Source organism: Triticum dicoccoides, chromosome 2B (assembly GCF_002162155.2).
Source record: "Triticum dicoccoides isolate Atlit2015 ecotype Zavitan chromosome 2B, WEW_v2.0, whole genome shotgun sequence".
NCBI classification, from domain to species: domain Eukaryota; kingdom Viridiplantae; phylum Streptophyta; class Magnoliopsida; order Poales; family Poaceae; genus Triticum; species Triticum dicoccoides.
The window spans coordinates 506,778,200-506,850,288 of record NC_041383.1 but is presented as its reverse complement, the minus strand read 5'-3'; positions in this window follow the sequence as shown (position 1 = coordinate 506,850,288).

Genomic DNA, 72,089 nt, shown 5'->3' with positions numbered 1-72,089 from the left:
GTCCGTGATGAATGCCTCGCCCGACACCTCGGTCAGGAAAAGCCGACTTATGACCCACTTCTGCGCGGGCAAAGATAGCTGGCTAGCTCGTAGAAGCAATAGTTCTAGTGATTCTGGCACCTCTGAGACCACAGACGACAATGGCAGGCCACACTGCAACAAAAACAAATGTCGGAATAACAACAACGACACTGAACACATGGTAGTGAATGCCGGATTCAGTGGTTCTAAATACGGTTAGCGGAAGAAACCATTCAAAGGCAACAAGGACGGTCCATCCAACTTGGACAAAATCCTCGAAAGGACCTGTCAGATTCATGGCACCCCCGACAAGCCTGCTAACCACACCAATCGAAATTGCTGGGTTTTCAAACGGGCTAGTAAGTTAAATACCGAACACAAGGGGAAGGGAACTCCAAGCAAGGACAACGATGAGCCCCGTCAGCCGAACACCGGGGGTCAGAAGCAGTTTACCCTTGAAGTAAAAATAGTGAACATGATCTACGTCACTCACATACCGAAAAGGGAGCGCAAGCGCGCACTAAGGGACGTCTACACCGTAGAGCCTGTCGCCCCAAAATTCAATCCATGGTCAGCCTGTCCAATCACCTTTGATCGCAGGGATCACCCAACCAGTATCCGTCACGGGGGTTCGGTAGCCCTGGTACTCGATCCTATCATCGATGGATACCATCTCACTAGAGTCCTTATGGACGGCGGCAGCAGTCTTAACTTGATCTACCAAGACACTGTCCGCAAAATGGGCATCGACCCATCAAGAATCAAGCCTAGTAACACTACCTTTAAAGGAGTGATTCCCGGCGTGGAGGCCTGTTGCACGGGCTCATTAACACTGGAAGTGGTATTCGGCTCTCCGGACAACTTCCATAGTGAAGAACTAATCTTTGATATCGTCCCTTTCCGCAGTGGCTATCACGCACTGCTCAGATGAACCGCTTTCGCCCGTTCCAATGTGGTCCTGCACTATGCTTATTTGAAGCTTAAAAATGCCCGGACCGTGGGGCATCATAAAAGTTAATGGAAATATGGAGTGCTCCCTCCGTACTTAAGAGCACACCGCGGCCCTAGCAGCCGAGGTGCACGGCGGCCTCATCAAGCCGAACAATTCACTGGCCATCAAGACCAATGACATTGCCAAAAAGGTCTCGTCCCCACCTCATGGAGATAGCTCGGTGGAACATAACCTCGAATGGCGGTTCTGCCTCCGCCGACTGGCCCATAAGGCCGTGAGATATGTACCGCATGTGCATAACTGTCGGCGTTATGGGAACGGGGGTCCCCAGACTTGCCTGCCTGCGGCCCGTGACGTGATTCTACTAGCGGCCCAGTGCGGCCCGTCTTCATCAGCCGGTGCTCAAGACCCTCACGAGGGGCCAAGCCTCGCGGGCCGGAAGACACAAGGCCTCCTCTGGGGCGGCCTCACCAGGCAGGCTCATGAGGAGGTGGAGAGATCAAGGCCAGGGGTACCTCGCGAGGTTCCCGTGACGCAAGCCATGACGACCAAGGCCAGGCGGGCGCCAGGGCGCACAGTGTCCTCATTTCCCCTTTGGTGCTAAGGGGGCAAGTGCATGCGTAGAGTACCGAGGCATCAGGCAAAGGTTTCCATATCGGTGCAACAAGACCAGGACCAGCAGGACGGCAGGACGGAGGTCACTGTGGAGCCCAAGACGGCGTCACCACCAGCGCCTTTGACAGGCGAAGACCACTTTAGTCAGGATAACTTGTACTAGCTGTCCCCTTTCAAATTGGCAGTTGCTGGATCCCTTCCCGCTCAATATTTGGGGAGAGGACCGGGGCCTCTATAAAGAGGACTAGCCACCACCATAGGAGGGAGATCAAAATCTCACCTTGAGCTGAACCACCCACCAAGCACAAGAACACCTCGCCTCAGGAGGCTGTTCTTCCCCTTGTAGTGTTCATCATCAGCCCAAGAGGCAATCCACCACCACCACACTGGAGTAGGGTATTACACCACAATGGTGGCCTGAACCAGTATAAATCGTGTGTCTCTTGTGTTGTGGGTTGATTGAGCTAATCTTAGAGATCGCGACGAGGCTGAGAGGCGAGATTTGGTAGGGGGAAATCTTCATGTGCACCCTAGTGTTCGAACCTCAAGGGTTTTGCCAGAACCCGACATTTGGCGCACCAGGTAGGGGTGCGCCGGAGCTTTCCTTCCGCCGACGTCACGCTTCGCCCTCATGGAGTACATCACCCATCCGACCCTGGCGACTGGAGCCAGTGTTGGGGCCAGGGGGCTCCGAGCCTTGGCCCCCTCCTTGCGGCACGTGCAGTGGCCACCCAAGTTCAAGCGAGAGATGCCGCCGTGCTACGACAACACGGCGAACCGGTGATTTTCCTGCTGGCATACGAGGAGGCCATCCTTAAGGCTGGGGGCAATGACGAGGTCATGGCCAACTGGCTTCTAAAAGTGCAACTATCCCTGGGTGGTTTTGGTAATTCCTAACAACATATAGCTCATTGAGCTAATGCTATTTCAAGATAAATATTTCAGGAAAGCTCAATGTTTGGCATGGCATGGATGAGAAACATGGACCCCACAAAACGCTAAGGACAAAAGGATTGGCTCAAGCTCAAAGCACAAGACTCTACATTTTACTTATCGTGATCCAAGATCACATTGAGTCCATAGGAAAGCCAATACTATTAAGAGGGGATGAGGTGTTGCTTAATGGCTTGCTTGCTCAAAGTTCTTGGTGATATGCTCCAAAAACCCTCAACTACTTTCTCACATCCACATATGTCCCAAACCAAAAGTCAAACTCGGCCCCACTGAAACTTTCTATCTGGCGCCACTGAGTTCAGTTGACATAGCCACTGCCAAAAACCCTAGTCTTTTCGGTCTCACCGATAGGGATCTCGGTCTCACCGAGATGGGATTGTAATATCTCTGTTTCCCTTCGTAACGTTTCGGTCAAACCGAGATGAGTGATCGGTCCAACCGAGATTGCAATGCAAACTCTCTATTTCCCTTTCGTAATGTTTCAGTCCCACCGAGATGAGCAAATCGGTCCCATCGAGTTTGCCTGACCAACTCTCTGTGTGTATATTACCAAAATCGGTCTCACAGAGTTTGTGTAATCAGTCTCACCGAGATTACGTTATGCCCTAACCCTAATGATATCGGTCCCACCGAGTTGACATGTCGGTCTCACCGAAATGCCTAACAGTCACATTATGAACTAAATCGATCTGACCGAGTTTCACGATTCGGTCCCATCGAGTTTGGTAAGTTGTGTGTAACGGTTAGATTTTGTGTGTAGGCTATATATACCCCTCCACCCACTCTTCATTCATGGAGAGAGCCATCAGAACATGCCTACAGTTCCAACATACATTTTCTAAGAGAGAACCACCTACACTTGTGTTGAGGTCAAGATATTCCATTCCTACCATATAAATCTTGATCTCTAGCCTTCCCCAAGTTGCTTTCCACTCAAATCTTCTTTCCACCAAATCCAAATCGAGTGAGAGAGAGTTGAGTGTTGGGGAGACTATCATTTGAAGCACAATATCAAGGAATTCATCATCAACACACCATCTATTACCTTTTGGAGAGTGGTGTCTCCTAGATTGGTTAGGTGTCACTTGGGAGCCTCCGTCAAGATTGTGGAGTTGAACCAAGGAGTTTGTAAGGGCAAGGAGATCGCCTACTTCGTGAAGATCTACCTGAGTGAGGCAAGTCCTTTGTGGGCGACGGCCATGGTGGGATAGACAAGGTTGCTTCTTTGTGGACCCTTTGTGGGTGGAGCCCTCCGTGGACTCGCGCAGCCGTTACCCTTCGTGGGTTGAAGTCTCCATCAAAGTGGATGTATGATTGCACCACCTATCGGAACCACGACAAAAACATCCATGTGTCCTATTGCGTTTGCACTCTCCAAACCCCTCCCTTTACATTCTTGCAAGTTGCATGCTTTACTTTCCGCTGCTTATATACTCATTGCATGATTGCTTGAATTGTGTTAAGATTGCTTGACTTGTGCCAAGTTGTTAAAATCTGCCAAGAACTAAAATTGAGAAAAGGCTAGATTTTTATTTGGTCAAGTAGTCTAATCACCCCCCCTCTAGACATACTTTCAATCCTATAATTGGTATCAGAGCATTGGTCTCTATTTGCTTTGATTTCCATAGCTTTTTGTGGACATAGCCTTGATTTCACAACCTAGGAGAGTATGGCGTCTAGCGAGGGAAATTACCATCGTAGAGGTCCTTACTTTGATGGTACAAATTTTTCTAGTTGGAAGCATAAGATGAAAATGCATATTCTTGGACATAACCCTGCCGTTTGGGCTATTGTGTCTATTGGCTTGCAAGGTGAATTCTTTGATGGAAGAGAACCGAACCGTGAAGCTACCGCGGAAGAGTTGAAGATGCTGCAATACAATGCTCAAGCTTGTGATATTCTCTTCAATGGATTGTGCCCCGAAGAATTAAACAAAATCAGCCGTCAAGGAGTCCAAATTGGATGAGCTTCAAAGTCAACTTGACAAGTTCAAAATGAAGGATGGTGAAGGCGTCGCTGAAATGTACTCTAGGCTTGATCTCATCACAAATGAGATTACCGGCTTAGGAAGTGAAGAGATGACCAATAAATTCATCATCAAGAAGATCCTAAGAGCCTTGGATGGAAAATATGATACCGTGTGCACATTGATCCAAATGATGCCCAATTACAAAGATCTTAAGCCAACGAAGTCATTGGAAGAATTGTTGCTCATGAGATGTCACTCAAGGATAAGGAAGAGCTCCACAACAAGTCAAGTGGTGCTTACAAAGCCTCATGTGAAGCTCCCACATCATCAAGTGAGAAACAAACCTTCAATGAAGAATTGAGCCTAATGGTGAAGAACTTCAACAAGTTCTACAAGAGTAGAAGCAAGGAAAGAAGTTCCAAGTCAAGGTCCTACAATGACAAAAGATCCTCTAGTCGTGAGCGTAATTACTACAATTGTCGAAGACCCGGACACTATTCCAATGAGTGTACGACTCCCTGCAAAAGAAGAGAAGATTCTCCAAAAAGATGAAGTAGAAGAGAAGAATCACCATCAAGAGAGAGGAAGAGTAGAGATGATCGTTATGAATGAAGAACATCCCAGAGAAGCAAGGATTCACAAAGGAAGGACAAATCATCAAAGAGCTACACAAAACGAAGACATCAAGCTCATGTTGGTGAATGGGTATTCGGCTCCGACTCTGACAATCACTCCGAGAGAAGCTATCACTCCGACTCCGAATATACTCAAGATGAAGGTGTTGCCGGTCTAGCACTTGTGTCAACCAACTCCTACGACATATTTGACTCATCAAATGAAGGAATTGGAAGATGCTTCATGGCTAAAGGTATCACACCCCGAGTATGTTGATTTCAATAGTGATGAAGATGACTTGTTAGGTGATGATGATTTACTTGTTGACAACTCTAGTGATGAATACTATGATGAAATGTCAATTAATCATGCTAATCAAGATAAAAGGAATAACAATGATAAGGAGAAGATTGAGCACCTAACTAAAGAACTAAACACTCTCAAGTTAGCTCATGAAACTATCTTGGAAGATCATCGAGAACTTTTAAAGACTCATGAGAAGTTACGCTTTGAAAAGCTCAACCTTGAGCAAGAGCATGAGCTTTTAAAGGCAATCAATGATGATCTTCGCAAGAAAAGTTCTTCTTACATTGCCAAGCGTTTACTCTTATCTACTTACATGCCACAAGTCAAGTCTAGTAACAAGTACAAGAAAGATTCTTCTTCTAGCAGTAACAATAATCATGCTAAATCCAATGTTGTTGCTTTTAGTAGTTCTCTTGATTCCACTAATGATTCTCTTAGCCAAGTTACACTTGGGTAAGAAAATAGCTTATTGAAGGGAATTATAGAGAAAGGTGTTTACAAGAGCCTTGCCGGAAGTAAGCAATTCGAGGAGATTGTACGCAAGAAAGGAAGGCACCGGAAGAATCAAGGTGTTGGTTTCGAACGAAAGTTCAATGCCAATGGAGTTGAGTGGGAAGAAGATCAATACCCAAATATGAAGTTTGTTCCTCAACAAGAGAAGTACGATCTTACTTCTTTCAAAGGAACACAAGCTCAAGATGATCTTCCACCACAAGACCACAAGCAAAAAGGCAAGGACAAGCTTCAAGAGGAGATTGATGCATTTGAAGAAGCTCCTAAGGCCTTGGTAAAGTGGGTTCCCAAGACTACATCAAGTTCTACTTCATCAAGTACGACTACAACTCCAAGGATTCCCATCAAGATGATTTTGATCCCAAAGAAGAAGAACTAGAGAGTTCTTGAGGGTGACTCCGCCAATATACTTCACTCATATCATTTCGGCAAGGACAAGTGCAAACAACTTCCATATCTTTCATTAATCCAAGGAGTCACAAACCCTCTTGTTGGTAAGATGAGGAACAAGGTATTGAAAGTGCAACTCACTCCAATGGATTGCTCCGAATGATCTACATCAACATTGAGCATCCACATCTTCAACACCTAAATGAAGTCATTATCGACAAAACCAAGGTTAGTTCATCCCTCTTAGGGGGGATATCACATCTAAGGGGAGCTTTACTCTAAAGGATTGAGCTAAAGAAACTCTAATGGTGTGAACACAACAATGCTTTATGTAAAAGTGGTATCCCCACTTGTGCTTAAACGATGAGTATGACCTATGATCAAATGTTCTCATTTGACTCCTAAGTCAATATACTCATATATAGATGACCTAGTCATTGCCAATTGTTTGATAGATGCTAGAATTTGTTGTGCATGCTTTGCCACATATTTCATTTGCCATTTTATTGTGTGAGCATGTTGGTTGCATATTTTACTCATTTGAGGGCATCCATTTGTTGCTTTGATTGCTTGGCTTTTTCTCTTTTGCCAAATGGATGGACAAGAATGCCTAATAACCTTCTCTAACTATCTATGTTTTTCTCGTCTCAAACTCTATTCATGCTACATCACAAAGTTTGATCAAGTCAGATTCGAACCACTCTGTGTGAGGAGCACTCGGAGTCCCCGATTCATCATAGACTTAAACTTCCAAAACCTCTTTGTGCATTTCAGTTTGATCGATTCATCCTTTTCGGTCACACCGAGATCACTAAGTTGATCTAGGTTTTCAATCTTAGTGCAATCGATTAGAACCTTTCGGTCACACCGAGTTGCAGTAACAGCTCGCAGTTTGGCATCTTGGTGCCACTGAGTTGTTCCACTCGGTCATACCGACAAGGTCAGGTTATATATACTGACGGGTCGAATTTTGGAAAAATTTCCGAAACCCTTCACCCGCGCGTAACTTGCTCTACCTCTTTGGGACTCCGGATCGTCTTCTCGCTGCCAGCAACCTCCCGCTGCTGGTCTCCGCCGCCATCAACGGCAATCTGCCCGCCATTGCCGCTGTAGCAAGTTCACCGCCGAGATAGGGTATGAACTTGATTCTTTGTGCTATTCATTAACTCCGATTCATAGCACATTGCTTTGCCATGATTCTTGCCATGTATGAAATCATCCTGTCCAGCGAAAACATCATGTAGATTTGATTTGATTTAAAAAATTAGGGTTAGGTTTCCGCTGAACTCATCTCGGACCGACCGAATTGTTGAAATTGGTCTCACCGATTTGGCTTAGGCCATTGCACATGTGATTTTCGGTCTGACCGAGAATTGCAAATCGGTGTGACCGAGTTCGATTCTCTGTGATGCCACCGAACTATGACTCGGTCTGACCGAGTTCACTAGTTTAGGTTCCAAAAGCTGCTTCGGCATCACTGAGTTTACAAATTGTAGCTCCGAAATGCTTTCTGTGGAGAACTAAAACTAAGTTTTGAGTCAATTGTTTTGCAAAAACCTGTGTACTTTGTGATGCTCATCTACTCTACCTCATCTACAACCTATTCACAGGGTCTACTGACAGTTGATTGCAAAATGTATCACCAGAGTGATAGTCAGAACAAGTCATAGGAACAGGTTCAAATGAGTGAGGGCACTAGTCCCTCCAGCAGCTATGATGAGGGTAGCACGACCACACCTAATAACTTGCCCAAGGCAGCTACTAGAACAAGGAAGAAGACAACATCTGATTTAGAGGATGAAGACTACATTGCAGCTGAGGATTAGGCCACTTCAAGGAAAAAGGTGTTGAAAAAGGAGTATGGCACAGCTGCTGCAACAAAGCCTGGAATGAAAACAAAGGCTCCAGCCAAAGAGTTCCTATGTTAAAGGTCAGAGCATCCACTCAAGAAACTTTGGGATCTGACCCCAAAAAGGCTGTTGCAGAAGGGAAAAAGAAGGAAAGAAAGAGAGGGAGATGGTGCAAGAGAGTTGATCCAATGGCAGAATTTGAGAAGCACTCTTCTGATGAGGAAGATTAAGAGGATGCTGCACCAGCACACAAAGCTCAGAAGCTCATGGGAGATGCTATTAAATCAGGGGCTGCTCCTAAGCCCAAACCTGCTCCCAAAGCTACTGCTCCAGTTCAAAAGTCTGCACCTAAGAGGAACACCAGAAGTATACCTGCTGAGGAGAAGAACAAGGCCCCAGTGCCTGAAGCTGCTGAAGAAGAAGAAGATGATTCACTTGTTTTTAGAAAGCTAAAGCCAAAGATCCCTGACCATAATGATGCACATCCCGTTGCAGAGAACATGAAAATCAGGAAGGATGCATGACTAAGACAGTGGAGAAAGGCTGACCCCTATGCTGTCAAGAGGAGAACTACTGTGGACTATAGGTTCCACACAAAGGAACAACAAGATTTCTATGAGACAATCCTGCTTGACAAGAAGCCCATAGTGTGTGACATGAGATGGGTGGACTGGACCTACATAAGAGAGAATCAAGAGCACTTCTCAGGTGTATATGATAGCTTCAAGGCATGTGAGGTTGACAAGTTTGTTGGCCAAAAGCTTACCAAGTGGAATGATGAGCTGATCATACAATTCTATTCAACTGCTCATTTCTATTCACATGGAAGAATAGTGTGGATGTCAGAGGGTACAAGGTACCAATCTACAGTTGATGAGTGGGCTAGATTGATCAATGACCCATAAGCTCATGAAGATGACTTGGATGTCTATGCCAAGAAGAAGAAGGATCACAACTCAATGGCTAGCATGTACAAGGAGATTCCTGATGCAGACCTAGAGACTCACAAGTTTGGATCAGTGAAACACTTGCTGTCAGGGCTGCCAACCATCAACAGGATCCTAAGGCACACATTGCTACCCAAGTCAGGTGATCACAGAATTATCAGAGGACACTCCATCAACTTGTTGCATATATTTGATGTGCCTCAAAAGTTCAAGGTGATGAGTCTGATTGTGGAAACAATCAAGAGGACTGCTGCAGATCAGAAGAGATCTTGTGGGTATGCTCCACAGATTCAGGTGCTCATCAACTCCAAGATGGGCACAGGCACATATTCGTTGGACAAGGAGCATCTACCCCTCAAGCCAGACTTTGAGGACAACACTATTGTCATGAATGAAGAAGATCCATCATCTCTGCAAGCACATGAGAAGAGAGAGAAGGCAAGGGCAGAGAAAGTTCCAAAGATGCCAACAGCTGAAGAAGCATCTCAGGTATTCTTGAAGAGCAAGCAAGATCAACTTGGATATCTGATTGCCTCCACCTTGAGGATTGAGAAGGGCTTGGACACCCTGACTCAGAACCAGGAGAGTTTGGAGAGGATCATTGAGCAGAAGTTCTATGATCTTGATGTCAAGGTAACTGAGATCCAGTCAGTAGTTGAGCAACTTCAGGTGGAAGTGGAGGAGAAGAAGGGCAAGTCTACTACAGATACTTTCACTAGAGTGCCCAGGAGTCAGAGATCTGCTGCAGTGCCTGTTCTAGACACAAGAGCTACTACATCTGCACCAGCAGCCATACCTTCAGTACCACCAACTCCAGCAGCCAGTCCACCAGCTCTAGCTACATCAACATAAGCTTACGTCCTTGGAGTCATCTCTATGCCACCTCATGAAGACCAAGCCTGAGAGTCGTTTAGCACTATGCATTTTTATGAACTTTTTGGTAACTTGTTGCCAAAGTAGGAGAAAATGTAAAGATCATAGGCTTCGAGAGAGAGTGTTGCTTTTTATCTCTCTTATTTTTGGTTGAACTTCTTGATTGTGTGCTTGTGAGCTACTCGTTTACTTGTTCGATCATGTGTTTGATCATATACTACCCTTAATGCTTGTTGGATGATATTATCTCTTATATCCTTATATGATCATTCACTTGCTTGGTGAAGAGTGCATGCTTTTAACTTCTATCATTTTGAGCGCTCCACCAAGATGTATTTGACATGAAAGAGTAACCCATGATCCTAACACATTGTGCATTTGCAGTCCAAAGCAAATTTTAAATAATGCACAAATTTAGGGGGAGCTCTTGCTTATCACATACTTCTCAAAGCGACGATGTTTTTAAATCTTATTATCATTTGTCGAAGCTTTGATCTATATGTTGTCATCAATTACCAAAAAGGGGGAGATTGAAAGTGCAACTATCCCTGGGTGGTTTGGTAATTCCTAACAACATATAGCCCATTGAGCTAATGCTATTTCAAGATAAATATGTCAGGAAAGCTCAATGTTTGGCATGGCATGGATGAGAAACGTGGACCCCTCAAAATGCTAAGAACAAAAGGATTGGCTCAAGCTCAAAGCACAAGACTCTACATTTTACTTTTAGTGATCCAAGATCACTTTGAGTCCATAGGAAAGCCAATACTATTAAGAGGGGATGAGGTGTTGCTTAATGGCTTGCTTGCTCAAAGTGCTTAGTGATATGCTCCAAAAACCGTCAACTACTTTCTCACATCCACATATATCCCAAACCAAAAGTCAAACTCGGCCCCACTGAAACTTTCTGTCTGACGCCACCGAGTTCAGTTGGCATAGCCACTGCCAGAAACCCTAGTCTTTTCGGTCTCACCGATAGGGATCTCGGTCTCACCGAGATGGGATTGTAATCTCTTTGTTTCCCTTCGTAACGTTTCGGTCAAACCGAGTTGAGCGATCGGTCCCACCGAGATAGCAATGCAAACTCTCTGTTTCCCTTTTGTAATGTTTCTGTCCCACCGAGATGAGCGAATCGGTCCCACCAAGTTTTCCTGACCAACTCTCTGTGTGTCTATTACCAAAATCGGTCTCACCAAGTTTGTGTAATCGGTCTCACCGAGATTACGTTATGCCCTAACCCTAATGATATCGGTCCCACCGAGTTGACATGTCGGTCCCACCGAAATGCCTAACAGTCACATTATGAACTAAATCGGTCTGACCGAGTTTCACGATTCGGTCTCACCGAGTTTGGTAAGTTGTGTGTAACGGTTAGATTTTGTGTGGAGGCTATATATACCCCTCCACCCACTCTTCATTCATGGAGAGAGCCATCAAGACATGCCTACACTTCCAACATACATTTTCTGAGAGAGAACCACCTACACTTGTGTTGAGGTTAAGATATTCCATTCCTACCATATAAATCTTGATCTCTAGCCTTCCCCAAGTTGCTTTCCACTCAAATCTTCTTTCCACCAAATCCAAATCCTGTGAGAGAGAGTTGAGTGTTGGGGAGACTATCATTTGAAGCACAAGAGCAAGGAGTTCATCATCAACACACCATCTATTACCTTTTGGAGAGTGGTGTCTCCTAGATTGGTTAGGTGTCACTTGGGAGCCTCCGTCAAGATTGTGGAGTTGAACCAAGGAGTTTGTAAGGGCAAGGAGATCGCCTACTTCGTGAAGATCTACCCGAGTGAGGCAAGTCCTTCGTGGGCGACGACCATGGTGGGATAGACAAGGTTGCTTCTTCGTGGATCCTTCATGGGTGGAGCCCTCCGTGGACTCGTGCAGCCGTTACCCTTCATGGGTTGAAGTCTCCATCAACGTGGATGTACGATAGCACCACCTATCGGAACCATGACAAAAATATCTGTGTCTCCTATTGCGTTTGCCCTCTCCAAACCCCTCCCTTTACATTGTTGCAAGTTGCATGCTTTACTTTCCGTTGCTTATATACTCATTGCATGCTTGCTTGAATTGTGTTAAGATTGCTTGACTTGTGCTAAGTTGTTAAAATCTGCTAAGAACTAAAATTGGGAAAAGGCTAGATTTTTATTTGGTCAAGTAGTCTAATCACCCCTCCCCACCTCTAGACATACTTTCGATCCTACAACTTCTCATGGCCCTTATCGGCGTCCCGCGCGCCTGGCTGCTCAACCTCCCCGAGTCCATGGTGGAATCTTTTGAGGAGCTGGGCAGTCTCTTCGCCACGCGTTTCGCGGCTCCAGCGCCCCCCGCGGTCGCAGCCCTCCTCAATGGCTCACAAGCGCCACCCTCGGACCGCCACGCCAAGTTGTTCTTCTGCCAGATCAGCATCGTCCTCGTGCGGCAAGGAGCTCCCCCGGGTTGGGTGGCACCCAAGGCCGACCTGACCTTCGACTCGGAAGATCACCCTGTCACCACCACCTGCTCGGGTGCGCTCCCGATGCTCTGTATGCCCACCATCTGCCACGTGGCCATCACTAAAACCCTCATTGATGGTGGTGCTGGCCTCAACGTGCTCTCAGTGGAGGCCTTCGGCCTCCTCCATGTACCACTGGAGCGGCTCCATCCCAACAAGCCCTTCTCAGGCGTCGAAGGCGACACCTCTAGTCCCCTGGGGCAGATCTGCCTTCCCGTGACCTTCGGCACCCGTGACAACGACCGCACAGAGCTGGTTGACTTCGAAATTGCTCACATCAGCCTCCCGTACAACGCCATCCTCGGATACCCTGCCCTGGAACAGTTCATGGCTGCAACCCATCTGGCCTACAACCTCATGAAGATGCCCGGGAGCAAGGGCATCCTCACCGTAGCTGGGGATACCAAGGATGCTCTTATGGCACTCAAGCTTGCCTCAAGGCCGCCGCGTTGGCGCAGCCTGCCGACGCAGACGCTTCCGAGGCCAAGGAAGTTGCACCAACCAAGAAGAAGCAGTTGTTCACTCAAGATAAGGCGGAGACCAAGCTGGTGCCGGTTGAGGAAGACGGGTCCTCGGGAGCCACCTTCACCATAGGTGCCAACCTCGACCCCGACCAAGAGAAAGCCTTGGTGAGGTTCTTGCGCTCGGACAAGGAGGTGTTCACGTGGGAACCCAAGCAGCTAGTGGGGGTCCCAAGGGGGGTGATTGAGTATCACCTAAAGGTGTGCCCCAATGTACGCCCTGTGAAGCAGAAGGCGAGGCGGCAGTCCACGGAGAAGCAGGCCTTCATCATCCAAGAAACCTAGCGAATAACACCTGCGGTCAAGTAGTCTAATCACCCCCCTCTAGACATACTTTCGATCCGGCAGGTGTTATTCGCGAGGTTCGCTACCCCAAATGGCTGGCGAACCCCGTCATCATGCCAAAAAGGGGGGAAAGGAGCGCATGTGCGTCGACTTCACCAACCTCAACAAGGCATGCCCCCAAGATCCGTTCCCGCTTCCCCGCATCGACCAGATTGTTGACTCCACCGCCGAGTGTGACCTGCTGTGTTTCCTAGATGTGTTTTCGGGTTATCGCCAGATCAAGATGGCAGTAGAAGACATGGAGAAGACAACCTTCGTGACCCCATGTGGGGTATACTACTACACTTGCATGCCGTTGGGGTTGCACAACGCGGGCGCAACCTTCCAACGGCTGATGCACATTGCCTTGGGCCGGCAGCTCGGGAGAAACACTGAGGCTTACGTCGATTACATTGTGGTGAAATCTCGGGAGGCAAGGACTCTGATCCAGGACTTGGAGGAGACCTTCGCGAGCCTTTGCCGGGTAGACCTGCGACTCAACTTAGAGAAGTGCGTGTTCGATGTCCCTTTAGGCAAGCTGCTTGGGTTCCTCATGTCCCACAGGGGATCAAGGCCAACCCAGAGAAGGTCAAGGCGATCGAAGACATGAGTCCGCCGCAGACCCTCAGAGAAATGCAGAAGCTCGTCGGTCGCGTGATCGCATTGGGGCGCTTCATCTCCAAGCTGGGGGAGCGCACCCTATCATTCTTCAAGCTGATGAAGAAAAAGGGGCCATTTGAATGGACACATGAGGCCGACCAAGCGTTTCAAGACCTCAAGAAATAGCTGACCAGCCCTCCTGTGATGGTGGCGCCGCGCCCTCTCGAGCCCCTGGTGCTCTACCTCGCCGCCACACCCTACTCCGCCAGCGCAGCCCTGGTGGCGGTTTGGGAAGAGCGCCAGGCTAAGGCCGCGTCTCGCCCAACCACGGCCTCAGCTGGGGCAGCACAAGACCAAGAAAGCCTCACGAGGGCCATGACAGCGGCAGCAAGGGACCAAGCTCAGCAGGACGATGCCCCTGGGGTTGAAGAGGTCCCACCAAGCGACCAGGTGCTAGGGGCTCAGTTATCTCAGGAGGCGCCTCAACCTCCAGAAGACGCATGCCACATCAGCACACCCACCCTCATCGAGCATCCGGTGTACTTCGTCAGCACGGTGTTGCAGGATGCAAGGGCATGGTACCCCATGCCTCAGAAGCTCTTACTCGCGCTCTTGGTGGCCACGCGTAAGCTGCGACACTACTTTCAACGTCACCCCATCAAAGTCCTCTCGACCTACCCATTGGAAAGGTTACTCAGGAGCCCCAACTCCATTGGAAGAGTCACCGAATGGAACATCGAGGTGCAGGCATTTCAGTTGGAATTCAGCACAAGCAAGGTCATCAAGGGAGCCGCTCTCGCTGATTTCGTGGCTGAATGGACGGACGCGCCAGAGCTCAAGGTGGGCGAGGATCGGTCTCTCTCCCCAGGAAGTGAGGCACCAGATGGCTGGGTCATGTACTTCGATGGTGCCTTCTCGCGGCAGGGCGCGGGGGCTGGTGCGGTGCTTATATCACTCACTCAGGACAAGCTCTACTACGCCGTATAGCTCTGTTTCTAGCAGGGCGAGAAGGTCTCCAACAACATAGCAGAATATGAGGGCCTCATAGCGGGCCTGAAAGCGGCGGCAGCACTGGGAGTGAAGCGCCTCGTCATCAAGGGCGATTCACAACTCCTCATCAACTTTTCCAACAAGGTGTATGAGCCAAAGGACGAGCACATGGAAGCATATCTCGCGGAAGTACGCAAGATGGAGAAGCAGTTCTGGGGACTGGAGTTACAGCATGTGCCCCACGGCACCAACCAAGAGGCTGATGACCTTGCCAGGAGGGCGTCCAAACGCCTACCCCAGGAGCCTGGCGTTTTCAAAGAACGACTCTTCAAGCCGTCGGTGGAACCACCGCTTTCAAGGATGGCTCAGCCTCGAGAAGAGATCCCTCAGCCACCTGCCACAGGAGCCCCAGCCTGTGGCCCGACCTCCGGAGCGTGCTTACTCTTGGCGCTGGAGCCTCAGGAGGGATGCTGGATCAAGGAATTCAAGGAATACCTGACGCAAGGGACGCTACCGGACAAAGAAGAGGACGCAGAGCACGTGGCCCAGCAGGCCACGGCCTACTGCATCCAAGACGGTGAGTTATACCGAAATCGGCCGAATGATGTCTCTCTATGTTGCATGTCCAAGGAACAAGGGAAGGAGTTGCTGGCTGACATACATGGTGGAGATTGCGGGCACCACTCGTCGTCGCGGACCCTCGTCGGCAAGGCATTTTGTAGCGGATTCTATTGGCCTACGGCACTCAACGATGCGACCAAGCTGGTGAAGTCCTGCGAAGCCTGCCAATTCCACACCAAGCAGATCCATCAACCAACTCAAGGCCTACAGATCATCCCGCTCTCGTGGCCATTCGTGGTCTGGGGGCTGGATATCTTGAGCCCATTCCCTCAAGCGCCTGGGGGCTCCCGCTACCTCTACGTCGCCATCGACAAATTCACCAAGTGGGCGGAGGTGGAAGCCGTCCGCACCACCCCAGCCGGCTCCGCGGTCAAGTTCATCAAAGGCCTCGCGAGCCGGTTTGGGGTCCCTAACCGCATCATCACCGACAATGGTTCGCAGTTCACTAGCAATCTATTCAAGATGTATTATGCTAACCTTTGAACGCAGATCTATTATGCTTCGATGGCGCACCCCCGGAGCAATGGCCAGGCTGAGCGCGCCAACATGGAGGTCCTAAGGGGCCTCAAGACCCGGACCTTCAAGAAGAAGCTGGAGGCCTGCAGCAGGGGCTGGCACGACGAGCTTCAGTCCGTGCTATGGTCCATCTGCACCACCGCTACCAAGCCAAGGGGCGAGACCCCGTTCTTCCTCGTCTACGGAGCAGAAGTTGTTCTCCCTCACAAGGTCAAGCGTCGCTCCACGCGGGTCCTGGCATTTGATGAGGCGCAGCAGGACACCACGCGGGGGATGGACCTCGTGCTGGGGTAGGAACGTCGCCGTGAAGCTATGTTACGGGCGGCAAGATACCAGCAGGCGCTACGGCGGTATCACCGTCGCAACGTCCGCCCCAGGACGCTCGAGGTAGGTGATCTCGTCCTGAGGCGGGTGCTCTCCAGGGAAGGGATGCATAAGATCTCACCCATGTGGGAGGGCCCATTCAAGGTTGTCCACATCTCCACGCCTGGTGTCGCGCGCCTGGAGACCCAGGATGGGGTACCCATCCTGAACGCCTGGAACATCCAGCACCTCCGAAAGTTCTACCCATAAAGCAAGGCCTGGTGCCTGTGAAGAAGGCCCAGTGCCTGTGAGGATCACCGCCCGTGACACTCTCACGTAATAATGAGTGGGGATGTACATGCCTCAAAGTCTCAGGAGTGCCACCCTTGGGCCTCGGGGGCTCCCTCCCATGCCCAGTGGCAGCACTTAGCTCTGTGCTGGTGAGAAGACTTGAAGACTAGACTAGGTGCCGGACGCATCTTTTCATTTTCTTTCCACAGTTGGCTCGCTCTCCCTTGTTTGAACCTTGATTGAAGTTGCTTCTGATGTTCTTTGCTAGTTTTGTTCCATTGCTTTCTGCCTCCATTTTGTATTTCCAGCTCTTTGTCTGACTTACTCTCTCTCGCATGCCTCGCGAGGGGTTGTACGGGTGCCCTCGTGAGCCTCTCTTTCCTCGATTTTCACGAGGCACTCTCTCTCGAGTTTGCAGTGGTAGCACCCCTCTCAGTCTGCGCCCCTCGGGTACCGTGACACGAAGCGCCGAGCCATGGTCGGCAACCCTTGCGACCAGGGTTCAAAAAATGATAATCCCTCAACGAGTTTTTTGTAGCTCCTAAGGTGCCTGAAGCGGACACCTTGCGAGGCGGGAACTACTTCAAACGCGCCAAGCTAAGTTGTTCCTACACGCCGACGTACAACAACGATGCCATAACATAGCCCAGAAACAATAAATGCAGCATGTTAACTAGGAAATCATAGGTTGTTGCATGCCCAAACGGGGCCCCCATACTTGTATCTCTTAATGCAGGACGGAAGGAAAATAAAACAAAAGCAAAACCCACCCTGCGGCGGTTCGTGAAGAGGAATCTACGATGGCCCCCTGGGCTTAGTCAGACCCCACCTCGCGCTTCACCGAAGCGCGGCGACGGGACGACCCGCCGCCGCCCTCGAGGCAGGCACGACAGCGTGGCGGGTGATCGTAACTGCCGCTGGAGGAGCTGTCGCCGGAGGAAGAGGTGTTGTAGCTTGACGAGCTGCGGTCGCTATTGGGAGCAAGCTCTCCTTCAACCGCATCGCGACCGTCGCCAAGGCCGAGCATGTCGTCACCATCGTTGTCTTCAGGGCAACACCCTACATGCTGGCCATCCTCTCCGAACACCCTCACGTAGAGGGTCGCGTCGCCATCGTACTTGAAGTGAAGGGTGCACCGCCTGCCCAAACCTCGCGCACGGGCAAACATCTGCCAGCCTTGGGCCAAAGCTGTGTTGCCAGCGACGGAGACCTCCACCGCGACCCAGGAGGACCTGCTGCAGCAGCCGTCCGCCTGCAACCAGAGCCCGCCTGTGCCAGCGGCCGGCAGCTCACCGACGAAGAAGCACGGGAGCTGAAGCCAGTTGCCGGCCAGGTCTTCCGACCACACGATGAATTCCGGCAGCACCTCCGCCGAGTGGAAGCACGCTCGGGGAGGGCCAAAAAAAATCCTCAAAAACATGCAGAAAACAGCAACTGGCACTGGGCACTATGTCAATAGGTTAGTAGCAAACAATGGTATAAAATGACTATAAAATGATTGTAGAACATTCAAGAATGATAATATAACAGCATGGGATAATCAAAAATTATAGACACATTGGAGACGTATCATGGGGTTATTCGGAATATCGCAGGGAGGGCTGAAAAGCAAACAATAATGTAATTTACATGAGAGAGGCAGGTAAGCGGAAACTGGATAAGTAGGATTTCAGATACTTATGATTCGGCTAGGGGTTTCACCTTGGGGGCCCACTTAGGGATGTGTTTGGACTCTGAGTCTGAACTAAATGAAAGGGTTATCTTCCCCCTCTTCGGCACCACCCCCTCCAGGTCTTCTAAGGTCGTCCTCTTCTCCTTCATCATCCCCTTGCAGGGGGGGTCGCTTTCCACCACCTCCTCCTCCTCTTCGTCCTCGTCTCCCTCATGGGAGGAGACGATCTCTGTCTCTCCGGACACAGCATTCGAAGGGACTCTGCAGCGGAGGCCTCCCTTGGGCTCCTTGCCCTTTTTATCCGGCGCCTGGTAGGGTGCCAGGACCAACATCTCCGTTGGTTGGGCAGTGGCCGGGTCTTCTGGCAGCGCAACCGGACTATTGAACCGCTCCGCCTTTGTTGTCCAGCCCTGTGAGGAAGTGAGCTGATAAAGATTCCTATGGATTAAAAGCATTGACTGAACACGTATTCGAAAAGCTTAATAATTACCGGCATGGCCGGATTCTCGATGTCGAGCCCGACGACCTTGCTCTTCATGGGCCAACTCTTCTGGGCCTTGAAGAGAAGCTTCCATATCTCTTCGTGTGTAGTGCCGAAGAAGTGCTTTAGGGTCCGTGGCTCCTCCGTGAACTCCCACATGTGGGAGGCCCGACATTGGTAGGGGAGCATGCAACGGAAGAGCATGATCTGCACCACATTGGTGAGACCGATGTTTTTGCCCAGCACGTTGGTGATGCGCTTCTACAGCATCTGCACCTCCATCCGGGACCCCCAATCGAGGCCCTTAGCGGTCCACAAAGTGAGCCTCGTGGGGGGTCCGGATCTGAATCCGGAATGGCCACCCAGTTGGTGCGGCGGGGTTTGGTGATGTAGAACCACTCCTGCTGCGAGACCTTGACGGTCTCGATGAAAGCCCTTTGGGCCATGTGGTGTTGGGCAACCTGCTTACCATGGTCATGCTACAATCTGCATGTTGTCTGTCGACCACCTTCGGCTTCACATTGAAGACTTTGAGCCACAGGCTGAAGTGTGGTGGGATGCGAAGCAGAGTCTCACACACGATGATGAACGCCGATACGTGGAGGAAAGAATTTGGGGCTAGATCGTGGAAATCTAGCCCGTAGAAGAACATGAGGCCGCGGACGAAAGGGTGGAGGGGAAACCCTAGCCCTCTAAGAAAATGGGGGAGGAAGATAACCCTTCGGCCGGGCGCCGGAGTGGGGATGACTTTGTCCTGTAGGGGAGCCTGTGTGCAATGTTTGCGACTAGGTAACCCTCGCTCCGGAGTTCCTTCACGTCCTTCTCCATGACGGAGGAGGCCTCCCACTTGCCCTTGGAGCCTAACCCGGCCATGGTTAGAGGAGGTCGTGGTGGTGAGGAATAAGAGAGCTTTTTCGGGCGCTGGAGCTTGGGAGATTGGAAGGCAGAGGATGGAAGAAGGCGTGGGGAAGAAAGGAGGAATATTTTGCCCTCTTATAAGCGGTGAAAATGCCAACTGTCGCCCCACTTAGACCTTAAAACTCGCCTATTCCCAATGAGAACGTGCACCATGATCGGTTGGGCTACCCAAATCCCATAGATGAGAATCCCGTAATAAGTGCGCACGATCTGTTTTGAAAAGACAGGCCAAGGGGGCTCAACCTCGAAACATGAAACAAGGAGTGAAAACGATTCAAAACACTGAAGAGTCAAGTCTGATGCTTCGCCAGAAAAAGTTGTCTGTAAAGACACTATTCCTATTTTTTATATATGTTTTGCCTTCGCGGCTAAGGGTTGTGTTAATTATATAGAGACCGATACAGTTCTTTTATAAGGGAAAACTGGTGTATGGAATTCAAGGTGAGGAACTCGCCTCGCATGCCGAAGACAACCCGCATGCCGAATGCGCCGTCATTGAAGACTGGTTTAGGGGCTACTGAGGGAGTCCTGGACTAAGGGGTCCTTGAGCGTCCAGCCTATTCAATATGGGCCGGACTAATGGGCTGTGAAGATGAAGGAAGAATACCACCTCCCGTGTCCGGTTAGGACTCCTACATACGTGAACGACAAGATTAGGTGTTCGGATATGTTATTTCCTTTCTCTGTAAACTGACTCTGTACAACCCTAAGCCCCTCCGGTGTCTATATAAACCGGAGGGCTTAGACCGGAGGCAGAATCATAATACTTATAGGCTAGACAATCTAGGGTTTAGCCATTACTACCTCGAGGTAGATTAACTCTTGTAACCCCTATATTCACCGAATACAATCAAGCAGGACGTAGGGTTTTACCTCCTTTAAGAGGGCCTGAACCTGGGTAAACATTGTGTCCCTTTGTCTATTATTACCATTGATCCTCAGACGCACAGCTTGGGGCCCCCTACCCGAGATCTGCCGATTTTGACACTGACGCCAGGGTCTCCGGTGTTTGGCCTCTGACCTCCACAAAACTTTCTTTTGCACCGACCTATAGCCCCGTGGGCCTGACCCCTTGGCCTAACCATATCATCCAATATATGAATCTTTACCTCCGGATCATTCCGGAGCTCCTCGCCATGTCCATGATCTCATTCGGGACTCCGAACAACATTCAGTCACCAACATACATAACTCATATAATACTATATCGTCAACCCTACCTACAGGTTCGAGAAATATGTAGACATGACCGAGACACCTCTCTGGTCAATAACCAATAGCGGAACCTGGATGCTCATATTGGCTCCCACATATTCTACGAAGATCTTTATCGGTCGAACCGTTATGACAGCATACGTTATTCCCTATGTCATCAGTATGTTATTTGCCCAAAATTTGATCATTGGTATCTTCATACCTAGTTCAATCTCATTACCAGCAAGTCTCTTTACTCATTCCATAATGCATCATCCTGCAACTAATTCATTAGTCACTTTGCTTGCAAGGCTTCTTATGATGTGCATTACCTAGAGGGCCCAGAGATTCCTCTCTGATACTCGGAGTGACAAATCCTAATCTCGATCTATGCCAACCCAACAAACACCTTCGGAGATACCTGTAGAGCATCTTTATAATCACCCAGTTACGTTGTGATGTTTTATAGCACACAAGGCATTCCTCCGATATCCAGGAGTTGCATAATCTCATAGTCAGAGGAATATGTATTTGACATGAAGAAAGCAATAACATTAAAACTGAACGGTCATTATGCTAAGCTAACGGATGGGTCTTGTCCATCACATCATTCTCCTAATGATGTGATCCCGTTCATCAAATGACAACACATTTCTATGGTTAGGAAACTTAAGCATCTTTGATTAACGAGCTAGTCTAGTAGAGGGTTACTAGGGACACTGTATTTTGTCTATGTATCCACACATGTATCAAGTTTCCGGTTAATACAATTCTAGCATGAATAATAAACATTTATCATGATATAAGGAAATATAAAATAACAACTTTATTATTGCCTCCAGGGCATATTTCCTTGAATGACCCCATCCTACCTACTCAGTACTTAGACTTTGATGCCATGAAACGTCATAAGTTCCTTACAGGCACAACCACTAATTATACTTATAAATTGGGGCTTAATAAAAAACCACTGTGCCAGTTGTCTTGCCTGCACCTGCTCTTTTTGTTGGGAAACGTAGCATGCAATTTCAAAAAAAAATGCTATGCTCAAGCAAGATCTATCTAGGAGATGTATAACAACGAGAGGGGGAGAGTGTGTCCACGTACCCTCATAGACCGAAAGCGGAAGCGTTTGCCAACGCGGTTGATGTAGTCGAACTTCAAACTCTTGATCTAGCAGAGCATCGAGGAAGTAGAAGAGTTCCGTCAGCACGACGGCGTGGTGACGGTGATGGTGAAGTTAACTGCGTAGGGCTTCACCTATGCACTACGTGAATATGACCGGAGGCGTAAATTGTGGAGGGGGGGCGCACACGGCTAACAGACATTGGTGTGTGCTTCTAAGGCACCCTCTCCCAACATATATATAGATGGGTGGGGAGGAGAGGCAGCCAAGGGCGTCCTAGGGTTGGCCTCCGCGCCCTAGGGGCCATGCCTTGCCCTACGCCCCCCTTTCCATGTATGCATGAAGGGGAAGGAAAGATGGGGTGAGGTAAGGAAGTAGGAATCCTAATCCACACTTTCCTTGCCCTTCCCCCCTTTCCTTCTCCTCCTCCTATAGCCTTATAGGGAGCACCAGCCCCTAGTGGGCTGGTGTATTCCTTCACAAGGCCCATATGGCCCCGCAAAAAAGGCCCATATGGCCCAAAGGATTGTCGGGGGTACCCGGAACACCTTTCGGTGACCCGATAGTTACCATATACCCTCCAGAACACTTCCGGTGTCCGAATAATATCGTCCTATATATCAATCTTTACCTATCGACCATTTCGAGACTCCTCGTCATGTCTGTGATCTCATCCGGGACTCCAGAGAACATTCGGACACCAAATCACATAACTCATATAATATATAAATCGTCATCAAACGTTAAGCGTGCGGACCCTACGGGTTCTCAAACTATGTAGACATGACCAAGACACCTCTCTGATCAATAACCAATAGTGGAACCTGGATGCTCATATTGGCTCCTACATATTCTATGAAGATCTTTTATCGGTCGAACCATTATGACAACATATGTTATTCCCTTTGTCCATCGATATGTTACTTGCCCGAGATTCGATCGTCGGTATCTTCATACCTAGTTCAATCTCGTTACCGGCAAGTCTCTTTAATCGTTCCTTAGTACATCACCCCACAACTAAATCATTGGTCACTTTGCTTGCAAGGCTTCTTATGATGTGTATTACCGAGAGGGCCCAGAGATACCTCTTCGATACTTGGAGTGACAAATCCTAATCTAGATCTATGCCAACCCAACAAACACCTTTGGAGATACCTATAGAGCATCTTTATAATCACCCAATTATGTTGTTACATTTATAGCACACAAGGCATTCCTCCGGTATCCAGGAGTTGCATAATCTCATAGTCGAAGGAATATGTATTTGACATGAAGAAAGCAATAGCAATAAAACTGAACAATCAATATGCTATGCTAAACGATGGGTCTTGTCCATCACATCATTCTCCTAATGATTTGATCTCGTTCATCAAATGACAACACATGTCTATGGTTAGGAAACTTAACCATCTTTGATTAACGAGCTAGTTTAGTAGAGGCTTACTAGGGACACGGTGTTTTATCTATGTATCCACACATGTATCAAGTTTCTGGTTAATACAATTCTAGCATGAATAATAAACATTTAACATGATATAAGGAAATATAAAATAACAACTTTATTATTGCCTCTACGGCATATTTCCTTTAGTCTCCCACTTGCACTAGAGTCAATCTAGTTCACATCGCCATGTGATGTAACACCAATAGTTCACACATGTATGTGATTAACACCAATAGTTCACATGGCCATGTGACCAACACCCAAAGGGTTTACTAGAGTCAATAATCTAGTTCACATCGCTATGTGATTAACACCCAAAGAGTACTAAGGTGTGATCATGTTTTGCTTGTGAGAGAAGTTTAGTCAGCGGGTGTGACACATTCAGATCCGTATGTATTTTGAAAATTTCTATGTCTACAATGCTCTGCATGGAGCTACTTTAGCTAATTGCCCCCACGTTCAATACGTATCTAGATTGAGACTTAGAGTCATCTAGATGAGTGTCAAAGCTTGCATCGACGTAACTCTTTGCGATGAACTCTTTATCACCTCCATAACTGAGAAACATTTCCCTAGTCCTCTTTAAGGCACATAAGGATAATTTTGACCGATGTACAGTGGTCCACTCTTGGATCACTCTTGTACCCTCTTTGCCAGATAAGTGGCAAGACACACATCAAGTGTGGTACACGGCATGGCATATCGTATAGAACCTATGGTTGAGGCATAGGGAATGACTTTCATTCTCTCTATACATTCTGCCATGGTCGGGCTTTGAGTCTTACTCAACTTCACACCTTGTAATACAGGCAAGAACCCCTTCTTAGACTGAACCATTTTGAACTTCTTCAAATCTTATCAAGGTATGTGTTTTGTGAAAGTTCTATCAAGCGTCTTGATCTATCACTATAGATCTTGATGCTCAACATGCAAGCAGCTTCGCCGAGGTATTTCATTGAAAAACTTTATTCAAGTATCCTTTTATGCTATCTAGAGATTCTATATCATTTCCAATCAACAATGTGTCATCCACATATAATATTAGAAATACTACATAGCTCCCACTCACTTTCTTGTAAATACAGGCTTCTCCGAAAGTCTGTATTAAACCATATGCTTTGATCACCTCATCAAAACATATATTCCAACTCCGAGATGCTTGCACCAGTCAATAGATGGATCGCTGGAGCTTGCACACTTTGTTAGCACCTTTAGGATCGACAAAACTTTCCAGTTGCATCATATACAACTCTTCTTTAAGAAATCCATTAATGAATGCAGTTTTGAAGTCCATTTGCCAGATTTCATAATCATAAAATGCGGCAATTGCTAACATGATTTGGACAGACTTAAGCATCGCTATGGGTGAGAAAGTCTCATCATAGTCAACTCCTTGAACTTGTCGAAAACCTTTTGCGGCAAGTCGAGCTTTATAGGCAGTAACATTACCATCAGCGTCAGTCTTCTTCTTGAAGATCCATTTATTCTCTATGGTTTGTCGATCATCGGGCAAATCCACCAAAGTCCACACTTTGTTCTCATACATGGATCCTATCTCAGATTTCATGACCTCAAGCCATTTATCGGAATCTGGGCGCATCATAGCTTCTTCATAGTTCGTAGGTTCGCCATGGTCCAGTAACATGACTTCCAGAATAGGATTACCATACCACTCTGGTGTCGATCGTGTTCTGGTTGACCTACGAGGTTCGGTAGTAACTTGATCTAAAGTTTCATGATCATCGTCATTAGCTTCCTCTCTAGCTGGTGTAGGCATCACGGGAACGGATTTCTGTGATGAGCTACTTTCCAAATTGAGAGAAGATACAATTACCTCATCAAGTTCTACTTTCCTCCCACTCACTTCTTTCGAGAGAAACTCCTTCTCTAGAAAGGACCCATTCTCTGCAACAAAAATCTTGCCTTCGGATCTGTGATGGAAGGTGTACCCAATTGTTTCCTTAGGGTATCCTATGAAGATGCACTTCTCTGATTTGGGTTCGGGCTTATCAGGCTGAAGCCTTTTGAAAAAAGTGTCGCAACCCCAAATTTTAAGAAACGACAGCTTAGGTTTCTTGCCAAACCATAGTTCATACAGTGTCGTCTCAACGGATTTAGACGGTGCCCTATTTAACGTGAATGCATCTGTCTCTAATGCATAACCCCAAAACAATAGTGGTAAATCAGTAAGAAAACTCATAGATCGCACAATATCTAATAAAGTACGATTACGACGTCCGTACACACCGTTACATTGTGGTGTTCCAGGTGGCGTGAGTTGTGAAACTATTTCACATTGTTTTAAATGAGGCCAAACTCGTAACTCAAATATTCGCCTCCGCGATCAGATCGTAGAAACGTTATTTTCTTGTTATGATGATTCTCTACTTCACTCTGAGACTCTTTGAACTTTTTCAAATGTTTTAGACTTGTGTTTCATTAAGTAGATATACCCATATCTGCTCAAATCATCTATGTAGGTCAGAAAATAATGATACCCTCCGCGTGCCTCAACACTCATCAGATCGCATACATCGGTATGTATTATTTCCAATAATTCATTGGCTCGCTCCATTGTTCTGGAGAACGGAGTTTTAGTCATCTTGCCCATGAGGCATGGTTCGCTAGTATCAAATGATTCATAATCAAGTGATTCCAAAAGTCCATCGACATGGAGTTTCTTCATGCGCTTTTCACCAATATGACCCAAATGGTAGTGCCACAAATATGTTTCACTACTATTATCAACTTTGCATCTTTTGGTATCAATATTATGAATATGTGTATCACTGCGATCGAGATTCAATAAACCATTTACATTGGGTGTATGACCATAGAAGGTTTTATTCATGTAAGCGGAATAACAATTATTCTCTAATTTAAATGAATAACTGTATTGCAATAAACATGATCCTATCTTGTTCATGCTCAACGCAAACACCAAATAACATTTATTTAGGTTCAACACTAATCTCGAAAGTATAGTGAGTGTGCAATGATGATCATATCAATCTTGGAACCACTTCCAACACACGTCATCACTTCACCCTCAACTAGTCTCCATTTATTCTGCAACTCCTGTTTTGAGTTACTAATCTTAGCAACCGAACAGGTATCAAATACCCAGGAGCTATTACGAGCACTAGTAAGGTACATATCAATAACATGTATATCAAATATACTCGTGTTCACTTTGCCATCCTTCTTTTCCGCCAAATAATTGGGGTAGTTCCGCTTCCAGTGACTATTTCCTTTGCAGTAGAAGCACTCAGTTTCAGGCTTAGGTCCAGCTTTGGGCTTCTTCATGAGAGTGAGAACTTGCTTGTCATTATTCTTGAAGTTCCCTTTCTTTTCCTTTGCCCTTTTTTATTGAAACTAGTGGTTTTATTAACCATCAACACTTGATGCTCTTTCTTGATTTCTACCTTCGCCGATTTTAGCATCACGAAGAGCTCGGGAATGTTTTTCGTTATCCCTTGCACATTATAGTTCATACGAAGTTCTAGTAGCTTGGTGATAGTGACTAGAGAACTCTGTCAATCACTATCTTATCTGGAAGATTAACTCCCACTTGATTCAAGTGATTGTAGAGTGTCCAGACATTCTGAGCACATGCTCACTAGCTGAGCTATTCTCCTCCATCTTGTAGGCAAAGTACTTGTCTGAGGTATCATACCTCTCGACATGGGCATGAGTCTAAAATACCAATTTCAGCTCTTGGAACATCTCATATGATCTGTGGCGTTCAAAACATTTTTGAAGTACCAGTTCTAAGTCGTAAAGCATGGTGCACTAAACTATCAAGTAGTCATCAAATCGATCTTGCCAAATGTTCATAACATTTGCATCTGCTCCTGCAATAGGTCTGTCACCTAGCGGTGCATCAAGGACATAATTCTTCTGTGCAGCAATGAGGATAATCCTCAGATCACGAACCCAGTCTGCATCATTGCTACTATCATCTTTCAACTTATTTTTCTCTAGGAACATATCAAAAATACACGGGGAGCTATATTATGAGCTATTGATCTACAACATAATTTGCAAATACATCTGGACTAATTTGATGATAAACTATGGCACCTTGATCCGCATGGAGCAGGGGGCCTTCGCACGTTAGCCCAGGATAATACCTGACGCATAACAGGTCCATGATACAGCATTCCAGGTACAAGAATATTCATCAAATACATGTATATAGGATAACATCATTCATGAATGCAATCATTTGGCATAGCTCTAAGGCTATCTAAATGGCGGCGGGAGTCTTGGTTTGGTAGCATATCGACTCTGACTGGGCTCCATAACTCACAGGACTAGCAAGGTTACGGCCTAGCGCGACCAAACAAGCAAGCAATCCAGGCATGACCTACAAACTGGCATGACATGCCAGGTCAGTACATTGAATGTACTTGCAAGACAACCAAATATATACAGCATCCAAACAAGCAGATGACAAAGCAAGAACCAAGTGCATGCAACAACCTATCTCATATCAATTACTAAGCATGGCATGATATTAACTAGAGACATAGATCAAACTAAGCATCAACATCATAGTATCTACGAGCATGGCAATAACATGGCATATCAAAACATACTTCTAACATGGCAATGGCATAACATGGCATAGCATAGCATTTCAATCATAACATGACATGGCATAGATGCATCTACGAGACATGGATACATGCATGACCTACTATGCTGCAAAATAAACTACCATTTACCTCCCATGAAGACATATTGTATTAACTTTATGCAACAATCTTACTCGGTCATGGCTCCTCAAAGCAAACTCATGACTCACCAAGATCTCAACTCATGATCATATCTGAAACAATTGAACTCGTGACTCATCGAGACCTCGTCTCGTGATCATATGTGAAACAACTCAACTCATGACTTGCCAAGATCTCATCTCGTGATCATATCCGAAACAACTCAACTCATGACTCACCGAGACCTCGTCTCGTGATCTTATCAGAACATGAGTGTGACTTCTCAGTGCTATATCATAGTCCAAGTCACCATATTCTTTATCCCACATTATTTATCACATTAGTTATTTCAGGTTTATCCTCCATTTCGACCAAGACCCGATAGTGTGAACTACTACGAACTATGCCCATGACCGAGGACGTGGCTATCAATAGATTTAACACACACTCTGCAGAGGTTAGCACACTATACCCACACCACGGAACACATGGCCTCACACTCCCATTCGTGTGGACCAACGGTGTTCCAACAGAACTGATCTATTGCTCATGACACTCTCCCGGCCACTCCAACCAACTCACCTCTAGGCTCGGTCCTGGGTGGCCCCAATGTCAACCGATGACAACCAACGGCCACCGTCGTGGCAAAAACTTAAACGGTCCCAAACGGGGACATGAGCTCAAAACCAAACAAACATGGACACACAAGGCTTATGTCCACCTACCTGATCAGGGTAGCGCACGCCCATAACCTTCCCTCTTTGGAGGCACCGGCGAGAGGCATGTCAATAGATCGCATTAAGGCCCTCCCATAAACGCAAGTGTGGCTGCACTGGAGAAGATCGATTTGGTGGCACTATGACTCGATCCCATTGATGATGGAGGAGATTTATTATTATTAAGTCACATTATTATCTTCTCCATCATCAACAACATTATGAGCATATTTAACATGAATGCAACAATGAGCATGCAGCATACAAATGCATGAACAAAATACCAAGCTTCTTAAGTGAACAACTATAGCATATGTGACAAGGCGAAACCAAGAACTAGCATATCAACCATGTAACAGAATCATCATAGCATTTATAGTCATGGCATGAAACTAAAGCAGAGCAGTGACATGACATAACAACATGCTAACTAGCATGGAAAAAGATATCATGAAGGGCAAGCATGACATGGCAAACAATACAACATATAGCACAACTGAAATGCTAAAAACGAAACAGGTAAGAAACTACTGTAACTACACAAACATAGGGTGCAAGCAAAGTCAACATGCAAGTTCGGGGCTCATGATAAGAGGTTGGCTTTCCTGGGGTCGAGGAATACTCCGGGAATGGATGCGATCACCTCACGAAAAAATTTGTCGGAGAACTAGTCTCTCCCAAAGGGGCTGGATTAGGGCAAGGGCAAAATGGGCATTTTCAGAATGTGTAAACATCTAGAAAATAAACCCATTGGAAAGAGCCCGACGAACAAAGAACATGAGAACTGGAATCACCTCAATTGGAGTCCCGAGCACAAATTGTGGTCGTTCACCTTTTAGGCAGAAAAGGCACTAAACAGTGAACATTCACAAACTATCCACTTTGGCGGGCGGGGCTGAAAATAGAAAGCGCATTTGAGAAAGTATGTTTCCAGAGAATAGAAAGCGTATTTCAGATAATAGGTTTTCAATTAATAGAAAACGTATTCAAGCTAATACATTTCTAATGTAACGAAAGCATACTTCACGGGATACGTCTCCACTTACGCTGATGTGGCACCGCTTCTGTCGTGGAGGTGGGGTCGCGTGGGGAGGGGCCCACCTAGACAGTGTTTCATCTTCCTCCCAAACGGCGACGATCCTGGCCGAGGGAGGCATCCGCCTCGACGGTGCTTGTCGGTGCGTCTGGCCATGGCAGAGGGTGGGCAACCTACCTAGGAGCTTAGGGGAAGGAGGCGCATCAGATGGAGGTGGTCTCTGCCGCCGAGGAGCACCAGAGAGAGAGCAACATGGCCCACGACAGAGAGGGGCTCCGGTCACTGGCAAACACTAAGCTACGATGTGGAAATAGGAGGGTACGGGCGCTGGAGGGGCTCGAAGGACAACAGGTGAGGCAGTGATGGTGGAGGAACAGAGGGAGGGGCGTGGCATCACTAGAATTGGGATGGACAGGGGCGGCGGCCACGGCAGCAATGGTGTCCAGGTAGAGACTCCGGGAGGGAAAGGGAGCTTGGGGAGGCATGGCGAGAGGAGGAGGGGGCTGCTAGTGATCTCCAGAGGGTCGAGGGCAGGCTATTTATAGCCGGGGAAAGGGCATCCGGGTCGGGCACCGCCGAGCGAGTCCAGCCGAGGCTTAGTTGGCCACAGAGGTCACCGGGGGGCATGGGAAGGCGACGAGAGGGAAGAGGACAGCTGCAGATGGTCACCGAGACGAGCAACACTAGGGGACACGAGGAGGAAGAGGACACCATGGGGAAAACGACTATGCACACGGGCAGGGACTGTGCGGCGACAACGACGACAAGTTGAGAAAGAAAATGGAGGGATAGAGGAGTCCAGGGGGTAGAGGACATCAAGAGGAAGCGGTTGGACATGCTTGGACGAACCAGGTCCTACCGGAGTAGGGTTGCCGACGCCAAAAGTGGCTAGCCATCGATTCGGCTGGCTACACCCGTGGTCACCACGGCCAAAGCTTGTCCTGGCCTCTTCCTTCATGCCAAAACATGTCAACAGTGTGGATCAGGGCTCAAATAGGAGAGGTATGAGGCTGGAATAAGCTGGAAGGCTCTGGAGTGTGAAGAATTTGCAAAAACAATTTCCAACAGCCAACTGTTTGATAGAAATATTGGGCAGTGCATAGCTCCATTAGACATGGGATTTGGGTGAGGATGGTCACTTACTAAGGTGACCATTGTGACAAAATATCAGGCCAAAAGGATAAGGCTAGAGGGTACTTGCTGTGCAATGTGTCTAACTGGCCAGAAATGCAAATGAGGGAGCTGGGGGAAATGGCTAGATGGAACTGAATTTTAGTGGAGGGTGATGATATCATCATTACAAACTTCTGGAAAACTTTCAGCTCATTTTGATCATCCATGATGGTACTTCCTTCACAGACAAGCAACCTGAACCGAAACTTTGAAAAATAGCATAGGGAGACGGGGTGAAGGGATTGACCTGATTTTTGACATCCAGAGGTGATTTATCAATGTTAATCACCCTGCAAAATTTCAGCTCAAATGGATTTAGGAATCAAGCACTTCCTTTGCAAAATTTCAAACAAGGCAGAAACTTGCATTGGATCATGTGCTCAAATTTTGAATTGTGGATCATGAGATTTGGATGGAACTAGTGAAGATATAAAAACGACAAGATCCACAAATTATTTGGGAATTTTCCCTGCTATAAAAATGGTAGTTCCTTTAGAAAGTATGGGCTTAAAATAGGAAAAGGCAATTTCCCGTATTTAACTATGGACAATATTTTTGCCAGAGCTTGGATTAGGCACAAATTTCATCGCCACCAATTTTCATGAATCTTGGAGATGGCTAGCTATGCCTTTGGATTTTATTCCTTAGAAAGGCAAAAGAAGGAATAAATCCCAAATGGAAAATATTGCATAGGACTTGCAATATGTTTGCATATCCAAGGTTTAGAGAGGTAGGAGGGTCTCTGGGAACAATTGGCAGGATCAAAAGATCAAGGAAAATGGTGGCTCCTTTGTAATCAAAAAGGACATATCCAGCGAATTAGGGTTATAAGAGGGTTTGAGATGGTGAAAATGAGGTCTTGTCCACTAACAAAGACATGAGCAAGGTTTTGAAGGGTTGGAAATGACAAGAATTATCACAGTCATCCAGCAAACTCAGGGGAAACATTTTGAAAATGATTGCCAGGAAGGAATAAGAGCACAAAAATTGATAACCCAATTTTGGGGCTGTTACAAACCTTCCCCCCTTAAAAGAATCTCGTCCTCAAGATTCCTAGGGTTACAGAAAAGATGAAATGATTGCCACTCTAGGGAAAAACCTCTGGGTTAATTTTGAACCCTTGGGTCAGATATAGACATGTTGGGGTACCAATTCTAAGCCGTAAAGCATGGCACACTGAACTATCGAGTAGTCATCAGCTTTGCTCTGCCATACGTTCATAACGTCCGCAGTTGCTCCTGCAGCAGGCCTTGCACCAAGCGGTGCTTCCAGGACGTAATTATTTTATGCAGCAATGAGGATAATCCTCAAGTTATGGACCTAGCCCGTGTAATTGCTACCATCATCTTTCAACTTAGCTTTCTCTAGGAACGCATTAAAATTCAAGGGAATTGTAGCACAGGCCATTGATATACAACAACATAGACATGCAAAAACTATCAGGACTAAGTTCAATATAAATTAAATTCAATTAATCAAATTACTTAAGAACTCCCACTTAGATAGACATCCCTCAAGTCATCTAAATGATACGTGATCCAAATCAACTAAACCATGTCCGATCATCATGTGAGATGGAGTAGTTATCAATGGTGAGCATCTCTATGTTCATCATGTCTACTATATGATTCACGTTCGAGCTTTCGGCCTCCAGTGTTCCGAGGTCATGTCTGTTCATGCTAGGCTCATCAAGTTCAATCCGAGTATTCCGCATGTGCAAAACTGGCTTGCACATGTTGTATGTGAATGTAGAGCCTATCACACCCGATCATCACGTGGTGTCTCAGCACGAAGAACTTTCGCAACGGTGCATACTCGGGGAGAACACTTATACCTTGAAATTTAAGTTAAGGGATCATCTTATAATGCTACCGCCGTACTAAGAAAAATAAGATGCAGAAAAGATAAACATCACATGCAATCAAAATATGCGACATGTTATAGCCATCATCATCTTGTGCTTTTGATCTCCATCTCCAAAGCAACGTCATGATCTCCATCATCACCGGCTTGACACCTTGATCTCCATCATAGCGTCGTGGTCGTCTCGCCAACTATTGCTTCTACAAATCGCTACCGCTTAGTGATAAGGTGAAGCAATTACATGGCATTTGCATTTCATACAATAAAGTGACAACCATAAGGCTCCTGCCAGTTGCCGATAACTTTTACAAAACATGATCATCTCATACAACAACGTATATCACATCATGTCTTGACCATATCACATCACAACATGCCCTGCAAAAACAAGTTAGATGTCCTCTACTTTGTTGTTGAAAATTTTACGTGGCTGCTACGGGCTTCTAGCAAGAACCGTTCTTACCTACGGCACAAAACCACAATGGTGATTTATCAAGTTTGTTGTTTTAACCTTTAACAAGGACCGGCCGCAGTCAAATTCGATTCAACTAAAGTTGGAGAAACAGACACCCGCCAGCCCCCTTTATGCAAAACTAGTTGCATGTCTGTCAGTGGAACCGATCTCATTAACGTGGTCATGTAAGGTTGGTCCAGGCTGCTTCGTCCAACAATACCACTGAATCAAAATAAGACATTGGTGGTAAGCAGTATGACGATCACCGCCCGCAACTCTTTGTGTTCTACTCGTGGATATCATCTACGCATAGATGTGGCTCGGATGCTACTATTGGAAAACGTAGCATGCAATTTCAAAAAAATTCCTACCCTCATGCAAGATCTATCTAGGAGATGTATAGCAACAAGAGAGGGAGAGTGTGTCCAGGTACCCTCGTAGACCGAAAGTGGAAGCATTTGCCAACGCGGTTGATGTAGTCGAACTTCTTCTCATTCTGACCGATCAAGTGCCGAACGTACGGCACCTCCAAGTTTTGCACATGTTCAGCTCAATGATGTCCCAAACTCTTGATCCAGTAGAGAGTCTAGGAAGTAGAAGAGTTCCGTCAGCACAACGGCATGGTGACAGTGATGGTGAAGTTATCCGCGCAGGGCTTCGCCTAAGCACTACGTGAATATGATCGGAGGCGTAAACTATGGATGGGGGGTGCCGCACACAGCTAACAAATGTTGGTGTGTGCTTGTGAGGCACCCCCTCCCACATATATATAGGTGGGAGGGGAGGAGAGGCAGCCATGGGCGTCCTAGGGTTGGCCTCCACCCCCTAGGAGGCATGCCTTGCCCTGCGCCCTCCCCCCCTCCCCCCTCCCCCCCGTTTCTATGTATGCATGAAGGGCAAGGAAAGAGGGTGTGAAGGAAGGAAGTGGGAATCCTAATCCACACATTCCTTGCCCTCCCCCTTTCCTTCTCCTCCTCCTATAGCCTTATAGTGCACACCAGCCCCTTGTGGGCTGGTGTGTTCCTTCACAAGGCCCATATGGCCCATAGGATTGCCGGGGGTACACGAAACACCTTCCGGTGACCCGATAAGTACTTGATACCCTCCGGAACACTTCTGGTGTCCGAATACTATCGTCCTATATATCAATCTTTACCTCTCGGCCATTTTGCGACTCCTCGTCATGTCCGTGATCTCATCCAGGACTCCAAAAACATTCGGTCACCAAATCACATAACTCATAATACAAAATCGTCATCGAACATTAAGCGTGCGGACCCTACGGGTTCGAGAACTATGTAGACATGACCGAGACACCTCTCCGGTCAATAACCAATAGCAGAACCTGGATGCTCATATTGGCTCCTACATATTCTATGAACATCTTTTATCGGTCGAACCATTATGACAACATACGTTATTCCCTCTGTCCATCAGTATGTTACTCGCCCGAGATTTGATCGTCGGTATCTTCATACCTAGTCCAATCTCGTTACCGGAAAGTCTCTTTACTCGTTCTGTAATACATTATCCTGCAACTAACTCGTTAGTCACTTTGCTTGCAAGGCTTCTTATGATGTGTATTACCGAGAGGGCCCAAAGATACCTCTCCGATACTCGGAGTGACAAATCCTAATCTCGATCTATGCCAACCCAACAAACACCTTCGGAGATACATGTAGAGCATATTTATAATCAACCAGTTATGTTGTGATGTTTGATAGCACACAAGGCATTCCTCTGGTATCCGGGAGTTGCATAATCTCATAGTCGAAGGAATATGTATTCGACATGAAGAAAGCAACAGCAATAAAACTGAACGATCAATATGCTATGCTAACGAATGGGTCTTGTCCATCACATCATTCTCCTAATGATGTGATCCCATTCATCAAATGACAACACATCTCTAGGGTTGGGAAACTTAACCATTTTTTATTAACGAGCTAGTCTACTAGAGGCTTAATAGGGACACGGTGTTTTGTCTATGTATCCACACATGTATCAAGTTTCCGGTTAATAGATTCTAGCATGAATAATAAACATTTATCATGATATAAGGAAATATAGAATAACATCTTTGATGAACCTCTAAGCTTGTGGGAGTACGTATTTTATATTTCCTTATTTGATACTGAAGGAAATATGCCCTAGAGGCAATAATAAAGTTGTTATTTTATATTTCCTTATTTCATGATAAATGTTTATTATTCATGCTAGAATTGTATTAATCGGAAACTTGATACATGTGTGGATACATAGACAAAACACCATGTCCCTAGTAAGCCACTACTAGACTAGCTCGTTGATCAAAGATGGTTAAGTTTCCTAACAATAGACATGTGTTGTCATTTGATAAACGAGATCAAATAATTAGGAGAATGATGTGATGGAAAAGACCCATTTGTTAGCTTAGCATTATGATGGTTCAGTTTTATTGCTATTGCTTTCTTCAAGTCAAATACATATTCCTTCGACTATGAGATTATGCAACTCCCGGATACCGGAGGAATGCCTTGTGTGCTATCAAATGTCACAACATAACTTGGTGATTACAAAGATGCTCTACTGGTATCTCCGAAGGTCTTTGTTGGGTTGGCATAGATCGAGATTAGGATTTGTCACTCCGAGTATCGGAAAAGTATCTTTGGGCCCTCTCGGTAATACACATGACAAGAAGCCTTGCAAGCAAAGTGACTAATGAGTTAGTTGCAGGATGATGTATTATGGAACGAGTAAAGAGACTTGTCGATAACGAGATTGAACTAGGTATGAAGATACCGACGATCGAATCTCGGGCAAGTAACATACTGATGACAAAGGGAATAACGTATGTTGTCATAACGGTTCGACCGATAATGATCTTCGTAGAATATGTGGAATCCAATATGAGCATCCAGGTTCTGCTATTTGTTATTGACCGTAGAGGTGTCTCGGTCATGTCTACATAGTTCTCAAACCTGTAGGGTCCACACACTTAATGTTCAATGACGATATTGTAATATATGAGTTATGTGATTTGGTGACCGAATATTGTTTGGAGTCCCGGATGAGATCACGGACATGACGAGGAGTCTCGAAATGGTCGAGAGGTAAAGATTGATATATAGGACGATGGCACTTGGACACTGGAATTGTTCCGGGGTGTACCAGGTACTTATTGGGTCACTGGTAGGGGTTTCGGGCACCCCCGACGAAAGATATGGGCCTTATCGGCCAAGGGGGAATGCACCAACCACAAAGGGGCTGGTGCGCCTCACATATGGGCCAGCCAGGGATGGAGAAGGAAAGGGGAAGGGACAAAGGCAATTGTGAATTAGGATTCCCACTTCCTTCTTTCGCCACCCCTCTATCCTTCCCCCTCCGTCAAATAAGGTAGGGGGCTGATACGTCTCCGTCGTATCTATATTTTTTGATTGTTCCATGCCAATATAATTCAACTTTCATATACTTTTGGCAACTTTTTATACTATTTTTGGGACTAACATATTGATCCAGTGCATAGTGCCAGTTCCTGTTTGTTCCATGTTTTATGTTTCGCAGAAACCCCATATCAAACGGAGTCCAAATGGGACAAAAACAGACGAAGATCATTTTTGGAATATTTATGATTTTTGGGAAGAAAAACCAACGCGAGACAGTGCCCGAGGGGGCCACGAGGCAAGGGGGCGCCGCAGACCCTTGTGGGCACCCCGTAAGGCGGTTGACGCTCTTCTTTTGTCGCAAGAAAGCTAATTTTTAGAGAAAAATCTGGGCGAAGGTTTCAGTTTAATCGGAGTTACGGATCTCCGGATATATAATAAACGGTGAAGGGGCAGAATCCAGGAGCACAAAAATAGAGAGAGACAGAGAGACAGATCCAATCTCGGAGGGGCTCTCGCCCCTCCCACGCCATGGGAGCCAAGGACCAGAGGGGAAACCCTTCTCCCATCTAGGGAGGAGGTCAAGGAAGAAGAAGAAGAAGGGGGCTCTCTCCCCCTTGCTTCCGGTGGCGCTGGAGCGCTGCCGGGGGCCATCATCATCACCGCGATCTACACCAACAACTTCATCACCCTCATCACCAACTCTTCCCCCCTCTATGCAACGGTTTAACCTCTCTTTTACCCGCTGTAGTCTCTACTTAAACATGGTGCTCAATGCTGTATATTATTTCCCAATGATGTATGGCTATCCTATGATGTTTGAGTAGATCCGTTTTGTCCTATGGGTTAATTGATTATCGTGATTGGTTTGAGTTGCATGTTTTATTATTGGTGTTATCCTATTGTGCCCTCCGTGTCGCGCAAGCATGAGGGATTCCCGCTGTAGGGTGTTGCAATATGTTCATGATTCGCTTATAGTGGGTTGATTGAGTGACAGAAGCATAAACCCGAGTAAGGGGGTTGTGGCGTATGGGATAAAGGGGACTTGATGCTTTAATGCTATGGTTGGGTTTGACCTTAATGATCTTTAGTAGTTGCAGATGCTTGCTAGAGTTCCAATCATAAGTGCATATGATCCAAGTAGAGAAAGTATGTTAGCTTATGCCTCTCCCTCAAATAAAATTGCAATAGTGACTACCGGTTTAGTTATCGATTGCCTAGGGACAAATAACTTTCTTGTGACAAAAAGCTCTCTACTAAAACTAACTTAGTTGTGTCTTCATCTAAACAGCCCCTATTTATATTTACGTGCTCTTTATATTCTTGCAAACCTATCCAGCAACACCCTCTAGTTTCATACTTGTTTTAAGTAAAGCGAACGTCAAGCGTGCACAGAGTTGTATCGGTGGTTGATAGAACATGAGGGAATATTTGTTCTACCTTTAGCTCCTCGTTGGGTTCGACACTCTTACTTATCGAAAGAGGCTACAATTGATCCCCTATACTTGTGGGTTATCAAGAGCTTTTCCTGGCGCCGTTGCCGAGGAGTCATAGCGTGGGGTGAATATTCTCGTGTGTGCTTGTTTGCTTTATCACTAAGTAATTTTTATTTGCTGTTCTTAGTTGTTTTCTATCTTTAGTTATGGGTAGGAAACGCAAAATACCAAAAAAATAGTTGTACCTACTACACCAATGGTTGAAGAACCACTCAAAATCTATCACACTCTTGAAGCTTTTTACTTGGATCATCTTAGATCCCTTTGTGCTCGTGCTGAAACCCCAACTAGCTTAGTTGAGGGCAAATCTTTAGATGAGGATGCTTGTTATGTGCGACAGCGTATATCTGAAAAAGGGAAACTTTTACTGGATTAAATTCATCATTTGCAATGCTATGCTTGGAATTTATGTGAAATTTATGATTTTACTTGTTGTTCTGAAGACCCTTAGAAACACCTACCCTATCAATGCTTGTTTAGTGATAATGGAATCGTATCTTCTTATGCTAAGGGTGTTTATAATTACTATGATGTTCAACAAATTGAAGAATTTGTTGCTTTTAAGGGTGCTTATGAAATTGCTTCTTTGATTGAAAAATGTGATGCTACTCATTACAAATCTGAAAATTTTGCCATATTTCAATATTGTTATGATAATTATGCTTCTAATTCCTATGTTAAACCATATATTGAGGACTCCTCCGCTGTCCAAGAAGAGACTAATATTTTGCAGGAATCTATGGAAGAAGAAATTGATGAAACTGTGAGCTCATTAGATGAAAAAGATGACGAGGAGAGCGAAGAACAAAAGGAGGAAGAGCGGATCAGCTACCAGTGCCCACCTTCTAATGAGAGTAACTCTTCAACTCATACATTGTTTAATTTCCCTTCGTGCTTACCGAAGGATAATTTCTATGATGATTGTTATGATCCCGTTGATTCTCTTGAAATACCCCTTTTTGATGATGCTTGCTATGCTTGTGGCCAAGATGCCAATATGAATTATGCTTATGGAGATGAACTTGCTATAGTTCCTTATGTTAAACATGAAATTGTTGCTATTACACCCACGCATGATAGTCCTATTATCTTTTTGAATTCTCCCTACTACACTATATCGGAGAAGTTTGCCCTTATTAAGGATTATATTGATGGGTTGTGTTTTACTACTACACATGATGATTTTGATAGATATAATATGCATGTGCTTTCTGCTCCTACTTGCAATTATTATGAGATAGGAACTATATCTCCACCTCTCTATGTTTCCAACACGATAAAATTGCAAGAAACTATTTATACTACGCATTGGCCTTTACTTGGTGTGCATGAATTGTTCATTTATGACATGCTGATGCATAGGAAGAGAGTTAGACTTCGTTGTTACATGATATATGTTACTTTGTGCTCACTACTAAGTTACAAATCATTGTTAATTAAAATTGGCTTTGATATACCTTGGGATCCGGGTGGATCCATTACTTGAGCACATGCCTAGGTTAATGGCTTTAAAAAATCGCTGCCAGGGAGACAACCCAGAAGTTTTAGAGAGTCATTTATTTCTGTTGAGTGCTTTTATATAGTTTTAAAACAAAAAAAATAAAGAGGGGAACCCAAAACTTTTCAAAAAGGAAAGTGAAAGTGAGAAAGACAAGCATTGTTGAAGTGGGAGAGCTCCTTGAACTTTGTTCATGCTCACAGAAACTTTGTGAATCTTAATTACAAAAACTTTTCATCAAAAATAATTATCCCCTTGTACAATTCCATTGTATTATAAAAATAATGTGCCAAGGTTTACCTTTAGGATGTTTACAATGCTAGTTGGTTTGTGCGGTGCAGGACAAAAACTTTTGTTGTAGTGCATGATTTTACATTTTTTACTGGAACGTCAAATGGTTCTGATTCTTTTTCCTGTCTTTCCATACAAATTGTTTATTTTTCCTAATTTTGGTAAAAAATTTGGAGTACCAGAAGTATGGTGAATGTTCAGATTGCTACAGACTGTTCTGTTTTTGATAGATTCTGTTTTTGATGCATAGTTTGCTTGTTTTGATGAAACTATCAATTTTTATCAGTGGATTAAGCCATGGAAAAGTTATATTACAGTAGACACAATGCAAAAACAAAACATGAATTGTTTTGTGACAGTACTTAGAGTAGTGATTTGCTTTACTATACTAACAGATCTTACCGAGTTTTCTGTTGAAGTTTTGTGTGGATGAAGTGTTTGATCGAGGAGGTCTCGATATGAGGAAAAGGAAGACAGGCAAGAGCTCAAGCTTGAGGATGACCAAGTCACCCCAAGTAAATATTCAAGGAGACTCAAGCGTCTAAGATTGGGGATGCCCCGGAAGCCATCCCCTCTTTCTTCAACAAGTATCGGTATGTTTTCGTATTCGTTTCGTTCATGCAATATGTGCAAGTCTTGGGGCGTCTTTTGCATTTAGTTTTCACTTTTCTTTTATGCACCATGCTGGTATGAGATAGTCCTTGGTTGATTTATAGAATGCTCTTTGCACTTCACTTATATCTTTTGAGTATGGCTTTATAGAATGCTTCATGTGCTTCACTTATATCATTTGAAGTTTGGATTGCTTGTTTCTCTTCACATAGAAAACTGCCATTTGTAGAATGCTCTTTTGCTTCACTTATATTTGTTAGAGCGTGGGCATATCTTTTGTAGAAAGATTAAACTCTCTTTCTTCACTTATATCTATTTAGAGAGATGACAGGAATTGGTCATTCACATGGTTAGTCATAAAATCCTACATAAAACTTGTAGATCGCTGAATATGATATGTTTGATTCCTTGCAATAGTTTTGCGATATAAAGATGGTGATATTAGAGTCATGCTAGTGGGTGGTTGTGGATTGTACAAATACTTGTGTTGAGGTTTGTGATTCCCGAAGCATGCACGTATGGTGAACCGTTATGTGATGAAGTCAGGGCATGATTTATTTATTGATTGTCTTCCTTATGAGTGGCGATCAGGGACGAGCGATGGTCTTCTCCTACCAATCTATCCCCCTAGGAGCATGTGCTTAGTACTTTGTTTTAATGACTAGTAGATTTTTGCAATAAGTATGGGAGTTCTTCATGATTAATGTTGAGTCCATAAATTATACGCACTCTCACCCTTCCATCATTGCTAGCCTCTTCGGTACCGTGCATTGCCCTTTCTCACCTCGAGAGTTGGTGCAAACTTCACCGGTGCATCCAAACCCCGTGATACGATACGCTCTATCACACATAAGCCTCCTTATATCTTCCTCAAAATAGCCACCATACCTACCTATCATAGCATTTCCATAGCCATTCCGAGAAATATTGCCATGCAACTTCCATCATCATCATATACATGACTTGAGCATTCATTGTCATATTGCTTTGCATGATCGTAAGATAGCTAGCATGATATTTTCATGGCTTGTCCGTTTTTTGATATCTTTGCTATGCTAGATCATTGCACATCTCGGTACACCGCCGGAGGCATTCATATATAGTCATATCTTTGTTCTAGTATCAAGTTGTAATATTGAGTTGTAAGTAAATAAAAGTGTGATGATCATCATTATTAGAGCATTGCCCGAGTGAGGAAAGGATGATGGAGACTATGACACCCCCACAAGTCGGGATGAGACTCTGGACTTAATGAAAAAAAAGGCCAAAGAAGCCCAAATAAAAAAAGAGGGCCAAAGAAGCCCACCAAAAAATATGATGAGAGAAAAAGAGAGAAGGGGCAATGTTACTATCCTTTTACCATGCTTGTGCTTCAGAGTAGCACCATGTTCTTCATATAGAGAGTCTCTTGAGTTATCACTTTCATATACTAGTGGGAATTTTCATTATAGAACTTGGCTTGTATATTCCGATGATGGGCTTCCTCAAATGCCCGAGGTCTTCATGAGCAAGCAAGTTGGATGCACACCCACTTAGTTTCCAGTTTGAGCTTTCATACACTTATAGCTCTTAGTGCATCCGTTGCATGGTAATCCCTACTCCTCGCATTGACAACCTCCACCATCATACTCTATTCCACCTATAGTGCTATATCCATGGATCACGCTCATGTATTGCGTGAAAGTTGAAAAGGTTTGAGAACGTCAAAAGTATGAAACAATTGCTTGGCTTGTCATCGGGGTTGTGCATGATTTGAATATTTTGTGTGATGAAGATGGAGCATACCCAGACTATATGATTTTGTAGGGATACCTTTCTTTGTCCATGTTGTTTTGAAAAGACATGATTGCTTTATTAGTACGCTTGAAGTATTATTGTTCTTATGTCAAATGATAGAATATTGCTTTGAATCACTCGTGTCTTAATATTCATGCCATGATCAAGATTATGCTAGGTAGCATTCCACATCAAAAATTATCTTTTTTATCATTTAACTACTCGAGGACGAGTAGGAATTAAGCTTGGGGATGCTGATACGTCTCTGTCGTATCTATAATTTTTTATTATTCCATGCCAATATTATTCAACTTTCATATACTTTTGGCAACTTTTTATACTATTTTTGGGACTAACATATTGATCCAGTGCCCAGTGCGATTTCCTGTTTGTTGCATGTTTTATGTTTCGTAGAAACCCCATATCAAACGGAGTCCAAACGGGATAAAAATGGACGAAGATCATTTTTGGAATATTTATGATTTGTTGGAAGAAAAACCAACGCGAGACGGTGCCCGAGGGGGACACGAGGCAGGGGGCGCGCCCCTGACCCTCGTGGGCACCCCGTAAGGCAGTTGACGCTCTTCTTTTTCTGCAAGAAAGCTAATTTTCGGAGAAAATTTGGGCGAAGGTTTCAGTCCAATCGGAGTTACGGATCTCCGGATATATAAGAAATGGTGAAATGGCAGAATCCAGGAGCGCAGAAACAGAGAGAGACAGAGAGGCAGATCCAATCTTAGAGGGGCTCTCGCCCCTCCCACGCCATGGGAGCCAAGGACCAAAGGGGAAACCCTTCTTGAAGGAAATAGGCCCTAGAGGCAATAATAAAGTTATTATTTATTTCCTAATTTCATGATAAATGTTTATTATTCATGCTAGAATTGTATTAACCGGAAACATGATACATGTGTGAATACATAGACAAACTGAGTGTCACTAGTATGCCTCTACTTGACTAGCTCGTTTATCAAAGATGGTCATGTTTCCTAGCCATGGACAAAAGAGTTGTCATTTGATTAACGGGATCACATCATTGAGAGAATGATGTGATTGACTTGACCCATTCCGCTAGCTTAGCACTTGATCATTTAGTATGTTGCTATTGCTTTCTTCATGACTTATACATGTTCCTATGACTATGAGATTATGCAACTCCCATTTACTGGAGGAACACTTTGTGTGCTACCAAATGTCACAACATAACTAGGTGATTATAAAGGTGCTCTACAGGTGTCTCCAAAGGTACTTGTTGGGTTGGCGTATTTCGAGATTAGGATTTGTCACTCCGATTGTCGGAGAGGTATCTCTGGGCCCTCTCGATAATACACATCACTATAATCCTTGCAAGCAATGTGACTAATGAGTTAGTTGCGAGATGATGTATTACATAACGAGTAAAGAGACTTGCCGGTAATAAGATTGAACTAGGTATTGAGATACCGACGATCAAATCTCGGGCAAGTAACATACCGATGACAAAGAGAACAACGTATGTTGTTATGCGGTTTGACCGATAAAGATCTTCGTAGAATATGTAGGAGCCAATATGAGCATCCAGGATCCGCTATTGCTTATTGATCGGAAACAGTTCTCGGTCATGTCTACATAGTTCTCGAACCCGTAGGGTCCGTACGCTTAAGGTTTCGATGACAGTTATGAGTTTATGAGTTTTGATGTACCGAAGTTTGTTCGGAGTCTCGAATGTGATTACGGAAATGACGAGGAGTCTCGAAATGGTTGAGACATGAAGATTTGTATATTGGACGACTATATTCGGACACCGGAATAAGTTTTGGAGGTTATCGGATATATACCGTTGTACCGGGGGGTTACCGGAACCCCTGGGGGGTTAATGGGCCACTTGGGGCCAAAGTGGAGAAGAGGAGGGGCGGCCAGGGCAGGTCGCGCGCCCCTCCCCCTCTAGTCCAAATTGGACAAGGAGGGGGGCGGTGCCCCCCCCCCTTCCTTCCTCCCCTCTCTCCCTTCCTTCCCCCTCTCCTATCCCCTTGGCACGCCTCCTCCCTGGCCGGCCGGCCCCTCCCCCTTGCTCCTTTATATACGTGGGCAGGGGGCACCTCGAGACACAACAATTGATCATTGATCTCTTAGCCGTGTGCGGTGCCCCCCTCCACTATAGTCCTCCTCGATAATATTGTAGCGGTGCTTAGGCGAAGCCCTGCGATGGTAGAACATCAAGATCATCACCACGACGTCGTGCTGACGGAACTCTCCCTCGACACTCAGCTGGATCGGAGTTCAAGGGACTTCATCGAGCTGAACGTGTGCTAGAACTCGGAGGTGTCATAGTTTCGGTGCTTGATCGGTCGGGCCGTAAAGACGTACGACTACATCAACTGCGTTGTTCTAAAGCTTCCGCTTTCGGTCTACGAGGGTACGTGGACACACTCTCCCCTCTCGTTGCTATGCATCACCATGATCTTGCATGTGCGTAGGAATTTTTTTGAAATTACTACGTTCCCCAACAGTGGCATCCGAGCCTAGGTTTTCTGCGTTGATGTTATATGCACGAGTAGAACACAAGTGAGTTGTGGGCTATACAAGTCATACTGCTTACCAGCATGTCATACTTTGGTTCGGCGGTATTGTTGGATGAAGCGGCCCGGACCGACATTACGCTTACGCTTACGCGAGACTGGTTCTACCGACATGCTTTGCACACAGGTGGCTAGCGGGTGTCAGTTTCTCCAACTTTAGTTGAACCGAGTGTGGCTACGCCCGGTCCTTGAGAAGGTTAAAATAGCACTAACTTGACGAACTATCATTGTGGTTTTGATGCGTAGGTAAGAACGGTTCTTGCTCAGCCCGTAGCAGCCACGTAAAACTTGCAACAACAAAGTAGAGGGCGTCTAACTTGTTTTTGCAGGGCATGTTGTGATGTGATATGGTCAAGACGTGATGCTATATTTTATTGTATGAGATGATCATGTTTTGTAACCGAGTTATCGGCGACTGTCAGGAGCCATATGGTTGTCGCTTTATTGTATGCAATGCAATCGCCCTGTAATTGCTTTACTTTATCACTAAGCGGTAGCGATAGTTGTAGAAGCAATAGGTGGCGAAACGACAACGATGCTACGATGGAGATCAAGGTGTCGTGCCGGTGACGATGGTGATCATGATGGTGCTTCAAAGATGGAGACCACAAGCACAAGATGATGATGGCCATATCATATCACTTATATTGATTGCATGTGATGTTATCCTTTATGCATCTTATCTTGCTTTGATTGATGGTAGCATTATAAGATGATCTCTCACTAAATTTCAAGATAAAAGTGTTCTCCCTGAGTATGCACCGTTGCCAAAGTTCGTCGTGCCCAGACACCACGTGATGATCGGGTGTGATAAGCTCTACGTCCATCTACAACATGTGCAAGCCAGTTTTGCACACACAAAATACTCAGGTTAAACTTGACGAGCCTAGCATATGTAGATATGGCCTCAGAACACTGAGACCGAAAGGTCGAGCGTGAATCATATAGTAGATATGATTAACATAATGATGTTCACCATTGAAAACTACTCCATTTCACGTGATGATCGGTTATGGTATAGTTGAGTTGGATCACATGATCACTTAGATGATTAGAGGGATGTATATCTAAGTGGGAGTTCTTAAGTAATATGATTAATTGAACTTGAATTTATCATGAACTTAGTACCTGATAGTATTTTGCATGTCTGTGTTGATTGTAGATAGATGGCTTGTGTTGTTGTTCCGTTGAATTTTAATGTGTTCCTTGAGAAAGCAAAGTTGAAAGATGATGGTAGCAATTACACGGATTGGGTCCGTAACTTGAGGATTATCCTCATTGCTGCATAGAAGAATTACGTCCTGGAAGCACCGCTGGGTGCCAGGCCTGCTGCAGATGCAACTGCGGACGTTGTGAATGTTTGGCAGAGCAAAGCTGATGACTACTCAATAGTTCAGTGTGCCATGCTTTACGGCTTAGAACCGGGACTTCAACGAAATTTTGAACGTCATGGAGCATATGAGATGTTCCAGGAGTTGAAGTTAATATTTCAACCAAATGCCCGGATTGAGAGATATGAAGTCTCCAATAAGTTCTACAGCTGCAAGATGGAGGAGAATAGTTCTGTCAGTGAGCATATACTCAGAATGTCTGGGTATAACAATCACTTGATTCAACTGGGAGTTAATCTTCGGGATGATTGCGTCATTGACAGAATTCTCCAATCACTGCCACCAAGCTACAAGAGCTTTGTTATGAACTATAATATGCAAGGGATGAACAAGACTATCCCTGAGCTCTTTGCAATGCTAAAGGCCGCGGAGGTAGAAATCAAAAAGGAGCATCAAGTGTTGATGGTCAACAAGACCACCAGTTTCAAGAAAAAGGGAAAAGGGAAGAAGAAGAAGGGGAACTTCAAGAAGAACAGCAAAGAAGTTGTTGCTCAAGAGAAGAAACCCAAGTCTGGACCTAAGCCTGAGACTGAGTGCTTCTACTGCAAACAGACTGGTCACTGGAAGCAGAACTGCCCCAAGTATTTGGCGGATAAGAAGGATGGCAAGGTGAACAAAGGTATATGTGATATACATGTTATTGATGTGTACCTTACCAGAGCTCGCAGTAGCACCTGGGTATTTGATACTGGTTCTGTTGCTAATATTTGCAACTCAAAACAGGGACTACGGATTAAGCGGACACTGGCTAAGAACGAGGTGACGATGCGCGTGGGAAATGGTTCCAAAGTCGATGTGATCGTCGTTGGCACGCTACCTCTACATCTACCTTCAGGATTAGTTTTAGACCTAAATAATTGTTATTTGGTGCCAGTGTTGAGCATGAACATTATATCTGGATCTTGTTTGATGCGAGACGGTTATTCATTTAAATCTGGGAATAATGGTTGTTCTATTTATATGAGTAATATCTTTTATGGTCATGCACCCTTAAAGAGTGGTCTATTTTTGATGAATCTTGTTAGTAGTGATACACATATTCATAATGTTGAAACCAAAAGATGCAGAGTTGATAATGATAGTGCAACTTATTTGTGGCACTGTCGTTTAGGTCATATTGGTGTAAAGCGCATGAAGAAACTCCATACTGATGGACTTTTGGAATCACTGATTATGAATCACTTGGTACTTGCGAACCATGCCTCATGGGCAAGATGACTAAAACGCCATTCTCTGGAACTATGGAGCGAGCAACTGATTTGTTGGAAATCATACATACCGATGTATGCGGTCCAATGAATATTGAAGCTCGCGGCGGGTATTGTTATTTTCTCACCTTCACAGATGATTTAAGCAGATATGGGTATATCTTCTTAATGAAACATAAGTCTGAAACATATGAAAAGTTCAAAGAATTTCAGAGTGAAGTTGAAAATCATCATAACAAGAAAATAAAGTTTCTACGATCTGATTGTGGAGGAGAATATTTGAGCTACGAGTTTGGTTTACATTTGAAACAACGCGGAATAGTTTCGCAACTCACGCCACCCGGAACACCACAACGTAATGGTGTGTTCGAACATCGTAATCGCACTTTACTAGATATGGTGCAATCTATGATGTCTCTTACTGATTTACCGCTATCGTTTTGGGGTTATGCTTTAGAGGCGGCTGAGGGAGTCCTGGATAAGGGGGTATCCAGACAGCCGGACTATATACTTTGGCCGGACTGTTGGACTATGAAGATACAAGATGGAAGACTTCGTCCCGTGTCCGGATGGGACTCACCTTGGCGTGGAAGGCAAGCTTGGCGATCCGGATGTAGATCTCCTCCTCTGTAAACCGACATTGTGTAATCCTAGCCCCCTCCGGTGTCTATATAAACCGGAGGGTTTAGTCCGTAGGACTCATCATCATTATCATCAACAATCATACCATAGGCTAGCTTCTAGGGTTTAGCCTCTCTGATCTCGTGGTAGATCCACTCTTCTAATACTGTAGTACCTTGAAGTATGTCTAGAGGGGGGGTGATTAGACTACTTGACCAATTAAAAACTTAACCTTTTCCCAATTTTAGAGTTTGGCAGATTTTAGCTATCTTAGGACAAGTCAAGCAATCATCACACTATTCAAGCAAGCATGCAAAGAGTATATAGGCAGCGGAAATTAAAGCATGCAACTTGCAAGAAAGTAAAGGAAAGGGTTTGGAGGAATCAAACGCAGTTGGAGACACGGATGTTTTTGGCGTGGTTCCGATAGGTGGTGCTATCGTACATCCACGTTGATGGAGACTTCAACCCACGAAGGGTAACGGTTGCGCGAGTCCACGGAGGGCTCCAGCCAAGAAGGGTCCACGAAGAAGCAACCTTGTCTATCCCACCATGGCCGTCGCCCATGAAGGACTTGCCTCACTAGCGGTAGATCTTCATGAAGTAGGCGATCTCCTTGCCCTTACAAACTCCTTGGTTCAACTCCACAATCTTGTCGGAGGCTCCCAAGTGACACCTAGCCAATCTAGGAGACACCACTCTCCAAGAAGTAACAAATGGTGCGTTGATGATGAACTCCTTGCTCTTGTTCTTCAAATGATAGTCTCCCCAACACACAACTCTCTCTCATAGGATTTGGATTTGGTGGAAAGAAGATTTGAGTGGAAAGGAACTTGGGGAAGGCTAGAGATCAAGATTCATATTGTAGGAATGGAATATCTTGGCCTCAACACATGAGTAGGTGGTTCTTTCTCAGAAATGGTAAGTTGGAAGTGTAGGTTTAGTCTGATGGCTCTCTCCATGAATGAAGAGGAGGTGGAGGGGTATATATAGCCTCCACACAAAATCTAACCATTACACACAATTTACCAAACTCGGTGGGACCGATTCAACACACTCGGTCGGACCGATTTAGTAAACCTAGTGACCGTTAGTGATTTCCGGTGGGACTGACATGCAACTCGGTTAGACCGATTTGGTTAGGGATTGATATAGACAGAACCTCGTGGTGAGATCCGATTCGTTGTTGTGGACCGACCTTTCACGACACTCCACCTTCAGCAGTAGTAGCCTCTCGCCCGCGCACGCGATGTACGCGAAGTAGAGGGATTGAACCTTACGGTCCAGCACGAGAAAACCAATCTCGACGACGGTACTCACGCACAAAACCAATATTCTTTTCCTTGTTTTTCTTCTAATGCATGAAAGTCTAACGCACAAGAAATTATCATCTCAACCTGAACACGCTTCTCATCTTTCCAAATGCACATGGCCTGTAACGATTCAGCGTGCATGCATGTATCTTTTATGAGCGGTTGCTTGTCTTCGTAACTTAGCAGCGAGCACTTTGACATATATGTAGTGTACTTTTGGACACAACCGGCTTCTGGCAAAACATCGATGACCTTAGCGTCTATACTACAACAGGTCGCATCAGGGTTAGGGCATAACTTAATCTCGGTAAGACCGATTACACAAACTCGGTGAGACCGACTTTGGTAATAAGCTTTCCAGGGAGTTGGTCAGGTAAACTCAGTGGGACCGATTTTCTCTTTTCGGTGAGACCGAAATGTTACAAAAGGGAAACAGAGAGTTTACATTGCAATCTCGGTGGGACCGATCGCTCACTTCGGTTTGACCGAAACGTTACGAAGGGAAACAGAGAGATTACAATCCCATCTCGGTGAGACCGAGATCCCTATCGGTAGAACCGATTTGCCTAGGGTTTGTGGAAGTGGCTATGACATTTGAAATTGGTGGCGCCGGATAAGAAGAATTGGTGTGACCGATTTTGGCTTTGGGTTTAGGTCATTTGTGGATGTGAGAAAGTAGCTGAGGGTTTTGGAGCATATCACTAAGCACATGAAGCAAGTGGCTCATTAAGCAACACCTCATCCCTCCTTGATAGTATTGGCTTTTCCTATAGACTCAATGTGATCTTGGATCACTAAAATATAAAATGAAGAGTCTTGAGCTATTGAGCTTGAGCCAATCCTTTGTCCTTAGTATTTTGAGGGATCCACTTTCATCATCCATGCCATGCCATTCATTGAGCTTTCCTGAAATAATAGTCTTGGAATAGCATTAGCTCAATGAGCTATATGTTGTTATGAATTACCAAAACCACCTAGGGATAGTTGCACTTTCAATCTCCCCCTTTTTGGTAATTGATGACAACATATAGATCAAAGCTTCGATAATAAGATTTAAAAACATCGTCGCTTTGAGAAGTATGTGATAAGCAAGAGCTCCCCCTAAATTTGTGCATAGTTTAAGATTTGCTTTGGACTGCAAATGCACAAGGAATTAGGCTCATGGGTTACTCTTCCATGTCACATACATCTTGGTGGAGCGCTCAAAATGATAAAGATTGAATACATGCACTCATCACCAAGCAAAGTGAATGATAGATAAGATAATATCATCAAACATGCATAAGTGTAGCTTAAGATCAAACACATGATCATCAATCTCTCACAAGAATAGCATAGTATCTCAAGCAATCAAAAGCAAATAGGTTTTAAACCACCAAAGCAAGAGAGAACAAAAGCAACACACTCTCTCTCGAAGCCTATGATCTATACATTTTCTCCCCCTTTGGCAACAAGTTACCAAAAAGTTCATAGAAAATGCATAGTGCTAGATCGACTCTCAGGCTTGATCTTCAGTTGGTGGTGTAGAGATGGCTCCTTGGATGAAGGCTTCAGTTGATGTAGAGGGAGCTGGAGGAGTTGGTGCTGGAGCTGGTTGCACTGGAGCTGTAGGAGCTGTGGCTGGTGCAGATGATGTTGCTCTAGTGTCTGGCACTGGCACTGCAGCTGACCTCTGAGCTCTAGGCACTCTGGCAAATACATTAGTGGTAGTCTTGCCCTTCCTCTCCTGCATGTCATCCTGCAGCTGCTACACAACTGACTGAATCTCAGTTACCTTGACATCAAGATCATAGAATTTTTGTTCCATGATTCTCTCCAAGCTCTCCTGATTCTGAGTTAAGGTGGCCAACCCCTTCTCAATCCTCAGTGTTGATGCTATCAAGTAACCAAGCTGCTCCTGCTTGTTCTTCAAGAAATACTCAGATGCCTCCTCTTGAGTTGGCATCTTGGCAGCCTTCTCCTTCCTTGCCTTCTCCTTCTTCTCTTGAGCTTGAACTGATGATGGATCATCCTCATTCATGACAACCTCATTGTCCTCAAAGTCTGGATAGAGAGGAAAATGTTCCCTATCCAATAGATATTTGCCTGTGCCCATCTTTGAGTTAATCAACTCCTGAATCTGAGGGGCATATCCACAACTCCTCTTATGATCTGCTGCAGCCCTCTTAATGGTTTCTACTATAAGGCTCATGACCTTGAATTTCTGAGGCACATCAAACAAATGCAACATTTTGATTGCATGCCCTCTGATCATGTTGTGGTCACCAGACTTAAGTAATAGAGTGTGCCTTAGGATCCAGTTGATTGTAGGCAGCCCTGACAGAAGAAAGTGGACTGATCCAAAAGAGAAAGTCTCTAGCGCTTTGTCTGGGATCTCCTTGTACATATGTGCCATGGTATTGTGTCCCATTTTCTTCTTGGCATATACATCCAAGTCATCATCATTTTCCTTTGGGGCATTTATCAAATTTTCCCACTCCTCAATAGTTGACTGGTACCTTGTACCTTCAGACATCCAAACTATCCTCCCATCTGGATAGAAGTGTGCTATTGAGTAGAATTGCATTATGAGTTCATCATTACAGTTGGTGAGATTCTGCCCAACAAAATCTGCAACTCCACAAGCAACAAAACTGTCTTGTACTCCTAGATAGTGTTCTTCATTTTCCTTCATGTAGGTCCAGTCGACCCACCTCATATAACACACAATGGGCTTTTTGTCCAACAAGATTGTCTCATAGAAGTCCTGTTGTTCCTTTGTATGGAACCTGTAATCAACAGCGTTCTGCTCCTTGTGGCATATGGATCTGCCATCCTCCATAGCCTCAACCCTGAATCTTTTCTGATGTTCATGTCCTCAGCTACAGGATGGGCATCATTATGGTCTAGAATCTTGGGCTTGAGCTTCCTCAAAACTTGTCCTTCTTCATCTTCCTCCTCAGCAACCTCAGGCACTGGGGCCTTGTTCTTCTCAGCAGCTGGAATACTCCTGGTATTCCTCTTTGGTGCAGACTTGGCCTTGGGGGCAGATTTGGGTGCTTCCTTGGGCTTAGATGTTGCAGCCCCTGATCTAATAGCATCTCCCATAAGCTTTGGTGCCTTTGGTGCTGGTGCAGCAAGCTCTTCTTCTTCTTCCATCATGGAAGGTTGCCCAAAAACTCTGGCCATGGTCTTCTTGACCTTTTCCTTCCTTTTCTTTCCTTCGGTAGCTGGCTCTTTGGGATCGGGCTTTTCAGGCAGTTGAGTTGATGCTCTGGCTTTGGACATTGGTTGTCTTCCTACAGGCCTTTTAATCTTCATGCCTGGCTTTGTATGCTTTGCTGAGCCATACTCCTTTTTAAGTACTACTTTCTTGGAAGTAGCTTCATCCTCTTCAGCTCTATAATCCTCATCTTCAGAGTCTGAAGTTCTCTTCTTCCTTTTCCTGGTAGCAGCCTTAGGCAGGTTGCTAGGAGTGCTCCTGCTGCCTTCATCTGAAGTGCTGGAGGGACTAGTGCCCTCACTCATTTGCATCTGCCCTTCTGACCTGTTCTGACTGTCACTCTGGTCTGACATGCTGCAAACTCTGACTGCTGACCCTGTGAAGAGTTATAGATGAGATGGAGTGGATGAGCATCACAAAATGCAGAGATTTTTGCAAAAGAATGATTCAAAATTTCAGTTTTAATTTTCCACAAAAAGCATTTCGGATCAACCGATTTTCAAACTCGGTGATACCGAAGCAGTTTTGGAACCTAAACTAATGAACTCGGTTGGACCGAGTCACAGTTCGGTGGCACCGAGACTGCTAGGGTTTCACAAAGTCCTAAAATCGGTCGCACTGATTAGCAATTCTCGGTCACACCGAGAGTTACTAGTGCAATGGCATAAGCCAAATCGGTGGGACCGAGTTTTTCAACTCGGTGGGTCCGAGATGGTTTCGGCGGAAACCTAATCCTAAATTTTCAAATCTCATCTAATCTACAGATTGCATTGACTAGATAGGAGTGTTTCAATCGTGGCAAGAATCAATAAGAACACAATGTGCTAGGAATCAGACGAGGATAGCACTGTGATCGAGTCCATACCCTAGCTTGGCGATGAACTTGCTACGGCGGCAACGGCGGGGTTGAATTTCGTTGACGGCGGCGGAGACCAGCGACAGGAGGCGGCTGGCGACGAGGAGACGATCCGGAGACCTTGGAGGCAGAGTGATCTATTGCGCGGGCGAAGGGGTTCGGAGAAATTTCCAAATTTTGCCCGTGACTATATATAGCCCGACGCTGTCGATGTGACCGAGTGGAACAACTCGGTGGCACCGAGATGCATAACTGTGTTCAGTTACAGCAACTCGGTGTGACCGAAAAGTTCAAATCGGTTGCACCAAGATTGAAAACCTAGATTGACTTAGTGGTCTCGGTAGGACTGAAATGGAGGAATCGGTCAGACCGAGAATCACAAAGAAGTTTTGGAAGTTTAAGTCTATGACGAATCGGGGACTCCGAGTGCTCCTCACACAGAGTGGTTTGAATCTGACTTGATCAAATTTTGTGATGTAGCATGAATAGAATTTGAGACGAGAAGAGCATAGATAGCTAGAGAAAGTTCTTAGGCATTCTTGTCCATCCACTTGGCCAAAAGAAGGAAGAACCAAACAATCAAAACAACAAGTGGATGTCCTTGAATGAGTAAAATATGCACCAACATGCTCACACAATAAGATGGCAAATGAAATATGTGGCAAAGCATGCACAACCAATTCTAGCATCTATCAAACAATTGGAGATGACTAGGTCATCTATATATGAGTACATTGACTTAGGAGTCAAATGATAAACATTTGATCATAGGTCATACTCATCGTTTAAGCCCAAGTGGGGTTACCACTTTTACATAATGCATTGATGTGTTCACACCATTAGAGTTGCTTTGACTCAAGTCTTAGAGTTAAGCTCCCCCTAGATGTGAGATCCCCTTTTAGAGGGATGAACTAACCTTGGGTTTTGTCAATGATGACTTCATGTAGGTGTTGAAGATGTGGATGCTCAATGTTGATGTAGATCATTTGGAGCAATCCGTTGGAGTGAGTTGCACTTTCAACATACCTACATGGGTTAGTCCCACAAGGAACAAACAAGAATATCCATAGACATAGAGTGATGCACACACAAGATGATGTCCATGAAAACATTAGGTTACCTTATTCCTTGCCTTACCAACATGAGGGTTTGTGACTCCTTGAACTAGTGCAAGATGTGGAAGTTGATTGCACTTGTCCTTGCCATAATAATATGAGTGAAGAATGTTGGCAGAGTCACCATCAAGAACTCTCTAGTTCTTCTTCTTTGGGATCCACATCATCTTGATGGGAATCCTTGGAGTTGTAGTTGTACTTGATGAAGTAGAACTTGATGTAGTCTTGGGAATCCACTTGACCGAGACCTTAGGTGCTTCTTCAAATACTTCAATCTCTTCTTGAAGCTTGTCCTTGCCTTTATGGTCTTGTGGTGGAAGATCATCTTGAGCTTGTGTTCCCCTTGAAGGAAGTAGGATCATACTTCTCTTATTGAGGAACAAACTTTGTCTTGGGGTATTGATCTTCTTCCCACTCAACTCCATTGGCATTGAACTTTCGTTCAAAACCAACACCTTTATTCTTCCGGTGTCTTCCTTGCTTGCGTACAATTTCCTCGAATTGCTTACTCTCGGCAAGGCTCTTGTAAACACCTTTCTCTATAATTCCCTTCAATAAGCTATTTTCTTGCTCAAGTGTAACTTGGCTAAGAGAATCATTAGTGGAATCAAGAGAACTACTAGAAGCAACAATATTGGATTTGACATTATTATTGTTACTACTAGAGGAAGTATCTTTCTTGTACTTGTTACTAGACTTGACTTGAGGCATGTAAGTAGATAAGAGTAAACGCTTGGCAATATAAGAAGAACTTTGCTTGCGAAGATCATCATTGATTGCCTTTAAGAACTAATGCTCTTGCTCAAGATTGAGCTTTTCAAAGCGTAACTTCTCATGAGCCCTTAAAAGTTCTCAATGATCTTCGAAGATAGTTTCATGAGCCAACTAAAGAGTGTTTAGTTCTTTAGTTAGAAGCTCAATCTTCTCCTTATCATTGTCATTTGTTTTATCTTGATTAGCATGATTAATTGATGTTTCATCATAGTATTCATCACTAGAGTTGTCAACAAGTAAATCATCATCCACAAGCAAGTCATCTTCATCACTATTGAAATCAACATACTCAGGATGTGTTACCTTTGGACCTTTGGCCATGAAGCATCTTCCAATTCCTTCATTTGGTGAATCAAATATGTCGTAGGAGTTGGTTGACACAAGTGCTAGACCGGCAACACCTTCATCTTGAGTATATTCGGAGTCGGAGTGATAGCTTCTCTCGAAGTGTTTGTCGGAGTCGGATCCGGAAACCCATTCACCAACATGAGCTTGATATCTTCATTTTGTGTAGCTCCTTGATGACTTGTCCTTCCTTTCTGAATCCTTGCTTCTCTGTGAGGATCTTCATTCATAACGATCATCTCTACTCCTCCTCTCTCTTGGTGGTGATTCTTCTCTTTTGCTTCTTCTTTTTGGAGAATCTTCTCTTCTTTTGTAGGGTGTCGTACACTCATTGGAATAGTGTCCAGGCCTCCCACAATTGTAGCAATTGTGCTCTTGACTAGAAGATCTTTTGTCATGGTAAGACCTTGACTTGGAGCTTCTTTCTTTGCTTCTACTCTTGTAGAATTTGTTGAAGTTCTTCACCATTAAGCTCAATTCTTCATTGAAGGTTTGTTTCTCACTTGATGATGTGGGGGCTTCACTTGAGGCTTTGTAAGCACCACTTGACTTGTTGTGAAGTTCCTCCTTATCCTTGAGTGACATCTCATGAGCAACAATTCTTCCAATGACTTCCGTTGGATTGAGATCTTTGTAGTTTGGCATCATTTGGATCAATGTGCACACGGTATCATACTTTCCATCCAATGCTCTTAGGATCTTCCTTATGATGAATCTGTCAGTCATCCCTTCACTCCCTAAGTCGGCAATCTCATTTGTAATAAGAGCAAGCCTAGAGTACATTTCAGCGACACCTTCACCATCCTCATTTTGAACTTGTCAAGCTGACTTTGGAGCACACCCAACTTGGATTCCTTGACAGATTCGGTACCTTCGTGCATATCAATCAAAGTGTCCCAAATTTCCTTTGCATTCTCAAGACGGCTAATTTTGTTGAATTCTTCGGGGCACAATCCATTGAAGATGATATCACAAGCTTGAGCGTTGTATTGCAGCATCTTCAATTCTTCCGCATTAGCTTCACGGTTCGGCTCTCTCCCATCAAAGAATTCACCTTGCAAGCCAATACAAATAATTGCCCAAACGGCGGGGTTATGTCCGAGAATATGCATTTTCATCTTATGCTTCCAACTAGCAAAATTAGTACCATCAAAGTAAGGACCTCTACGGTGATAATTTCCCTCGCTAGACGCCATCCTCTCCTAGGTTGTGAAACCAAGGCTATGACCACCAAAAGCTATGGAAATCAAAGCAAATGGAGACCAAAGCTTTGATACCACTTGTAGGACCTTGAAGTATGTCTAGAGGGGGGTGATTAGACTACTTGACCAATTAAAAACTTAACCTTTTCCCAATTTTAGAGTTTGGCAGATTTTAGCTATCTTAGGACAAGTCAAGCAATCATCACACTATTCAAGAAAGCATGCAAAGAGTATATAGGCAGCGGAAATTAAAGCATGCAACTTGCAAGAAAGTAAAGGGAAGGGTTTGGAGGAATCAAACGCAGTTGGAGACACGGATGTTTTTGGCGTGGTTCCGATAGGTGGTGCTATCGTACATCCACGTTGATGGAGACTTCAACCCACGAAGGGTAACGGTTGCGCGAGTCCACGGAGGGCTCCACCCAAGAAGGGTCCACGAAGAAGCAACCTTGTCTATCCCACCATGGCCGTCGCCCATGAAGGACTTGCCTCACTAGCGGTAGATCTTCACGAAGTAGGCGATCTCCTTGCCCTTACAAACTCCTTGGTTCAACTCCACAATCTTGTCGGAGGCTCCCAAGTGACACCTAGCCAATCTAGGAGACACCACTCTCTAAGAAGTAACAAATGGTGCGTTGATGATGAACTCCTTGCTCTTGTGCTTCAAATGATAGTATCCCCAACACTCAACTCTCTCTCATAGGATTTGGATCTGGTGGAAAGAAGATTTGAGTGGAAAGCAACTTGGGGAAGGCTAGAGATCAAGATTCATATGGTAGGAATGGAATATCTTGGCCTCAACACATGAGTAGGTGGTTCTTTCTCAGAAATGGTAAGTTGGAAGTGTAGGTTTAGTCTAATGGCTCTCTCCACGAATGAAGAGGGGGTGGAGGGGTATATATAGCCTCCACACAAAATCTAACCGTTACACACAATTTACCAAACTCGGTGGGACCGATTCAACAGACTCGGTCGGACCGATTTAGTAAACCTAGTGACCGTTAGTGATTTTCGGTGGGACTGACATGCAACTCGGTGAGACCGATTCGGTTAGGCTTTGGGCATAACGTAATCTCGGTAAGACCGATTACACAAACTCAGTGAGACTGATTTTGGTAATAAGCTTTCCAGAGAGTTGGTCAGGTAAACTCGGTGGGACCGATTTGCTCTTTTCGGTGAGACCGAAATGTTACAAAAGGGAAACGAAGAGTTTACATTGCAATCTCGGTGGGACCGATCGCTCACTTCGGTTTGACCGAAATGTTACGAAGGGAAACAGAGAGATTACAATCCCATCTCGGTGAGACCGAGATCCCTATCGGTAAAACCGATTTGCCTAGGGTTTGTGGCAGTGGCTATGACATTTGAAATCGGTGGCGCCGGATAAGAAGAATCGGTGTGACTGATTTTGGATTTGGGTTTAGGTCATTTGTGGATGTGAGAAAGTAGCTGAGGGTTTTGGAGCATATCACTAAGCACATGAAGCAAGAGGCTCATTAAGCAACACCTCATCCCTCCTTGATAGTATTGGCTTTTCCTATAGACTCAATGTGATCTTGGATCACTAAAATATAAAATGAAGAGTCTTGAGCTATTGAGCTTGAGCCAATCCTTTGTCCTTAGTATTTTGAGGGATCCACTTTCATCATCCATGCCATGCCATTCATTGAGCTTTCCTGAAATAATAGTCTTGGAATAGCATTAGCTCAATGAGTTATATGTTGTTATGAATTACCAAAACCACCTAGGGATAGTTGCACTTTCAAATACTCATATCATCAAGATCAATCAAGCAGGAAGTAGAGTATTACCTCCATCGAGAGGGCCCAAACCTGGGTAAACATCGTGTCCCCAATCTCCTGTTACCATTAGCCTTAGACGCACAGTTTGGGACCCCCTACCCAAGATCCGCCGGTTTTGACACCGACATTGGTGATTTCATTGAGAGTTCCTCTGTGTCGTCGCTACAAGGTTAGATGGCTCCTCCATCCTTCAACCACGTTGTCCTGGGTGAGACTTTTCTCCCCGGACAGATCTTTGTATTCGGCGGCTTTGCACTGCGGGCCAATTTGCTTGGCCATCTGGAGCAGATTGATAGCTACGCCCCCAGCCATCAGGTCAGGTTTGGAAACCTAAACTACACCACCGACATCCGCGGAGACTTGATCTTCAACGGATTTGGGCCTGTGTCAGGAGCACCGAACAATCACGACGTGCACGACCTAGATCGGCAGGCGGACAGTATTCGGAACATCGCACCTGCTACCGCTCCGGACTTCGCTCCAGAGCGGGTCGTGCCTTCCAAGGACGGGTGGATGGACCCTGCCCCGGAGGCTGCACACTCCTCGGCATTGGAGCCGAACACAGACTCCTCTCCTAAAGGGATCTGTGTCTCCGGACCCCCGGACTCACCTCCGGCCGTGTATTCCGGACCGTGCACACTCGTACCCATCGAATCTAACTGGGCTCTAGTCATGGAGTTCGCCGCCGCGGACATTTTCCAGCACTCACCCTTCGGAGACGTGCTGAATTCATTAAGATCTCTCTCTTTGTCAGGAGACACCTGGCCGAACTATGTCCGGCTCGAATGGGAAGCTGGCAACGAAGAAATTCGTTACCCACCCACCACCCACTTAGTAGCCACGGTCGATGACTTGACCGACGTGCTTAACTTTGACTCCGAAGACATCGACGGTATAGACGACGATGCGGGAGCATAACAGGAACCACCGCACACAGGGCGCTGGACTGCCACCTCCTCATATGATGATGGCAGTGGCGATGAGGCAACAGGAGAAAACCCCTCGGGGAAGAAAGGAAAACATGGGCGTCATCGGCGCCACTCCAAGCCTCGCCACAACAATACCGGCACTGGAGAAGAAAAGCCAGATGGTGCCGAAGATGAATACGATCCTGATCAACCCACCTTCGAGCAAGCTGAACAGGAACACGGGCTGGCTAGCCCAGACGAACAGGCGACAGACGGATACTTGGAGGAAGATAACTATATGCCTCCCTTCGAAGACGAGGTGAGCCTCGGTGACGATGAATTCGGCCTACCAGAGGATCCCATAGAGCAGGAGCGCTTCAAGCGTAGGCTTATAGCCACTGCAAGAAGCCTGAAGAAGAAGCAGCATCAGCTCCAAGCTGACCAAGACCTGCTCGTAGACAGATGGACCAAAGTCCTGGCGGCCGAGGAATACGGACTCGAGCCCCCGAGCAGGGGATACCCAGAGCATAAACCGCTAGAAGAAGAGGCCGAAGAGCCTGAACTTCCAGCACAAGATGAGGCTGACCGGCCACCTCGTGGCCGGGATAAAACAGGCTATCAGGCCGGACACCAGCCCGCACCCCCACGCCGGTTCACTACGGCCCGGGGGAATACGCAGGACCTGCGAGACATATTGGAAAACAACGCAGGACAACCAAGATCGATCTACGGACCACGGCGGCGTGCCACATCTCATGACACCGATCGTCATGCCGGATACAATACTGATAAATCCGGCTAGACCGGACATTACCGACCAGACCCAATCGGAATACGCCACGACATAGCTCGGCACAGAGGCGCCGCACACCCCCTCTGCTTCGATGATGAAGTAATGGAACATGAATTCCTAGAAGGGTTTAAACCCGTCAACATCGAGTCATACGATGGCAAAACAGACCCCGCGGTGTGGATCAAGGATTTTCTTCTCCACATTCACATGGCCCGCGGTGATGACCTACATGCCATCAAGTATCTCCCACTAAAGCTTAAAGGGCCAGCTAGACACTGGCTGAATAGCCTGCCAGCAAACTCCCTTGGCAGTTGGGAAAATCTGGAGGACGCATTCCTCGATAACTTCCAGGGCACCTATGTGCGACCACAGGATGCTGATGACTTAAGTCACATTACCCAACAGCCCGGAGAGTCAGACAGGAAATTCTGGACTCAGTTTCTCACTAAAAAGAACCAAATTGTCGACTGTACGAACGCTGAGGCCCTGGCGGCCTTTAAGCATAATATCCGCGACGTGTGGCTTGCCCGACACCTCGGCCAAGAAAAACCAAAGACCATGGCAGCCCTCACGACACTAATGACCCGCTTTTGCGTGGGTGAGGACAGTTGCCTGGCTCGCAGCAACACCACGCCTGGAAACCCTGGAACGTCAGACATCCGTGATAGTAACGGAAAGCAACGGTGCAACAGACACAAGCATCGAATGGCGACAATGCGGAGGATACGGAAGTCAATGTCGGATTCAGCAACTCCAAATCCGGTCAGCGGAAGAAGCCGTTCAAAAGAAACAATCCGGGATCGTCTAGTTTGGACCGCATACTCGACCGCTCGTGCCAGATTCATGGCACCCCCGATAAACCATCCAATCACACTAACAGAGATTGCTGGGTGTTCAAACAGGCCGGCAAGATAAACGCCGAGAACAAGGACAAGGGGCTGCATAGCAATGATGATGAGGAGCCCTGGCGTTCGAACACTGGAGGGCAGAAGAAATCCCCCCCCCCCAAGTAAAAATGGTGAACATGATCTATGCCACTCACATCCCCAAACGGGAGTGAAAGCGTGCACTTAGGGACATCTATGCGATGGAGCCCGTTGCCCCGAAATTCAACCCATGGTCATCCTGCCTGATCACCTTTGATCGTAGGGACCATCCCACCAGCATCCGTCATGGCGGCTCAGCTGCATTGGTCCTTGACCCAATCATTGACGGATTCCACCTCACGTGAGTCCTCATGGACGGTGGCAGCAACCTGAACCTGCTTTATCAGGATACAGTGCACAAAATGGGCATCGATCCGTCATGGATCAAACCCACCAAAACCACCTTCAAAGGTGTAATTCCAGGGGTAGAGGTCCGATGCACGGGCTCAATAACACTGGAAGTGGTCTTCGGATCTCCGGATAACTTCCGAAGCGAGGAGTTAATCTTCGATATCGTCCCTTTCCGTAGCGGCTATCACGCACTACTTGGACGAACCGCGTTCGCTCGTTTCAACGCGGGACCGCACTATGCATACCTCAAGCTTAAGATGCCAGGACCTCGCGGGGTCATAACAGTTAATGGAAATACAGACCGCTCCCTCCGTACAGAAGAACATATTGCGGCCCTCGCGGCAGAAGTACAAAACAGCCTCCTCCGACAAATAGCCAATCCGGCAACGACATCTCTGAACACCGTCAAGCGAGTCCGGAGTACCCTGCAACAGGACAGTCAGCCATGCCAGGAGCTCGATTAGCAATCCGGCCTCCACCCCAGCCCCATTCAAGCGTCGATCTTACCACGCGTGCACAATTACGCGCTCAAAATACCATGGGCATAGGTGGAGGCGAGACGATAATGCAGCCAGAGTGCGGTTCAGCCGCCAGGAGGCCCGCATACTTTTTTTCCTTTTTCAGGCCCCCACTTTCGGGCAGTTCCTTCAGAAGAGATCGGATAACCGGACTCATTATGGAGGGGGCACCAAGGAGGCAAGAGGCTTTTGCACACAAGGGAACACTCAGGTGGTTTTCTTCAATGATCGTTATACATGTTCTTACATACCCGCATGTAGCCTGCCCTTGGATAGGACATGTCAAATAGTCCTATTTTTCTGCTTAATGCATTAATTGTACACCTACGTCTTGCCGTATTGTCCAAATAAATTGGAAGTAGTACGTAGCGTCAGCTTCTTATTACTATCCTCATATTTTCTATTGAATATTTATTCAATATTGCATCCGTACGTTTGGGTACGGTTAGTTTGCCAGGGGCTTCTTATCGAGCCCCATACAATGGCAAGGAAAGTCCGAACACTTTCAACAGTGCGGCACCCCGAACTTATAGCATTATATGCATCAGCTCTGAATCATGTCTTGGGTCAATAGTTGGGTTAGCCCGGCTCCCTTGTTTTGGTACCTTACGTTCCGTTATATCGGCTAAGGTAGCGCAGGGAGAACTACTGCGATTGTGTCCCGGTTCTTCCGGACGAGCACCTCAGTAGAGAAAGCCGAAAACTGACCGTCATGATGCGGCGAGAGCTGGTCGCTGTTCGCGAGGTACCAAAATCCCTAAAGATTTTTTCCGCTTAAGGCGAGGAATTGGCTTCGTCCGATTTAGGCGTGTATAACGCCCCAGTTCGGCTTTCCGAATACTAGGGGCTTCGCCGAAATTTAAAATTGTAGACTTCTATGGTCAAGTGAGAGTTATAAAGCCGAATAGTTCGATTGCCTTGTTCGTTGCGCCAAACACCTCCTTAAAGGACCAAAACTTTGGATAAAGAGTGTTTGGGTTTCCACTAACACCCCAGTACTAGTTACAAGGGGGCGGAAGCCGACGACTGGCCTACTTTCAGATTTTGATAAACGACCGCAGAGAAGGTTCTATCATGTATGGTATGCTATCTACCAGACCTAATGTGTGCCTTGCTATAATTTTAGTAGGGAGGTACCAAAGTAATCCAGGAGTGGATCACTGGACAGCAGTCAAGAACATCCTGAAGTACCTGAAAAGGACAAGGGATATGTTTCTCGTTTATGGAGGTGACAAAGAGCTTGTCATAAATGGTTACGTCGATGCTAGCTTTAACACTGATCTGGATGACCCTAAGTCACAATCCGTATATGTATTTTTTATTGAATGGTGGAGTTGTCGGTTGGTGCAGTTCCAAGCAGAGCATCATGGCGGGATCTACGTGTGAAGCGGAGTACATAGTTGCTTCAGAAGCAGCTAATGAAGGAGTCTGGATGAAGGAGTTCATATCCGATCTAGGTGTTATACCTAGTGCATCGGGTCCAATGAAAATCTTTTGTGACAATATTGGAGCAATCGCCTTGGTGAAGGAATCCATATTTCACAAAAAGACCAAACACATCAAAGAGACGCTTCAACTCCATCCGAGATTTGGTCAAGGAGGGAGACATAGGGATTTGCAAGAAACATACGGATCTGAATGTGGCAGACCCGTTGCCTAAGCCTCTTCCACGAGCAAAACATGATCAACACCAAGACTCCATGGGTGTTAGATTCATTACAATGTAATCTAGATTATTGACTCTAGTGCAAGTGGGAGACTGAAGGAAATATGCCCTAGAGGCAATAATAAAGTTGTTATTTTATATTTCCTTATTCATGATAAATGTTTATTACTCATGCTAGAATTGTATTAACCGAAAACTTGGTACATGTGTGAATACATAGACAAAACTACGTGTCCCTAGTATGCCTCTACTAGACTAGCTCATTGATCAAAGATGGTTAAGTTTCCTAGCCATGGACATGAGTTGTCATTTGATAAATGGGATCACATCATTAGTGATGATGTGATGGACAAGACCCATCCGTTAGCTTAGCAAAATGATCATTTGGTTTTATTGCTACTACTTTCTTTGTGTCAAATATATATATTCCTCCGACTATGAGATTATGCAACTCCCAGTCATCGGAGGAATGCCTTGTGTGCTATCAAACGTCACAACATAATTGGGTGATTATAAAGATGCTCTAAAGGTATCTTCGAAGGTGTTTGTTTGGTTGGGATAGATCGAGATTTGGATTTGTCACTCCGAGTATCAGAGAGGTATCTCTGGGCCCTCTCGGTAATGCACATCATATGAAGCCTTGCAAGCAATGTGACTAATGAGTTAGTTATGGGATGGTGCACTACGGAACGAGTAAAGAGACTTGCCGGTAACGAGATTGAACTAGGTATGAAGATACTGATGATCGAATCTCGGGCAAGTAACATACCGATGACAAAGGGAATAACGTATGTTGACATTGTAGTTCGACCGATAAAGATCTTCGTGGAATATGTGGGAACCAATATGAGCATCCAGGTTCCGCTATTGGTTATTGACCGGAGAGGTGTCTCGGTCATGTCTACATAGTTCCCGAACCCGTAAGGTCCACACACTTAACGTTCGATGATGATATGTATTATATGAGTTATGTGTTTTGGTGACCGAAGGTTGTTCGGAGTCCCGGATGAGATCACGACATGACGAGGAGTCTCAAAATGGTCAAGAGGTAAAGATTGATATATTGGAAGGTTATATTCGGACACCAGAATGGTTTCGTAAAGGTTCGGGTATTTTTCGGAGTACCGGGAGGTTACCGAAACCCCCCGGGGAATTTTTGGGCCCACATGGGACATAGGAGAGAGGGGAGGCAGCCCACAAGGGGTGGCCGCACCCCCCTCCCATAGGGAGTCCGAACTGGACTAGGGGAGGGGGGAGCCCCCCTTTCCTTCTCCTCTTCCCTCTCCCTTCCCTTCCCCCCCCCTCTGTGTGAAGGAAAAAAGAGGGGGGGCGAATCCTACTAGGAGTGGAGTACTAGTAGGACTCCCCCCTCCTTGGCGCACACCTTGTGGCAGGCCTCCTCCCCTCCTCCTTTATATACGGGGGCGTGGGGCACCCCAAAGGACATTTAGCCATGTGCGGTGCCCCCCTCCACCGTTTACTCCTTCGGTCATATTGTCGTAGTGCTTAGGAAGCCCTGCGCAGATCACTTCACCAACACCGTCATCACGCCGTCGTGCTGGTGGAACTCATCGACTCCTGCGTGCCTCTACTGGATCAAGAGTTCGAGGGACGTGATCGAGCTGAACATGTGCAGAACTCGGAGGTGTCGTATGTTCGGTACTTGATCGGTTGATTCGAGAAGACGTTTGACTACATCAACTGCGTTAAGTTAACGCTTCCGCTTTCAGTCTACGAGGGTACATTGACACACTCTCCCCCTCTCATTGTTATACATTTCCTAGATAGATCTTGCGTGAGCGTGGGAATTTTTTTGAATTGCATGCTACATTTACCAACAAAGGTATCAATCCAATAGGAGACAACACACAAGTCACTGAATACCTGCACAAACAATCAAACAAACTTGCACCCGACGCGATAAAGGGCTTATCAATCCCTTCACGGTTACTTGCAAAAGTGAGATCTGATAGAGATAGATAAATGGTAAAGTAAATATTTTTGGTATTTTTGGTTACAGATTGGACAGTAAAAGATTGAAAAATAGTAGATCGGAAACTAATATGATGGAAAAGATACTTTATACGATGGGAAAGAGACCCGGGGGCCATAGGTTTCACTAGTGGCTTCTCTCAAGATAGCAAATAATATGATGGGTGAACAAATTACTGCCGAGCGATTGATAGAAGAGCGCATAATTATGACGATATCTAAGGCAATGATCATGAACAAATTACTGTCGAGACATTGATAGAAAAGCGAATAATTATGAGATTATCTAGGCATGATCATTTATATAGGCATCACGTCCGTGACAAGTAGACCGACTCCTGCCTGCATCTACTACTATTACTCCACACATCAACCGCTATCCAGCATGCATCTAGAGTATTAAGTTCATAAAAAATGGAGTAACGCATTAAGTAAGATGACATGATGTAGAGGAATTTACTCAAGCAATATGATGAAAACCCCATCTTTTTATCCTTGATGGCAACAATACAATACGTGCCTTGCTGCCCCTACTGTCACTGGGAAAGGACACCACAAGATTGAACCCAAAGCTAAGAACTTCTCCCATTGCAAGAAAAACCAATCTAGTAGGCCAAACTAAACCGATAATTCGAAGAGACTTGCAAAGATATCAAATCATGCGTATAAGAATTCTGATAAGATTCAAATAATATTCATAGATAATCTAATCATAAATCCACAATTCATCGGATCTCGGCAAACACACCACAAAAGAGTATTACATCGAATAGATCTCCAAGAACATCGAGGAGAACATGGTATTGAGAATCAAAGAGAGAGAATAAGCCATCTAGCTACTAGCTATGGACCCATAGGTCTATGGTAAACTACTCACGCTTCATTGGAAGGGCAATGGTGTTGATGTAGAAGCCCTCCGTGATCGAATCCCCCTCCAGCAAGATGCCGGAAAAGGCCCCAAGATGGGATCTCACGGGTACACAAGGTTGCGGCGGTGGAAAAGTGTTTTTGTGGCTCCCCTTGATAGTTTTGGGGTATAAGAGTATATATGGGTGAAAGAATTAGGTTAGGAGACCCACGAGGGGCTAACAAGACAGGGGGTGGGCCCTCCACCCTTGTGGCCGCCTTGTGGCTCCTCCGACTATATCTCCAAGTCTCTTGGTTTGCTTCTGGTCCAAGAAAGATCATCGCGAAACTTTTATTTTGTTTGGACTCCATTTGGTATTCCTTTTCTACAAAACTCAAAAACAGGCAAAAAAAATAGAAACTGGCACTGGGCTCTAGGTTAATAGGTTAGTCCCAAAAATAAAATAAAATAGCATATTAATGCATATAAAACATCCAAAACATATAATATAATAGCATGTAACAATCAAAAATTATAGATACGTTGGAGACGTATCAGGATCCTATCTCAGATTTCATGGCCTGAAGCCATCTGTCGGAATCTGGGCTCATCATAGCTTCTTCATAGTTCATAGGTTTGCCTTGTTCTAATAACATGACTTCCAGGATAGGATCACCATACCACTCTGGTGCGGATCGTGTTCTGGTTGACCTACAAGTAGTCACTTGATCTGAAGTTTCATGATCATCATCATTAGCTTCCTCTCTAGTTGATGTAGGCATCACGGGAACAGTTTTCTCTGATGTACTACTTTCCAATTCTAGAGAAGGTACAATTACCTCATCAAGTTCTACTTTCCTCTCACTCACATGTTTCGAGAGAAACTCCTTCTCTAGAAAGGACTCATTCTTAGCAATAAAGATTTTTGCCTTCGAATTTGTGGTAGAAGATATACCCAATAGTTTCTTTTGGGTATCCTATGAAGACGCACTTCTCTGCTTTGGGTTCGAGCTTATCAGGCATAAGCCTTTTGACATAAGCGTCGCATCCCCAAACTTTTAAGAAACAATGGCTTAGGTTTCTTTCCAAACCATAGTTCATATGGTGTCGTCTCAACGGATTTAGACGGTGCCCTATTTAACATGAATGCGGTTGTCTCTCATGCATAACCCCAAAACGATAGTGGTAAATCGGTACGAGACATCTTAGAACACACCATATCTAATAAAGTACGGTTACGATGTTCCAGGTGGCGTGAGTTGTGAAACAATTCCACATTGTTTTAAATCAAGGCCAAACTCGTAACTCAAATATTTGCCTCCGCGATCAGGTCGTAGAAACTTTATTTTCTTGTTATCATGATTCTCCACTTCACTCTAAAATTCTTTGAACTTTTCAAATGTTTCAGACTTGTGTTTCATCCAGTAGATATACCCATACCTACTCAAAACATCTGTGAAGGTCAGAAAATAACGATACCCGCCGCATGCTTCAACACTCATCAGACTACATACATCGATATGTATTATATCCAATAAGTCATCAGCTCGCTCCATTATCCCAGAGAACGGAATTTTAGTCATCTTGCCCATGAGGCATGGTTCGCAAGTATCAAATGATTCATAATCAAGCGATTCCAAAAGTCCATCTGCATGGAGTTTCTTCATGCGCTTTACACCAATATGACCAAAACGGCAATGCCACAAGTATGTTGCACTATCATTATCAACTTTGCATCTTTTGGCATCAATATTATGAATATGTGTATCACTATGATCAAGATTCAATAAAGCATTAACATTGGGTGTATGACCATAGAAGGTTTTATTCATGTAAATAGAACAACAATTTGTTCTCTAACTTAAATGAATAACCGTATTTCAATAAACATGATCCAATCATATTCATGCTCAATGCAAACACCAAATAACATTTATCTAGGTTCAACACTAATCCCGAGGTAGAGGGAGTATGTGATGGTGATCTTATCAACCTTGGAAGCACTTCCAACACACATTGTCACCTCTCCCTTAACTAGTCTCTGTTCATTTTGCAACTCCTATTTCGAGTTACTAATCTTAGCAACTAAACTGGTATCAAATACCCAGGGGCTACTATGAACACTAGTAAAGTACACATTAATAACATGTATATCAAATATACCATTGTTCACTTTGCCATCCTTCTTATCCGCCAAGTATTTGGGACAGTTCCACTTTCAGTGACCATTTCCTTTGTAGTAGAAGCACTCATTTTCAGGCTTGGGTCTAGCTTTGGGCTTCTTAATGGGAGCGGCAACTTGTTTTCTATTCTTCTTGAATTTCCCTTTCTGTCCCTGGCCCTTTTTCTTGAAACTAGTGTTTTTGTTAACCATCAACACTTGATGCTCTTTCTCGATTTCTACCTTTGTCGATTTCAGCATCGGGAAGAGCTTGGGAATTGTTTTCGTCATCCCTTGCATATTATAGTTCATCACATAGTTCTAGTAGCTTGGTGATAGTGACTAGAGAACTTTGTCAATCACTATCTTATATAGAAGATTAACTACCACTTGATTCAAGCGATTGTAGTACTTGGACATTCTGAGCACATGCTCATTGGCCGAGCTATTCTCCTCCATCTAGTAGGCAAAGTACTTGTCAGAGGTCTCATACCTCTCGACATGGGCATGAGTGTGAAATACCAATTTCAGCTCTTGGAACATCTCATATGCTTCGTGGCATTCAAAACGTTTTTGAAGTCCCGGTTCTAAGCCATAAAGTATGGCGCACTAAACTATCAAGTAGTCATCATACCGAGCTTTTCAAACGTTTATAACATCTGCATCTCCTCCTGCAATAGGTATGTCACCTAGCGGTGCATCAATGACATAATTCTTCTGTGCAGCAATGAGGATAATCCTCAGATCACGGACCCAGCCCGCATCATTGCTACTATCATATTTCAACTTATTTTTCTCTAGGCACATATCAAAAATAGGGGAGCTATATCGTGAGCTATTGATCTACAACATAGATTTGCAAATACTATTAGGACTAATTTCATGATAAATTAAGTTCGATTAATCAAATTACTTAAGAACTCCCACTTAAATAGACATCCCTCAAGTCATCTAAGTGATACGCGATCCAAATCAACTAACCCATGTCCGATCATCACATGAGATGGCGTAGTCATCAATGGTGAACATCTATATGTTGATCATATCTACTATATGATTCACATTCGACCTTTCGATCTCCAGTGTTCCGAGGCCATGTATGTACATGCTAGGCTCATCAAGTTTAACCCGAGTATTCTGCATGTGCAAAACTATCTTGCACCTGTTGTATGTGAACGTAGAGTCTATCACACCCGATCATCACGTGGTGTCTCAACACGATGAACTGTCGCAACGGTGCATACTCAGGGAGAACACTTATACCTTGAAATTTAGTGAAGGGATCATCTTATAATGCTATCGTCATACTAAGCAAAATAATATGCATAAAAGATAAACATCACATGCAATCAAAATATGTAACATGATAAGACCATCATCATCTCGTGCTGTTGATCTCCATCTCCAAAGCATCGTCATGATCTCCATCGTCACCGGCTCGACACCCTGATCTCCATCGTAGCGTCGTGGTCCTCTCGCGAACTATTGTTTCTACAACTATTGCTAACTCATAGAGATAAAGTAAAGCAATTACATGGCGTATGTATTTCATACAATAAAAAGACAACCATACGGCTCCTGTCGGTTGTCAGATATCTTACAAAAGATGATCATCTCATACAATAATGTATATCTCATCATGTCTTGACCATATCACATCACAACATACCCTACAAAAACAAGTTAGACGTCCTCTACTTTGTTGTTGCAAGTTTTAGGTGTCTGCTACGGGCTTCTAGCAAGAACTGTTCTTACCAACGCATAAAACCACAACGGCGTTTTGTAAAGTTTGCTATTTTAACCTTCTTCAAGTACCGGCCATGGTCAAATTCGACTCAACTAAAGTAGGAGAAACAGACACCTGCCAGCCACCTTTATGCAAAACTAGTTGCATGTTAGTCAATAGAACCGGTCTCATGTGCGTGGACATGTAAGGTTGGTCCAGACTGCTTCATCCCACAATACCGCCGAATCAAAATAAGACGTTGGTGGTAAGCAGTATGACTATCACCGCCCACAACCCTTTGTGTTCTACTCATGCATATCATCTACGCATAGACTTGGCTCTGATGCCACTATTGGGAAACGTTGCATGGAAAACAAAAAAAAAATTCTACGCACATGCAATGATCTGTCCATGGAGATGCATAGCAACGAGAGGGGGAGAGTGTGTCTACGTACCCTCGTAGACCGTAAGCGGAAGCGTTTCACAATGCGGTTGATGTAGTCGAACTTCTTTGCGCTTCAACCAATCAAGTACCAAACACACGTCACCTCCGTGTTCTGCACACATTCAGCTCGGTGACGTCCCTCACCTTCTTGATCCAGCAAGACGTCGAGGTAGTAGATGAGTTTGATCAGCACGACAGCGTGGTGACGGTGATGGTGAAGTGATCTCTGCAGGGCTTCACCTAAGCACTACGAAAATATGACCGAGGTTGTAAACGGTGGTGGGGGTGCCGAACACGGCTAGGCAATTGTCTCGTGTGTGATAGGGGCGCCCCCCACATATATATAGGTGGGAGGGGGAGGGGAGAGGCCATGAGGCACCTCAAGTAGGACCGAATCCTACTTGGGATCCTCCCAAGCCGCGCTCCCTGCCATATATATCGGAGGGGGAAGCAAAGAGGGGAGAGGGGGAGGAAGGGGAATCATATTCCCTTTCTTTCCTTTCCTCCTTATCCTTTCCTTCTCCACCTTGGCCGGCCCATATGGGGGATGCACCAGCCCCTTGTGGCTAGTGTGTTTCCCCTCTTGGCCCATAAGGCCCATATCTTTTGTCGGCGGTGCCCGGAACCCCTTCCGGCGACCCGATATGTACCCGGTACCCTCCAGAACACATCTGGTATCTGAATACCATCATCCTATATATAGATCTTTCCCTCTCGGCCATTTCGATACTCCTCGTCATGTCCGTGATCTCATCTAGGACTCCGAACAACATTCGGTCACCAAATCACATAACTCATATAATAATATATCGTCATTGAACGTTAAGCATGTGGATCCTACGGGTTTGAGAACTATGTAGAC